This window comes from Papaver somniferum, chromosome 6 (genome assembly GCF_003573695.1).
Source record: "Papaver somniferum cultivar HN1 chromosome 6, ASM357369v1, whole genome shotgun sequence".
NCBI classification, from domain to species: domain Eukaryota; kingdom Viridiplantae; phylum Streptophyta; class Magnoliopsida; order Ranunculales; family Papaveraceae; genus Papaver; species Papaver somniferum.
This window is the reverse complement of record NC_039363.1, coordinates 83,212,273-83,284,361: the sequence shown is the minus strand read 5'-3', so window position 1 is coordinate 83,284,361 and position 72,089 is coordinate 83,212,273. Positions and strand designations below refer to the sequence as shown.

At 41.3% G+C, this 72,089-nt stretch overlaps 3 protein-coding genes across 4 annotated transcripts; 1 reads left to right on the top strand and 2 right to left on the bottom strand.

Annotated features, from left to right (window-relative positions):
* The first annotated feature begins 25,039 nt into the window (after window positions 1-25,039).
* Window positions 25,040-29,057, top strand: LOC113288198 (LRR receptor-like serine/threonine-protein kinase). Its single transcript, XM_026537155.1, has 2 exons — window positions 25,040-28,103; window positions 28,376-29,057. The coding sequence occupies exons 1-2, from the start codon at window positions 25,262-25,264 to the stop codon at window positions 28,834-28,836; spliced, it is 3,303 nt and encodes a 1,100-aa protein (XP_026392940.1). The 5' UTR covers window positions 25,040-25,261; the 3' UTR covers window positions 28,837-29,057.
* Window positions 29,058-29,566: 509 nt separating this feature from the next.
* On the bottom strand, window positions 29,567-30,983 carry LOC113285813 (protein TOO MANY MOUTHS-like). The gene has a single exon (XM_026534567.1). The coding sequence runs from the start codon at window positions 30,967-30,969 to the stop codon at window positions 29,647-29,649; it is 1,323 nt and encodes a 440-aa protein (XP_026390352.1). The 5' UTR covers window positions 30,970-30,983; the 3' UTR covers window positions 29,567-29,646.
* A 748-nt stretch (window positions 30,984-31,731) lies between these two features.
* Window positions 31,732-35,266, bottom strand: LOC113288197. 2 transcript variants are annotated; one of them, XM_026537153.1, is made up of 9 exons: window positions 34,959-35,264; window positions 34,603-34,787; window positions 34,380-34,511; window positions 34,160-34,288; window positions 33,926-34,060; window positions 33,670-33,844; window positions 33,450-33,542; window positions 33,082-33,169; window positions 31,733-32,354 (listed from the first exon to the last, which is right to left on the bottom strand). In XM_026537153.1, the coding sequence occupies exons 1-9, from the start codon at window positions 35,048-35,050 to the stop codon at window positions 32,073-32,075; spliced, it is 1,311 nt and encodes a 436-aa protein (XP_026392938.1). In that variant the 5' UTR covers window positions 35,051-35,264; the 3' UTR covers window positions 31,733-32,072. The 2 variants fall into 2 exon arrangements, with proteins under 2 accessions (XP_026392939.1, XP_026392938.1); XM_026537154.1 differs by lacking the exon at window positions 33,926-34,060 and having other exon boundaries at window positions 31,732-32,354; window positions 34,959-35,266.
* Between the last annotated feature and the right edge of the window lie 36,823 nt (window positions 35,267-72,089).

Genomic DNA, 72,089 nt, shown 5'->3' with positions numbered 1-72,089 from the left:
TTCCTCTATTTCTTAGTTGTTATGTCTGAGTCTCCCCACCCTATCTCCAGTGGGTGGTGTCCCCGAGATGATATGGCTTCGAAACGAAAGGGCATGGCAGAAATCTCGTATTAAAGAACTTGTTCAGAAAATTAAAAGTGAAGCCACGAAATGGGATGCTCGGGCTGAGGTATGGCGCGCAAGGCATGTTCAGATGGTCGACATGCAAAATCTGTATAACCATGACCGTGCTTTATTTAATGGTACGCTGGGACACGTGATAGTCTGTGGGAATCCCGTGAGCGTACTTCTTTGTTGGAGTCTAGGATACAACTTCTGGAAGAGGAATTACAAAAGGCTCGATCCCTCCCTTTTCCAGGAGTTGAGGATAGTGCGCGATGTCTTATCAGAGAAAGGGACAATGCCCGTGCCGAAGCCAATGCTCTAAGCAAGGCCCTTGCCGCGTCCCGCGTTGAAGTAGCTCGTCAGGCTGAGTCTGAGAGGAATCTTGAAGTGTGTATGTACAGATTGAGCAAGGGGGTATCAGAGATAAACAAAGAAGTCGACCACCTTCGTCACATGGATTCGATGAAGCAGGTAGAATTAGATGCCAGTCAATTTACTCTCACCAACCTTCAACTAGATTATAAGAAATTATCGGTGGAATATGATCATCTTGATGAAGCGCGAGATGCGGTTGTTAATGAGTATGAAGAAGCTTCGGCTTGTGTCGAAGGTATAACCCTATTCCATCGAGTGTGATTGTGTCTTTTCTGTGCTAACTCCCTGGTGTTGTCTTTTTCAGAACTCGAGGGACAACTTCGCGTTGCAAATGAAAAACTTGAAAAGGCTCAATCTTCCTTAGCGCGGCAGGAAGAACAGACTAAGCATTTTAAGAGTTTGGCGGCATCCCGCGAAGAGGCCGTCGGTGCTGCTTCTAAAGAAGTGAGTCGTCTGTCTTCATTGTTATCCCAAGCCCAACAGCGGACGATAGTTATTAAGCACAAGGCTCGGTGTCAATTGGCTGAGGAGACGAACAAGATGCTAGAGAAGATAGAACTTGGCCTAAAGAACAAGCATGATCTTGTGAAGAATTATCCGCGTCGTCCAGTTCCTGCTGCCTTGCCTGGCTCCTTGGGACCCTCATCTGGTGGGAGCGTCCCTTCAAGTCTTCGGAACGATCCTGCTGATGGGGCGACATCATCTAGGTAGAGACCGCTGCATTTTGTAGAGACCGCAGCGTCAGTATCCTTCCACTTTTTGTAATCATGTAAAAAGAATATTTTTTGCTAGTATCATGTAAAAGGAATATTTTTTGATGCGTACTCTTCCTTGAATTGGCCTTCCACTTTTTGTAATCGTCCTTTATGAAATGGATCCTTTTCTTGATATACCTGCAATGTTGGTTTGTTTTTATTTTAAGCATTGTGATGAAAGACTCTAAAAATAAAAAAAGGATTTTAAGTGTTTGGATGCGATCCCGAAGGGAGGTACCTTCGTGATCGGCTTGAGACCTGTCTCCCCGCTGGCGAACCCTTGGCCAGAGGATTCCCAGACGGTGGGGGCCGAGGCAACGTTCTAGGATATGGGGTTAAAAAATTTACATACACCCATTCCGTCGACCCGTTGCCTTAAGATTGGTTGGGTATCTCTTTCTGCTGGGTGCCTTCCCCCTGGTCTTACACTTATGGACACTGACGGGGGAGCCCTGAGAGATTGTAGATTAACTACTTTCCCCAATAGTGTCGATAGGTTTAGTGGATACATCGAAAGCTTGTTTGATTGATAGGTTGAGGCCTGCAATTCCTCGTCCAGAGATAGAAACATGTAGAGTGGTCACACTCCCTTCTTCTTCTGGTACCCTTCACGCAGTTGCAAGGCTGCGTTGCCCCTATGGGAAGTATGGTTTGAGCCACTTAGCATTCCAAGGATGTCGGAGGACTTCGCCTTTCAGATAACGAAGGTAGTAGGAACCGCTTCCCGCAATATCATGTATTATAAAAGGTCCTCCCCACGTAGGTGCTAACTTTCCCCATCTCTTCTCTCGTTGATACTGTGGGATTGTTCTTAACACATACTGCCCTTCTACAAAATTCTGGAGCTTTACCTTTTTGTTGTACTCCCTTGCAAGTCTTCGTTGGTAATTTTGCATCTTCTGCAATGCTGCTTCCCTTCTTTCTTCTAGGTCGTCCAATCTCTCTAACATCATGTCTGTTGTGAGATTTTTCTCCCACGCTTCGGTCTTTGTGGTTGGCATGAGTATCTCTGTAGGGATGACTGCTTCAGCTCCATAAGTGAGAAGAAACGAGGATTCCCCAGTGGCGGATCTTCGCGTTGTCCTGTATGCCCATAACACATTGTGCAGCTGTTCACACCATCTCCCTTTATGCTCGTCTAATTGTTTTTTGAGTATAAGGGCGAGGGTCTTATTGGTAGCTTCCGCTTGCCCGTTGCTTTGAGGGTATATGGGGGTGGACTTGTTCTTTCTTATCTTGAAAGTATCGAAGAGCATGTCTATATTTTTCCCCTGTAATTGTTTACCATTATCAGATACAATTTCAGCGGGTATACCGAATCTGCAAATGATGTTCTGGAATATGAAAGTAAACACATCCACGTATCTGATCCTGGCCAAGGCCTTAGCCTCCACCCATTTACTGAAGTAGTTCGTGGCTACTATCAAAAATCGTCTTTTCCCTGATCCTTCGATGAAATGCCCGACGATGTCTACGCCCCATTTTGCAAATGGCCACGGGCTATCGATGGAGTTTAACATTGTTGCCGGCGCGTGGATCTTTTTGGCGAAGCGCTGACATTCTTCACACCGTCGGGACATCCTCGCGGCATCCTGTATCATCGTCGGCCAGTAATATCCTTGCGTTTTTGCTTTGTCAGCTAGTGATCTCATGCCGCTATGATTCCCCGCGTCACCATAATGGATATCATTTAGAATTTGATGCCCCTCTTTCCGGGACAAGCAACATAGTAATGGTCCGAGGAAGGATTTCTTGTACAGGACCCCATCCCGAAGATCATATCTTCCTACTTTGGAGAGTATCTTCCTAGCTTGTTTCTGATCCGCAGGTAAGCTTCCCTTTTCGAGAAAGGCATGGATCATCACTCTCCAGTCATCTTCGTTGCTGAAGTCTTCGTCTTGATTTGCTCTTGACATGATATCTTCTTCGTCAAAGTCGTTATGGATGTCTTCTCCTACCTGGTCTTCGATATTTTCTTCCACTGTATCTTGATTGGTAGCGAAGGAGAATTGAGATGCAATCGGAGGCTCGTATACCCTTGTTATTTTAATAGCTTCGACGTTTTTATCCCTCAGCATGGATGATATATATGCTAGGGAATCCGCGTGCCTGAGGTCCCTTCTGCATAAGTGCCGGAACTTGATGTTCGGGATTTGCGATGCAAATGTTTGGACCAAGGCCATGTAAGCTGAGAGGGTGTCGTCGTACACATTATACTCGAGCCCTATTTGCCGTATGACAAGCTGCGAATCACTTGTCAGCCTTACATCGGTTACCCCCATCTCTATTATTATACGGAGGGCATGTACGACAGCTTCGTATTCAACGATGTTGTTGGTATGCTCTTTGAATTCTAACCTAAGTGCCTGTATAATCCTTTCTCCGGTTGGGGTGATGATGACAATGCCTATTCCTACTCCTTCCTTATTTTTGGATCCGTCGACGAAGACTTCCCATTGTCTTTGACTCGCAGGTTCGAGGATATCCATTGGATCCTTGTTTTCTTCCTCGATTTCTGGTATTCCCTTAATCTCTTCGTCGTTGTCAAGGGGGAGGTCTGCTAAGAAATCCGCCAGAACTTGGGACTTCCGAGAATGTTGAATTGGTCCAGATGGGTGTTCCATTTGGCTATTCGGCCCACTTTTCCCGTGCTTTTGAGGACTGCTTCCAATGGTGCTTTGCATGGGACCCCGACGAGGTGAGTTAGGAAGTAGGTTCTCAGCTTTTGAGTAGCCCATACCAATGCGAGGATGAGCTGTTCGATCTTGGTATAGTTCCTTTCCGCAGAATTGAGGGTCTTGCTGACGTAATAGATAGGTTGTTCTATCTTTGTATTGGTTTTGACCAACACTGCGCTGACTGCGTCTTCTGTTGCTGCTATGTACAATGCCAAAACCTCATCAGGATCTGGCTTCTGCAGGATCGGTATTGAGGCTAGGTGTTCTTTGATTTTTTGGAATGCTTCCTCGCATTCAGCGGTCCATTCGAACCTGCTCCCTTTTTTGAGAATATTGAAGAAATGTTTGCATTTGTCCGAGGATCGGGCAATAAATCTGCCCAAAGCTGCTATGGATCCATTGAGTTTCTGTACTTCCTTTAAATTCTTCAGGGACGACATCTCTACTATGTCCTGAATCTTTGCTGGGTCTACCTCGATGCCCCTTTTTGTTACCAGATACCCGAGGAATTTCCCCGAGGTGACACCGAAAGTACATTTCTCCGGATTCAATTTCATGTGATGTTTTCTCATTGCTTCGAAGATATTTCTCAGATCCTGGTGGTGATCTTTGCGCAGCTTGCTTTTGACGAGCATGTCGTCAACGTATACTTCTAAGGTTCCTCCAATCCATGGCTTGAAGATAGTATCGACCATTCTTTGGTATGTTGCCCCTGCGTTTCGAAGTCCGAAGGGCATTCTAGTGTAGCAATAAAGGCCATGTGGGGTGTAGAACGTTGTGTGTGGTTGATCTTCTTCTGCCAGGGCCACTTGGTTGTAGCCAGAATGTCCATCCATGAATGACAGTTCTTCATATCCTTCTACTGCTTCTACCAGCTGATCATGCTCGGCAGGGGATAGCTGTCCTTTGGACATGCCTTGTTGAGATTAGTAAAGTCGATGCATATTCTAACCCCCTCCATTTTTCTTAGGAACAATGACCATGTTGGAGATCCAGGTAGGGTACTTGACTTCCTTGATAAATCCTGCGTCTAGTAGTTTCCGAAGTTCTGTTTCTACTGCCTCATGATACTCTGGAGCTACTTTTCGTATTTTCTGCCTGAACGGGGGCGTGCCCGGTTTGATGCGTAGCTCGTGTTGGATTACTTTTGGGTCAATCCCCGGCATATCTCCTAGCTTCCAGGCGAACACATCCGCGTATTCCTTAAGTAATTTGGTTAAAGAATCTTCCCTTCCTTCGTCCATTATGGTCCCTATTTTGATCATCTTCGGGCTTTCTTCCGTTCCTATGTTGATTTCTTTTACGGGCTCCACTGGTGTGAACACAGGCTTCGGATTTCCGAGGACTGGGACGTTCTTTAATTGCTATTTAGCGTGTTTCTGTTCTTCGCTGGTTGTTGAAGTACTTGTCTCTTTGCTTAGGACATTATCATCTTTCGTCAAGCCCTTCCCTGTAGTTTCCTTGAGGAACAGGTCTATGGCCTTCTCTTTCGTTGTTTCTTTATTTTTTTACTCTTCGGATTTTTCGCTGCTCTTCTTGCTCGTTGTTGATATGATCCTGAGTGGCCTGGCACTCTCTCGTAGTGACCCGATCTCCCTTGATTTCCATTACTCCCTCAGGTGTTGGGAATCTGAGATATTGGTGGTACGTTGCCGCAACTCCTTTGAGTTTATGTATCCATTTTCGTCCAATAATGGCGTTGTAGGGGGATGGGGTGTCTACCACACTGAATCGGGTTTCTAGTTTCATGGGCCCTGCGTTAACCTGCAACACGATGTCTCCCAAGGGCTTCGTGGGTGCTCCATTGAATCCGTAGATGGTGTAATAAGAGGTCATTAACTGTTCATCATGGAGCTTCATCCATTTGAATGCATCGTAAAATAGGACGTTTACGGAGCTTCCCCCGTCTATGAGGATCTTTTGAGGTTACATCCAGCTACTGGTAGTGTTAGGACCAAGGGATCGTTATGGTCTTCCATATCTTCTTAGATATCTTCGGCATCGAAGATGATAGGAGATTCCATCCACTCTTCGTGCTCTTCCACCTCTATCCCATCGAACTTATACAATTCGCAGCGGTCTTCGAATTGCTTCCGTAACCTCTTTCCTATCTGCGTTGTAAGTGAGGGACCTGTGGCTTCGGAACACGAGATGGTGTTGATTGTGCGGTTTCCTTCCGGAAGTTGGACTGGTTTGGTTCGTTTGGATCTATCCTCGGTAATATCCTTTCGTACGTAATGTTTGAGCTCTCCCGCATCAATTAATTTTTGGATCATTATTTTAAGGTTCTTGCACTTTTCGGTCTGGTGTCCGTTGAAACAATGATATTCACAGTAATCTTTAGACTTCTCGGATCTCGGGGGCTGCTTTCCCTTAGACCATGGCCACTCCAGGTTTTCCCTCCCTTTGATCTCTCGTAGGATACGAGCATAGCTAGCGTTGAGTTTCGTGTAAACTTGATTTTCGAATTTTTGGTCACCTGTTCTTCGTTCATCCCTTCGTTCCTTCCTATCTTCGTGAGGTCTCTCCACTGAGCAACTCCTTTTGGCCCCATTGGTTTGTTCTGCTGAATTGGTGCGGTGAGATCTCTGCGGATATGCCCTCGGGTTTTCCCGTTGAATTTCTTCAAGTCGAGCGTGCTTTTCAATAATTATTCGAAGATCTCCCTCTGTCTTAGGCACGCTTCCATGAATCTCAACAAATAGGGGACTCATTCGGTCTAATCCCCATTTGTAGCAATTGATGCTTACCACTGGGTCCACGCTCCCTATGGCGCAGATCTTGTGCCATCTGTTAGTGTATTCCCTCGTGGTTTCCTTGTAGCCAATCGCTAGTGAAAAGAGCTTATCCATTCCGGTGTTTACAGTCTTGTTGTACATGTATGTTCTTGAGAATTTCTCTGCGAGTTGGTCGTATGAGTGGATGGAGTCTGGTGGCAGATTATCAAACCATGATAATGCCGATCCCTTCAGGCTTGACGGGAAGTATCTGCAGAGTACGGCGTCGTTCTGACCCCATCTAGCTAAGACCCGGTTGTAATACCGAATATGTGCAGCAGGGTCGCTGGATCCATCATAGCATTTGAACGTTGTGACAGGGCATTTCAGTGGAATAGGGGTGTTGGCCAAGCGATGAGTTAAGGGCGTAGAGTTAGCTTCTCTTATGACCTCTTCTAACCTCCCCCCCTTGTCTATTTTTTAATTGCCTGATCTCGGCCATCATCTCATCTCGTAGCTCTTCCATCGCGCGGTGGTGCCCTAAGTTCTTCTGCTCGTTACCGTCTGATTCTCCGTCGTCATAATCCGGGTTGGATACGCTACTTCCCCTAGTCGCGTCTCCATTAGCCGCTATGACGACTCTACGGTCTCGGCTTGGCTCTGGTGCTTTGGAATTTGCTTCATCAAGTTGTTGGCTGGTCTTCGTGCTTAGAGCAATCCGCTCCTTTAAATCTTGATTTTCTCTGGCCAACAGGGCTACAACATCTGCGTAAACCTGCTGGCTCTTCTTCAATTCTTCAAGCTCAGCCATCATTCGATGTGATTGGTTGGACCCCTGATTGGGAGTCCCAGCTCGTGCCACTACGGTCATGGTGCCGCCTTCCTCTACGGTCTGCACTAAAGGTGGCAGAGGTTCAGCTTCGGTTGCTAGCATTTCCAAATCGGGGTGAGCGCCCCTCTGCGGTGCTAGAGCCGCCGGTATGGTTGATTTTGATCATTTGTTGGTGGCATTCCGAAAGTTAGAAGGTGCACGGGTTGGAATGTTCTGGATTCATCCACCCTTTCTCTTGGTTGATGAAGTTGATTCATAGCGCAAGTTTTGCTAGCCTCTGCAGCCTTCGGGACTACCGCAGCCGCACCGTACTTTGTCGCCGCTGCTCTGAGAGCCGCGGCAACAACTGAATTAGCGTTCATAGGTGAAGTGATTTCCGCAGTATCTTGCCTTTGACTGGTCATTTTAGCTTTGTCTCCTTTCTGCTTGCTTCGGGTGATGACCGGGGTTGTCCTGGGTGTTTCCTTTGACAAAGCTTTGGATTTTCCTGCTTCCTGCGTCTTTTCCATCACGGGTCCTTTTGTCGACAATGAGATCTCGCAGAAACTCTCCTTCCTTACTCACAATTCGTTCTTTCTGCACAAGGGAATTTCAAATAGCGAAAAACGGGAATATCCGCGTGAATCGGGTTAGTTTGCGAAATATCTTCTTCTAGGAGAGGATTAATACAGACGAGTTACAATACACGGGTTAAAGTTTTATTTAAAAGAGATCCTTTTTTTTTAAAATGCAAGTAGATCCTTAAAAAAAAAAACTACGAAAACCCCCCTGAGGGACAGGTTCTCACGAGATCTAAAGAAAAACGTAAATCCATGGATCAAAACAATAAATCTTATCGAAGATAATGGGTGCGTTTTTGAATATAATGAAGTTAACAAATGATCTATACGGTCCGAGCTAATAAATCAGAGAAATCATATGCCAGTTTAAGACGAAATCACAGGACAAGATAAATCTTTTACCGGGACGAAGTCCCTGTTTCTAGCGCCAAATTGTGAACACACAAATCACGAAGGCATCCGAATGCTCACAACCAATCATCGTAATCTAGAGTGATTTGTGATGATGATATCTTAGTGTTGATTCCTTGGCTCAAAACCTTCGGGTTTATCACAGCCTCATCTAACAACTCCATGCGGGGCGTTTGCGCACGGGATATAGGTAAAAACAAAGAAAGCAAAGCGTACAAGTAAAGATCCATGGGGTTAGACAGATATAAAGTGCTGAAATGTAAACAAGACCGAGGTTTACGTGGTTCAGCACTAAGGCCTACGTCCACGGGGTTTGTTGTTTCACTATGTTCTTCACGGTTACAAGAGTAGTCGAATGACTTTTGGGTTTACATGTATTTTCTCTTCTAAAGGATTAACTTACACTCGTAATCTCTCTCTCCTTCCCTTCCTGATTTTTCCGATCCCCCTTCCTCTTGGTGGAGAGGGGGTATTTATAGGGTTAGAGTGTGGGACCCATCTCTGAAGGCCGTTGGAACCTTATCTTCTAGTGTCTTGTGTCCATCACGCAGAGGTCTGCGTTTGCCACTTGATCACACGAGACATCCTCGCTCGTCCCACGGGTTGATCTACACGTATACTGCTCAGAGTGTTTAATGAGGGTGGTTGAGATGCCTGCTCGTGTCAGACAAGTGTCTTCTGCCCCTGTCACGTCCGTATCAGCTAACTTTCTCTCCACTGTTGATCTTAGCTTCTTTTGGGATGAGATAAAGTAACTCCTTGCGGTTTATTTGGTGTTCCGTAGTGCATCGTATTTTGATGTCTTGGCCTGCATGCTTTCCACGTATTTTTCTATATACACGTGTCTGATGGTGAGATATATGTATACACAATTATATTACGTTTTTGAATTCAAGAATCCGGCCCCTCAATTATTGCTAATCACTATATACTTCACAATGAAAATGTTCGATTAGGTGATAAATAATTGGTGGATTCGGATCGATCTTAATCGTCAGATATGTTCCAAAATTTCGAATTGGTGCTATTTGTGCTGTACTCTTCAAACTTAGGTGATCCAAAATTTAGGATTTCTAGCAGTTTAAGAAATAGATTGGTACTAGTGCAAATTTAATTAGATCGTGTATTTGCAGACAAATAGAGATATTAAATTAGAGAAAGGACGAAAGGAAAGAACGTGCAAACTTACCAAAGTCACGACTCCTGAGATGAGTGAGTGAGTGAGTGAGAGAGAAAGAGTGTTGTGTACACATATATCTCACTATCGGACACGTGGATACAGAAAGGTACGTGGAAAGCATGCAAGCCAAGACATCAAAACACGATGCGTCGCGAAGCACCAAATAAACCCCTAGGAGTTGCTTTATCTCATCCCCAGAAGAGGAGCTAAGATCAACGGTGGGGAGAAAGTCAGCTGACACGGACTGACAGGGGCAGAAGACACTTGTCTGACACGAGCAGACCCCTCAACCACCCGCATTAAACACTCTGAGCAGTGCACGTGTCGACCGACCTGTGGAACGAGCGAAGATGCCTCCGCGGGATCTAGGGGGAAACGCAGACCTCTGCGTGATGGACACAAGACACTAGAAGATAAGGTTCCAACGGTCTTCAGAGATGGGTCCCACATTCCTACCTTATAAATACCCAATCTCCACAAAGGGGGAAGGGGATCGGAAAAACATCAGAGGAGAGGGAGAGAGAGAGAGAGAGAATAGCAAAGGTAAGGAATCCCATAGTGGAGAGAAATATGTAAACCCCAAGTCATTCAAACTATTCGTGTAACCGTGAATAATATAGCAGAACAACAAACCCCGTGGACGTAGGCCTTAGTACTGAACCACGTAAACCTTGGTCTTATTTACATTTCAGCACTTTGCATTTATTTAGTTCCGCATGCATTTGCTTATATATGTTGTTTTCCTTTTATATTTGTACCCCATGCATAATCGCTACGCATGGGGAAGTTGGAGGAGGCCATGATAAACCCGTGGGTTTTGAGCCAATGAACCCACATCCGGGTATCATCATCGTAATCTCTTTAGACTTTAACAATTGATTGCGGGCATTCGGACCCCGCGTAGTTCGTGTGTCCACAATTTGGCGCTAGAAACAGGGACTTCGTCCCGGTAAAAGATTTATCTTGTCCTGTGATTTCATTCTAATTTGGCATACGATTGCTCCGATTTTATCAGCTCTGACTGTATAGATCATTCGTCAACAGTATTATATTCAAAAACCCACCTTTTTCCTTCGATAAGAGTTAGTGTTCCAAGCATGGGTTATTGTCCTAATCCGTCGGATTTACAGTTTTCATAGTTTTTTTTATATATACTAAAGATCGCCTTTAATAAACCCGCTTTTGAAAAATTGTATTTCGACAACTAACCCGCTTCACGCGGATATTCCCGTTTCTGTTTGAATAAATTTATACAGAGAGAACGTGTTGTGAGTAAAGAAGGCGAGTTTACGCTAGATTTCGTCAACAAAAAGGCACGTGATGGAGAAGACGCAGGAAGCAGGAAAATCCAAAGCTTTGTCAAAAGAAACACCCCGGACAACCCCGATCATCACCCGAAGCAAGCAGAAAGGAGATAAAACTAAAATGACCAATCGAAGGCAGGATACAACTGAAATCACTTCACCCATGAACGCTAATTCAGTTGCAATGGCGGCTCTCAGAGCAGCAACGATAAAATACGGGGAAGCCGCGGTAGTCCCGAAGGCCGCGGAGGCTAGCAATACCTTCGCCATGAGTCAACTTAACCAACCAAGGGAAAGGGTGGATGAATCCAGAACATTCCAACCCGCGCATCTGCTAACCTTTGGAATGCCGCTAACAAATAACCAGAACCAAACCATACCGACGGCTCGGGCACCGCAAAGGGGCGCTCACTCCAATTTGGAAACACCAGCAACAGAAGTTGAACCCCTGCCACCTTTGGTACAGACCATGGAGGAGGGTGGCGCCACGGCTGTAGCGGCACGTGCGGGGACTCCCAATCAGGGGTCCAACCAATCACACCAGCTAATGGCTGAGCTCGAGGAACTGAGAAGGAACCAACAGGTTTACGCAGAAGCTGTAGCACTTTTGGCCAGAGAAAATCAAGATTTAAAGGAGCGGATTGCTCTAAGCACAAAGACCAACCAACAACTTGATGAAGCAAGCTCCAAAGCACCAGAGCCAAACCAAGACTGCAGAGTCGTCCTAGCGACTAATGAAGACGCAACAAGGAGACATAGCGTATCCGACCCGGACTATGACGATGGAGAATCAAACGGAAATGATCTGAAGAACTTAGAACACCAACGCGCAATGGAGGAACTGCGAGATGAGATGATGGCAGAGATCAGGCAATTGAAAAATAAACAAGGAGGGGGAAGGTTAGAAGAGGTTATGAGAGAAGCTAACTCCACGCCCCTGACGCATCGCTTGGCCAACACCCCTATTCCCCTGAAATGCCCTGTCCCGACGTTCGAATGCTATGATGGGTCCAGCGACCCTGCTGCACATGTTCGGTACTACAACCGCGTCCTATCAAGATGGGGACAGAACGACGCCGTACTCTGTAGATACTTCCCGTCAAGTTTGAAGGGATCGGCGTTATCATGGTTTGATAATCTGCCACCAAACTCCATACACTCATACGACCAACTGGCAGAGAAATTCTTAAGAACATACATGTACAACAAGACTGTAAACACTGGGATGGATAAGCTTTTCTCACTAGCAATCGGCTACAAGGAAACCACGAGAGAATACACAAACAGATGGCATAGGATCTGCCAAGCCATAGGAAGCGTGGACCCAGTGGTGAGCATCAATTGCTATAAGTGGGGCTTGGACCGAATGAGTCCCCTATTTGTTGAAATTCACGGGAGCGTGCCCAAGACAGAAGGCGATCTCCGAATAATTATCGAGAAGCACGCTCGACTTGAAAAAATTCAACGGGAAAACCCGAGGGCATATCCGCAGAGGTCTCACCGCACCAATTCAGCAGAACAAACCAATGGGGCCAAAAGGGGTTCCTCAGATGAGAGACCTCACGAAGATAGAAAGGAACAGAGGGATGAACGAAGAACAGGCGACCGAAAATTCGAAGACCAAGTTTACACGAAACTCAACGCTAGCTATGCTCGTATCCTGCGGGAGATCAAAGGGAGGGAAAACTTAGAATGGCCATGGTCTAAGGGAAAGCAGCCCCCAAGATCCGAAAAGTCTAAAGATTACTGTGAGTATCACTGTTTCAACGGACACCAGACCGAAAAATGCAAGAACCTTAAAATAATGATTCAAAAATTAATTGATGCGGGTGAGCTCAAACATTACATACGGAAGGAGGTTACCGAGGACAGATCCAAACGAACCAAGCCAGTCCAACTTCCGGAAGAAAACCGAACAATCAACACCATCTCGTGTTCCGAAGCCACAGGACCCTCGCTCACAGCACAGATTGGAAAAAGGTTACGGAAGCAATTCGAAGATCGCTGCGAATTATATAAGGTCGATGGGATAACAGTGGACGAACATGAAAAATGGATGGAATTACCAGTCATCTTCGATGCCGAGGATATCGAAGAAGATATGGAAGACCATAACGATCCCTTGGTCCTGACATTACCAATAGCGGGATGTAACCTCAAAAAAATCCTCATAGACGGGGGAAGCTCTGTGAATGTCCTATTCTATGACGCATTCAAGCGGATGAAGCTCCATGATGAACAGTTGATGACCTCTTATCACACCATCTACGGATTCAATGGAGCGGCCACGAAGCCCTTGGGAGACATTGTGTTACAGGTTAACGCAGGGCCCATGAAGCTGGATACCCGATTCAGTGTGGTGGACACCCCTTCCCCCTACAATGCCATTATTGGACGACAATGGGTACACAAGCTCAAAGGAGTAGCGGCAACATACCACCAATACCTCAGATTTCCAACACCTGAGGGAATCATGGAGATCAAGGGAGATCGAATCGCTACACGAGAATGCCAGGCCACTCAGGATCATATCAACAATGAGCAAGAAGAACAGCGAAAAATCCGAAGAGTAAGAAATCAAGAAAGCACGAAAGAGAAAGCCGTAGACCTATTCCTTAAGGAAACTACAGGAAAAGGCTTGACGAAAGAGGATAATGTCCGAGGCTCGGAAACAAGTACCTCAACAATCAACAAAGAGCAGAAACACGCCAAATAGCAATTAAAGAGCGCCCCAGTCCTCGGAAACCCGAAGCCTATGTTCACACCAGTGGAACCCACAAAGGAAATCAACATAGGAACGAAAGAAGACCCGAAGATGGTCAAAATTGGGACCATCATGGGCGAAAAGAGAGAACATTCCTTAACCCAATTACTTAAGGAATATGCGGACGTGTTCGCCTGGAAGTTAGGAGATATGCCGGGGATTGACCCAAAAGTAATCCAACATGAACTACGCATCAAACAGGGCACACCCCCGTTCAGGCAGAAAATACGAAAAGTGGCTCCAGAATATCATGAGGCGGTAGAAACAGAACTTCGGAAGCTACTAGACGCAGGATTTATCAAGGAAGTCAAGTATCCTACCTGGATATCCAACATGGTCATTGTTCCTAAGAAAAATGGAGGGGTTAGAATATGCATCGACTTTACTAATCTCAACAAGGCGTGTCCAAAGGACAGCTATCCCCTGCCGAGCATAGATCAACTGGTTGAAGCAGTTGAAGGGTACGAGGAGCTGTCGTTTATGGACGGATACTCTGGGTACAACCAAGTAGCCCTGGCAGAAGAAGATCAGCAACACACAGCATTCTATACACCACATGGCCTTTATTGCTATACCAGAATGCCTTTCGGGCTCCGAAACGCAGGGGCAACATACCAAAGGATGGTCGATGATATCTTCAAACCATGGATTGGAGGAACCCTAGAAGTCTACGTGGACGACATGCTCGTCAAAAGCAAGCTGCGTAAAAATCACCACCAGGACCTGAGGAATATTTTCAATGCAATGAGACAACATCACATGAAAGTAAATCCGGAGAAATGTACTTTCGGTGTCACCTCAGGGAAGTTCCTCGGTTATCTGGTGACGAAAAGGGGCATCGAGGTAGACCCAGCTAAGATTCAAGCCATAGTAGAGATGCCGTCACCAAAGAATCTAAAGGAAGTACAGAAGCTCAATGGATCCATAGCAGCGTTGGGCAGATTTATTGCACGGTCTTCGGACAAGTGCAAACATTTCTTCAATATTCTTAAGAAAGGGAGCAGGTTCGAATGGACCGCCGATTGCGAGGAAGCATTCCAAAAGATCAAAGAACATCTAGCTTCGATCCCTATCCTGCAGAAACCTGACCCTGATGAAGTTTTAGCACTGTACATAGCAGCAACGGAGGACGCAGTCAGCGCGGTATTAGTCAAAACCAATACAAAGATAGAACAGCCTATCTATTACGTCAGCAAGACACTCAATCCCGCGGAAAGAAATTATACTAAGATTGAACAACTCATCCTCGCACTGGTATGGGCTACCCAAAAACTGAGAACCTACTTCCTAACTCACTTCGTCAGGGTACCATGCAGAGCACCATTGGAAGCAGTCCTCAAAAGCACAGGAAAAGTGGGCCGAATAGCCAAATGGAACACCCATCTGGACCAATTCAACATCATTCATGAAATTCAACATTCTCAGAAGTCCCAAGTTCTGGCAGATTTCTTAGCAGACCTCCCTCTAGACAACGACGAAGAGATCAAGGGAATACCAGAAGCCGAGGAAGCAATCAGGGATCCAATGGATATCCTCGAACCTGCGAGTCATAGACAATGGGAAGTCTTCGTCGACGGATCTAAAAATAAGGAAGGGGCAGGAATAGGTATTGTCATCATCACCCCAACTGGAGAAAGGATCATACATGCACTTAGATTGGAATTCAAAGAGCATACCAATAACATTGTTGAATACGAAGCTGTCATACATGCCCTACGTATAATAATAGAGATGGGGGTAACCGATGTAAGGCTGACAAGTGATTCGCAGCTGGTCATACGGCAAATCGCGCTCGAATATAATGTGTACGATGACACCCTTTCAGCTTACATGGCATTGGTCCAAACATTGGCTTCACAAATCCCGAACATTAAGTTCCGGCACTTATGCAGAAGGGACCTCAGGCATGCGGATGCCCTAGCATACATATCATCCATGTTGAGGGATAAAAATGCCGAAGGTATTAAAATAGCAAGGGTATACGATCCTTCGATTGCATCTCAATTCTCCTTCGCTACCAATCAAGATACGATGGAAGAATATATGGAAGACCAAGTAGGAGAAGACATCCATAACGACTTTGATGAAGAAGACATCTTGTCAAAAGCAAATCAAGACGAAGATTTCAGCAATGAAGATGACTGGAGGGTGACAATACATGCCTTCCTCGACAAAGGAAGCCTACCTGCGGATCGGAAGCAAGCTAGAAAGACGCTCTCCAAAGTGGGAAGATACGATCTTCGGGACGGGGTCCTATATAGGAAATCTTTCCTCGGACCATTACTACGCTGCTTATCCCGAAAAGAAGGGCATCGAATTCTAAAGGATATCCATTATGGTGACGCAGGGAATCATAGCGGTATGAGATCACTAGCTGACAAGGCAAAAACGCAAGGATATTACTGGCCGACCATGATACAAGATGCTGCGAGGATGTCCCGACGATGCGAAGAATGCCAGCGCTTCGCGAAAAAAATCCACGCGCCGGCAACATTGCTAAACTCTGTCGATAGCCCGTGGCCATTTGCAAAATGGGGAGTAGACATCGTCGGGCCTTTCATCGAAGGATCCAGGAAGAGACGATTTTTGATAGTAGCCACGGACTACTTCAGTAAATGGGTGGAGGCTAAGGCCTTGGCCAGGATCAGAGACGCGGATGTGTTCACTTTCATATTCCAGAACATCATTTGCAGATTTGGTATACCTGCTGAAATTGTGTCTGATAACGACAAGCAATTACAGGGAAAAAATATAGACATGCTCTTCGACACCTTTAAAATAAGAAAGAACAAGTCCACTCCCTTATACCCTCAAAGCAACGGACAAGCGGAAGCTACCAACAAGACCCTCGCCCTTATACTCAAAAAACAATTAGACGAGCATAAGGGAAGATGGTGCGAACAACTGCACAATGTCTTGTGGGCATACAGGACAACACGAAGGTCCGCTACCGGAGAATCCCCGTTTCTTCTTACTTATGGAGCTGAAGCAGTCATACCTACAGAAATCCTCATGCCAACCACGAAGACTGAAGCCTGGGAGAAAAACCTAACAACAGATATGATGTTAGAAAGGTTGGACGACTTGGAGGGAAGGAGGGAAGTAGCATTGCAAAAGATGGAAAATTATCAACGAAGACTAGCAAGGGAGTACAACAAAAAGGTAAAGCTACGAAATTTTGTAGAGGGACAGTATGTGTTGAGAACAATCCCACGATATCAGCAAGAAAAGAAATGGGGAAAGTTAGCACCTACATGGGGAGGACCGTTTATGATCCACGACATTGCGGGTAATGGTTCTTACTACCTCCGTAATCTAAAAGGTGAGGTTCTCCGGCATCCTTGGAATGCTAAATGGCTCAAACCATACTTCCCATAGAAGCAACGCAGATTTGAATCTGCTGGGAATATACCAGAAGAAGAAAGGAGCCTCCCCGCCCAACATGTTTCTATCTCTGGAAGAGGAATTGCAAACCTCAACTTATCAATTAAACAAGCTTTCAAATTATCAAGTCTGAGGAATCTACCTACAATATTGGGGAAAGTAGTTAATCTACAATCTCTCAGGGCTCCCCCATCAGTGTCCATAAGTGTAGGACCAGGGGGAAGGCACCCAGCAGAAAGAGATACCCAACCAATCTTAAGGCAACGGGTCGACGGAATGGGTGCGTACATATTTTACGCCCCATATCCTAGAACGTTGCCCAGGCCCCCACCGTCTGGGAATCCTCTGGCCCAGGATTTGCCAGCGGGGTGACAGGTCTCAAGACGATCACGGAGGTACCTTCCTTTCGTATCGCACTCAAAAACACTTAACTTTTGTTTTGATTTTTCACAAACTTAAAATACAAAAACATTGTAGGTCTATCAAGAAGAGAATTCATTTCATAAAGGGTGATTACAAGAAGTGAACGGCCAAAGCCAAGGATACACAATCAAAAAACATTCCTTTTACATCGTTACAAAAAGCACAATTATGCCGCGGACCCTACAGAACGCTGCCAGCTCTACCTAGGTGACGGTGCCGTCATCCGGATTCTTCCGCAGACTTGATGGGACGCTCCCACCAGAAGAGGGGCCCGAGGAGCTGGGCAATGCAGCAGGAACGGGACGACGAGGGTAGTTCTTCACGAGACCATGTTCATTCCTTAGGCCAAGCTCAATCCTCTCCAGCATCCTGTTCGTCTCCTCAGCCAATTGACAACGAGCCTTATGTTTAATAACTGTTGTCCGCTGTTGGGCTTGGGATAATAACGAGGATAGCCGGTTCACTTCTCTGGAAGCAGCACCAACGGCCTCCTCGCGGGTGGCTGTTAAATTCTTGAAGTGATTGGTTTGTTCCTTTTGCTGTGCTAAGGAAGATTGAGCCTTTTCAAGTTCTTCATTTGTGACGCGAAGCCGTTCCTCGAGCCCTGAAAAAGACAACACCACGGAGTTAGAGTAGAAAACAAACAAGATCACACTCGATGAATTGGGATTATACCTTCGACACAAGCCGAAGCCTCTTCATATTCATTAACAACCGCATCTCGCGCTTCATCAAGATGATCATATTCCGCGGATAATTTCTTATAGTCTAGTTGAAGGTTGGTGAGAGTAAATTGACAGGCATCTAACTCTACCTGCTTCATCGAGTCCATATGACGAAGGTGGTCGACCTCTTTATTTATCTCTGAGACCCCTTTGCTGAGTCTATACATGCACACTTCAAGATTCCTCTCAGACTCAGCAAGACGGGCTACATCGGCACGAGACGCGGAAAGAGCATTGCTGAGAGCATAGACTTCAGCACGAGCATCATCTCGTTCCCTGGCAATACCAAGCATATTATCTTGGACCCCCGAAAGAGGAATGGACCGCGCCGTCTGTAATTCTTCTTCCAATAGCTGAATCCTAGATTCCAACAAGGAAGTACGCTCGCGGGATTCCCGCAGATTATCACTGGTCCACAGCAGTGTGCCATCAAATAAAGCACGATCATGGTTGTACAGATTTTGCATGTCGACCATCTGAACATGCCGCGCGCGCCATACTTCAGCCCGAGCATCCCATTTCCTAGCCTCACTCTTAATCTTCTCAACCAAATCTCTAATACGAGATTTTTGCCGAGCTCTTTCGTTTCGAAGCCATACCAGCTCGGGGATGCCACCCACTGGACATAGGGTGGGGAGACTCAGACAGAACAACTAAGAGAAAAGAATGACGATAAACGGCGAAGGAAAAGAACCAAACCTGTGAAAGTGGAAACTTGGCTACGAGTTTGCTCTAACTCAGCGCGCACTGCAATAAGTTCTGAACGAAGATCAGCCTCTGCTTCACCCAGTCTTTCTTTTTCCTTAAGGCTTTTCTTCAGCTCTTCTATTTCCACCTCCGCCGCAGATAATTCCTTTTCCCGATGACGAAGCTTAGCCTCGAGCTTCAGAGATTTTGCTTTAAAGAACTTATATAGCACGTGATTGCAATGCTCGCTCCTCATCATCTACACATCAAAATGACAAAACATTATTCAACCAAAGCGTCCTATTCTCACGAACAAGAATGTACGAAAATTTACCTCCAGCACGCGCTGTTGCGGGAAGCCATATTGATACCCGTCGGCAACAGCCATCATATCGGCAACAGAAGTAGGAGGCTCCGGCACGAGGGTAGCTTCGGGAACGGTCAACCTTGTTCCCCAGGCTTCAGACACCTGCGCCTTCGAAGACATCTCCATCATACGACGGGTATACGCGGTTGATTCCTGTTCCCCAACAACCACAGGAGCAGGATGAGAGACAAACAGAAGATTCTTCTCCTTGAACCAACTCATGATGGCATCCTCACCCTCAGACATTGGCGACTGGGGAAGACTATCGGCGGGCGCGTCCACAACAGATTTTCCTTTGACCGAATCGACCCCCTCAGCACGAACGTTGGCATGTTCTCCCGCGCCTACATGCACAGCAGGCTCCTCCGCACCAACACCTTCTACAGCAGCATCACCATTACCATCACCACCAAGAACATCCCAATTGTCATTAGGGGAAAGTAAAGAGAAGTCCTCGGGAAAATCGAGGGCTTCGTCAAAGAACTCTCCCGTGGAATACATCCGATCGAAAGAAAATTCTTGAGAAGTAGGGAGGGTATCCATAACATCACCCGCAGGGACGGAAACATCCTCGATGACAACATCATCCGCCACTACACCCTTGTTCCTTCCTCCATTACCGGTGGGACCAGCAAAGACCTCTTCTTCGGCATTGATAGGGGAGGTACCAGTACGTTCCTCCCCATCTGTAATCTCGTCCTCGGCAAACTCTTCGTTCACAGGACTAGTAACTTCTTCTTGGACCTCAACCTCACCCACCACCATAGTAGAAGACTGCTTCGGCCTAATCTTTGTCTTCTTCAATACCTGAAACCGACACCACAAAGGAATTATTCTTCCCGTCCGATGGAAGTTATAAAAACGAAACACAACTAAAATCTGCGTACCTGAGCAGCTGAGACATTCTTCGAGGGGAGTATAGCACCGGAACCATCCTCCTCGTCTCCCTCTACGACATCCAGGGCATAAGGAAAATTCATGCCCGCAAAGTTCAGACGCCAGGGGCAGAAATCTCCATAGCGAGCGGGAGGAGATTCGCGCGGCTTACTATTCTCGGTTGGCCGCCATCCGCGGGAACCGGGAATCCAACCATAAGCCCACGGACCTACTATCTCAATGACAGTGGCGTGCCACTCGTAGTCATGATCACGCTTGATCCTTTCTCGCGCGGGGAAGAGTTTCCGACGATTGGACGCCTCCGTGCCAGGAACATACTTCAGCTTGGCATCGCTGACCTCATTTAACAGACGAATCTCGCCTCGAGGAGCAGGAAGATTCCGAAGGCTGACACTCCACGGCTTGCGATTCCTGCTATTGACGTAATCACCGAAGGAGTTATTAAAATTCTCAGGAGTGTACCATTCCTTCTCCAAGGGATTGGGGACGTAGCAAGTCATCGACGTTTCCCCCTTACTCCGCAGATAGCATTCCTTCAGAGCGCGGAGATAATTCCCCGATAATTGGGATACGGAACGGCTATGAGTATTTGTGGAAGAACCCTCACGACTAGCAAGCACGTCGTAATAGAAGGAATCACCCGATCTGTACAACGGCAGCATCAGACCATCCTCGAAGGCCCCAACCGTCGTTAACAAGTGAAATTCATCGAATTCGTACTTAGAGATCAGCTCATACGTAATATCATCCTCGGGGGCATAAAAACGAACCCCGAAGGCTTGGAGCTCATGTTTCTCCTTGAATATTTCAAGATCGATATGCTTGAAGGTTACTTTTCTCCTGCTCACAGAAACACTGCGTATCAAGGGAGCAGCCTCTTCCTCCTCGGCGGGACCGGATGAACTAACAAACGCTTCAGACGCTTTTCTCTTCACGGGGGGATTCTTTGAAGATCCAGCCGCAGGAGCTACGCCCTTTGTATTCTTCCCTTTCAAAGTTGGAGAAGACCGTGGATGATGCTCGGGCACTAACGAACGTAAAGGAGGAACGTCAAAAGCAACAGCGCGGGGAGGAGCCTGCGTACTCCGAGTCTCTTCACGAGGACGCACCATTGACTGATTAAATATTCTCCGTGAGCCAGACGGAATTATTGGAGGAATCTCTTCCCGAGAAGACGAGGCTCTCGCTCCGGAAGACACTCGACTCCGACGAACATCATCCTGAGACTCTCGACGCTGAGGAGATCTCGACAACCTAGAATCAGGAGTCTCATAGGTAGGCCGTGGACGGTCAGACATGGCTGCGGAAAGAATAAAATCAAGAACAGGTTACACACAATAACCAAAAATCAAAAAACACATTCATAGAAATACAACCACGACAACAAAGAAACCCTAAAATTAGGATACAATCTCAATACTCCACCCTCGAAGTAATGGCTGCCTTAATTTAAGATGAAGAACAGGGGCAAACTAGTATGCAAGCATCAGAAAGAGTTCTTCATCACAAACAAGGAACAACAAATAGCAGAAAATTCACAATTCAACACGGCATAAAACAGTGAAATCAAGAAAAGAAAAACTCACCGGCAAAAAACAGCAAGTAGAAGAAACGAACAGGGGAAGATCCCAGGTGCAATAAAGACTGACAGAAGATAAGATCACAGGTGCAATGAAGACTGACAAAGAATTTAAGGTCACAGGTTTAATGAAGGCAGGTAGGAAACTTAAAGGAAGAATGAACTGAGAGAGTGTTTAGGAAGAATGAAATTAAATTTCCTCTCCATCCTTAAAATACCCGAAAGAAAAGAGGAAATTAAGGGAGAAATAGGAAAACGTGCCCGTTACATAAGCAGTTAATGCACGAATAAAAGACGTGCCCAAGTATCTAGGAGAAGTTATTAGGAGTGAGAAGGATATGCGACGATAGTTTTTCTTCAAGGCACCCCTTAGTCAGTTAAGCCTGAAGAAAAGGGGCAAATTGTGTACACATATATCTCACTATCGGACACGTGGATACAGAAAGGTACGTGGAAAGCATGCAAGCCAAGACATCAAAACACGATGCGTCGCGAAGCACCAAATAAACCCCTAGGAGTTGCTTTATCTCATCCCCAGAAGAGGAGCTAAGATCAACGGTGGGGAGAAAGTCAGCTGACACGGACTGACAGGGGCAGAAGACACTTGTCTGACACGAGCAGACCCCTCAACCACCCGCATTAAACACTCTGAGCAGTGCACGTGTCGACCGACCTGTGGAACGAGCGAAGATGCCTCCGCGGGATCTAGGGGGAAACGCAGACCTCTGCGTGATGGACACAAGACACTAGAAGATAAGGTTCCAACGGTCTTCAGAGATGGGTCCCACATTCCTACCTTATAAATACCCAATCTCCACAAAGGGGGAAGGGGATCGGAAAAACATCAGAGGAGAGGGAGAGAGAGAGAGAGAGAGAATAGCAAAGGTAAGGAATCCCATAGTGGAGAGAAATATGTAAACCCCAAGTCATTCAAACTATTCGTGTAACCGTGAATAATATAGCAGAACAACAAACCCCGTGGACGTAGGCCTTACTGCTGAACCACGTAAACCTTGGTCTTATTTACATTTCAGCACTTTGCATTTATTTAGTTCCGCATGCATTTGCTTATATATGTTGTTTTCCTTTTATATTTGTACCCCATGCATAATCGCTACGCATGGGGAAGTTGGAGGAGGCCATGATAAACCCGTGGGTTTTGAGCCAATGAACCCACATCCGGGTATCATCATCGTAATCTCTTTAGACTTTAACAATTGATTGCGGGCATTCGGACCCCGCGTAGTTCGTGTGTCCACAAGTGTACTAGATAAATCTAAACTTAGATCATGATCCACACCACACCATGATCATGTGACCGACTGCATAGACATTAATTTTAATATATGTACTTTCTTTTCTCACTATCTTGCTACTACACTCACAGACTCACTACCATTCACTCTCCAGCAGTATATCTAAGAAATTTACGCCAGATGATTAAAATTTTCTGAAATGCAAGGAGTTCGAAAACCTCGATGGGGTTGTTTCCAGGGGCCACTGGAAAACCGCCCCCCACAATGAAAACAGTGGCACCACCATGGTTGCATAATGAGAGACTCGATGGGTTTAGAGAAGCTTTTAGCCATTTGTTTAGGTTTCATAACACACTTTGTAAAGGATCACGAACTGTTTTGTCTCTCCTTTTAATTGGTAGTTGATTGTCTTTTAGCTGCTAAAATACCTTGTTTTTGGTCCCATATTTCTTCCCTTTTCACTACCAATATCATCTTTTCCTCTCTTATCCTTCTCAATCAATCATGCCTTCAAAATTATGCAACAAAAAAAAAAAGGTTTTGTTAGGTGGGGATCTGTGAATTTCATTTCATCCTTTGTTTTTTGTTTTGTTTTTGGGAATTTAGTAAAAAATATATTTTGACCTCTGAAATTCTTTACCATTTAGACATTCCCTTGTAAAACGAATTTGCTGTTGCAGGCCTCTAACATGTTACACACATGGCCACAAGTTTGTTCTTCTCCGCGTTCGGCGCACCGGTAATGAAATCTCTAAACAAATAACAGAATGTAATTAAGGAGTGTGACTTCTTTTCTTGGATGTTTTTTTTTTTCCTATCTATGATCAAAATTCGAACATGTGACGTTAAGTAGTCTTAATCGTGAGCCGATCTACAATGCAATATTCTAAACATAAAAAAACTTAAGAATGCCTTAAACTGATGAAGTTGTCCCTCCCACACCAAAACTATCTACATCTTGATCATATAGTTTTTTCCCATTGACAGCAATGGAAAGCAGACAAGATGACCAGATTCGATTAATTAACCTTAATCTTTTGAATTCCATGTGCATACTGCACTTAACAGGTTCCACACACTCACTACTTGTAAAAATTTAATTATAAACTAATCCAGTTTTAGATCTCCATCTAATTCACTTACTAACTTTCATCCTTTTTTTTTCTTAACACCCATGAAAAGATTCCTGACTTCCAGCTTAACTTACACTTAAGAAAATCATTGTTTAGAACTTACTACCACCTAAAACCCAATTACCTTTTCCACTAACAACTTTTCAAAATTTAAACCAACACCCATTACTATTTTCTGAAAAAATACTGAAATTTCACTTTAACTTGAATAAATCATTCAGCCTTTGGCAGCAATTACAGCATGTTTATGTCCCTTTAGTTTCACAGTTAACGTGCGACTTAGCTGCAAAAAAAGATTACCCCAGTGACAGTGAATTACTCCCAACACTCTAAGTTTTCATGTTATTGAAATTCCAATAGTAAAAGATGAGGTAGCTTTGTGTACAACTAAAAATTTGATTCATGGATGAGAGACATAGAAAGGATAGTACCTAGTCCCCACAGGGAAGTGCTAGTTGTGTCCAGAAGGATCCTGAATTTAAGGCTATTCCTTATTATTCCATTGAAGAGTCGTAATCATAAACCAATGAGTTGAGTTGAGGAAGTTATTTTACTTTACCTTAATCTGAATATGTGTACTCTGTGTGCATGTGGTGGTGGAGGCAACACTAGTTTCATATTTGACGCTGACTAAAAAAAGCAAATTAATTTTGTTTTTCTTTTCTAATTCTATGAAGAAACATCCAAGGAGTTGTAAAACTAACGCAAATGTCTGTTTCAAAAGATGAAGTGAAACATAAATGTACAAAAGGAAAACGAAATAATTGATTGAGAGGCTACCCCATTTTCATTCAACTTTCTGTGCACATGATAAATTTTTTTACAGAAGATTAAAACCATGGAGAGGAGATATGTTCATTTCATTCTATCCATTAATTGACAGATGAGAAAAACCAAACAAAAATTTTGTTGGTAATAATAAAATAAAATATAATGAAAAAGAACCCCCCCATATGCAGCATTACCATCTCTAGAATTAAACAATGGCAATTACAAAAATAATAGTAAAAGAAGGTTGTATTGGATCCAGATCTTCTGCTTTTCTTCTATAAACAAAACATGGGGTTCTCCCCTCAACAATCCCAAAACAAACCATCTCTTCTTCTCTCTCTATTCAGCAGCAGCAGCAATGCCTGCAAACCCAAACAACCCTTTTCTTCCTCCCCCTCCTAATATTGTCATCTACTTCACTCTAATTCTATTCATTAACTCTTTGTTTTTCCTAAGCTGTTTATCTATTGATGAGCAAGGTCAAGCTCTTTTGACATGGAAAAACAGTCTAAACAGTTCAACCGATGCATTGAAAACATGGAATCCAGTTGACTCAAATCCATGCAAATGGTTTGGGATCACTTGCAATTCGAAAAACCAAGTTACTCAAATAACCTTGAAGTCATTGGATATACAAGGCCAGCTTCCTTCAAATTTCCAATCTTTGAAGTCCTTGAAGACTCTTGTACTGTCATCTACTAATCTCACCGGTCCGGTTCCGAAAGAATTCGGAGACTATCAGGAATTAAGTTTTATAGATCTCAGTACAAATGCTATCTCTGGTGAAATTCCAAATGAGATTTGCAAGTTACAGAAGTTAGAGAGTCTTGCACTCAATTCAAATTCACTCGAAGGTGCAATTCCTACAGATATTGGAAATCTTTCCAGTCTTGTTTATTTGACTGTCTTCGATAATCAACTCAGCGGTGAAATACCAAAGAGTATCGGAAAGTTAAGCAAACTAGAAATCTTTCGAGCTGGTGGGAATCAAAATTTGAAAGGTGAACTTCCTTGGGAGATTGGTAACTGCAGCAGTTTAATCATTTTGGGACTTGCAGAAACTAGTATCTCTGGAAGTCTTCCTTCTTCTATTGGTTCCTTGACAAGGGTACAAACTATCGCCATTTATACTTCTCTTTTATCAGGTCCTATCCCAGATGAGATTGGGAACTGCATTGAGTTGCAGAACTTGTACTTATATCAGAATTCAATCACGGGTTCCATTCCAAAGCGTCTGGGAGAGCTAAAGAAACTTGAAAGTCTGCTATTATGGCAGAACAGCTTGGTTGGTACTATTCCATATGAGCTCGGAAGCTGTACAGAACTAACAGTTATTGATCTTTCCGAGAATCTGTTCACAGGAAGTATACCAAGAAGCTTCGGAAACCTCGTAAAGCTTCAAGAACTTCAGCTAAGTATCAACCAGTTGTCAGGTACTATACCAACTGAAATTACAAACTGTACAGCTCTAACCCATCTTGAAGTCGACAACAATGATATATCCGGTGAGATTCCAGTTGGTATTGGAAATCTCAAGAGCTTGACTTTGTTTTTTGCTTGGCAAAATAGACTATCAGGGAGTATCCCGGAAAGTCTTGCTCAATGTTCAAATATTCAGGCTCTTGATTTCTCGTACAATAACTTGTTTGGTTCAATACCGAAGCAGATCTTTGGGTTGACTAATTTAACTAAGTTGCTTCTTCTGGGGAATGATTTATCGGGTTTTATACCTCCTGAAGTTGGTAGCTGCACAAATTTGTACCGATTCCGATTGAACAAGAACAGGCTTGCAGGGACAATTCCAAGTGAGATTGGGAATTTGAAGACTTTAAATTTCCTCGACTTGAGTGAGAATAAGTTCGTTGGGGAGCTTCCACCGTCAATCTCCGGATGTGACAATCTTCAGTTTCTTGATCTTCATTCGAATGGCTTAACTGGTTCTCTTCCAGAATCACTGCCGAAAAGTTTACAGCTCATTGACATTTCAGATAACAGGCTTGCTGGACCATTGACTTCTAGTGTTGGATCATTAGTCGAGTTGACTAAACTTAATCTGTCGAGGAATCGAATCTCAGGTAAAATTCCATCAGAGCTAGTTTCTTGCAGTAAATTACAGTTACTAGATCTTGGTGACAATGCGTTCTCCGGCGATATACCAATGGAGTTGGGTCAGATTCCAGCGCTCGAGATTTCTCTCAATCTCAGCTGTAACCAACTTTCTGGTTCAATTCCGACACAATTTTCCAGCCTTGAAAAGCTGGGCATTCTTGATATCTCTCACAATCATCTGAATGGCAATGTACACATGCTAGCTAGTCTACAAAATCTAGTCGCCTTAAACATCTCATTCAATGATTTCTCCGGCCAATTGCCGAACACTCCATTCTTCAAGAAGCTTCCGCTGAGTGATCTCACCGGCAACCGTGCACTTTACATCTCCGGAAATGGTCCAGCAGTTAATATGGGTCCTACTCGACGTTCCAAGACAGCATTGAAGTTTGCCATGGCTATACTCATCAGTGTCAGTATAGTTTTAGTACTACTTGCAGTCTACATGTTGGTTCGTGCACGAGTTGGGCACAATGCCATGGCAGCCGATGATGGCAATTGGGAGATGACTCTTTATCAGAAGCTTGACTTCTCTATTGATGACATCGTTCGAAATCTAACATCATCGAACGTGATAGGAACAGGAAGCTCGGGTGTAGTTTACAGAGTGCCAATCCCAAATGGAGAGACATTGGCAGTGAAGAAGATGTGGTCATCAGAGGAGACAGGGGCGTTTATGTCTGAAATACGAACACTAGGATCTATTCGTCATCGAAATATTGTTCGATTACTCGGGTGGTGTTCAAATAAGAACATGAAATTGTTGTTGTATGATTACCTTCCAAATGGGAGTTTAAGTGCACTTCTTCATGGAGGTGGGAAAGGTGGCGTGGATTGGGAAGGGAGGTATGATGCTGTTTTAGGTGTTGCCCATGCCTTAGCTTACTTGCACCATGACTGCTTACCTGCAATCATGCACGGAGATGTCAAGGCCATGAACGTGTTGATGGGTCCCAAATTCGACCCTTATTTGGCCGATTTTGGGTTAGCCAGACCTGTGACCTCTAGTTCTAATTCTGACGCTGAAGAGCCTTCATCCAAATTCAGTTCAAAACCTCAGCTCGCTGGATCATACGGATATATGGCTCCAGGTAAATCCTCAACCATTACAGCATTCCATTTGCAAAGTAAAATTACATATCATGTTAATTAGTCGATTTTCCTGCAAATTTTCCATCTTAAATTGGTCAATTTTATGGCCAAAAGTGGCATACAAGTACTTGAATTTTCAACAGTAAAATTCAATCAAATGATCATTGCTGCAGTCTATGTTGACTTCAAAGTTAGACACACTGAAAAAGTAGTCTTTTGTTTTGTTTCTGCTTGACTACTATATTTATGAGAACTGGTGTTAATTTTCCAGAGCACGCGTCGATGCAACGGATAACAGAGAAGAGTGATGTATACAGTTATGGGGTAGTACTGCTAGAGGTTCTCACTGGAAGACATCCACTAGACCCAACCTTGCCAGGTGGTGCAAACATGGTTCAATGGGTCCATGACCATATGCAGAGCAAAAAAGACCCTGTAGACATTCTGGACGCCAAACTCCAAGGAAGACCTGATTCTCAAATACACGAAATGCTTCAAATATTAGCTGTTTCATTCTTGTGTGTCAGTACAAAAGCTGCTGACCGTCCAATGATGAAGGACGTTGTGGCTATGCTTAAAGAGATTAAACATGTAGACGCCGTGAGATCAGATAACGATGACTTATCAAAGCCTAGTTCGACAACAGCTCTACCGTCAGCAACACCGACTAGGAATATGCTCTTGCAAGGATCATCAAACTGTTCCTTTGCATTCTCTGATGATTCAAACTAAAAACGAAACGGAAATGTAGAAGTAGCATATTATGTAATCTAGCTGTGTAATAGTGTTAGTATTATAAAAAAAAAAAGAGGGAACCATTAGAAATATAGTGCTTGTGAAGATTAAGCAAGTCAGAGATGAAGTTGTAATTTTTCCTCTTGAAATGGTTTCTGTAAATTGTAATAGAAGTTAATAGTTACTAATTTTTATTAAGGTATCTGATTAATTCTTGACATTCTTCTTCCAATCTTCCCAAACAGTTCATTCAGTGTTCTTGATGATAGAAAACCCATCCTTCCAACCACACCCACAGTTGGCTACATTTAAGAGGTAAAAGGAAAAACACAGTAATAATTTATGTTGCAACTCATAAATTGGCTCTCAATACAGTTATCCTTGGGGGATGTTTGAGAAGTGATGAAATGATTGAGGGAGAGTGTTGGGGACCTGGGGTACTGTTATGTTACTAAACTTTTCTGCAAGAATTAAGATTCCAGATTTCATTTTAGCTCTTTCTAATCCAGGCACTCACTCACTTACTGACGAAAGTCACGTGGTCCATGAATCACATGTCATGTGCTATTACAGGTACAACTTCTTGGTATTTAACTATATGTATATAAACAAATATGCTGCTGAAAAGACTTGAATCAATAGTTGATGGTGACTATGATGAAATGCTCCCTCACTGTGTAAGACTTGAAGAAAATCGGTAGAATCAGAAATATTAGACGTAGAGGAGGAACCTGTATCTTTAGAACTGAACTTGAAAAATGTATAGTCATCATACAAGAAAGATGTTGGCTAGTTATCATGGACTATTTACGATGACTCGCAATAACCAATGCCCGCAACAAAGGAACCTGTATCTTCTTCTGGTACAAAACTTGCATCATAACATAGACCTGAATTGTTATAAAGCCTTAGCTTTGCACCCATTTTCCAGACGGTTTCTTTCCTGAATGGAATCCGACCAACCAATTGGTTATCATTTAGTCTCAACTCACTGAGAACCTTTAGGCCTTGAAAGCTTCTTGGAATAGAACCGTTAAGATGGTTTCTATCCAAATGAATGACACGAAGTTTAGGTAATTCACCAAGCCACTTTGGTATTGATCCTTGCAATGCCATATCAGAAAGGACCAAAGTTGTCAACTGTTGCAACCCAGTGAAGCCTACACTTGGAATTGTAGTTGACTCTAACCGGTTCCCTTTTAATATCAGAGCTTGGAGTGAATTCAGTTTTCCTAGAGCTACTGGAAGTGGACCAGACAACTGATTGTAACTAAGATCCATAAGAAGTAAACTCGTACGGGCACTGATCGAACTGGGTATTGATCCCGAGAGACGGTTTCTGCTTAAATCTAGTTTTATAAGGGAAGGACAATTTCCTATGCTCATAGGAATAAAATCTGCAAGGAGATTCTGGCTCAAATCTAGTATATTCAGAATTGGGTAACTTAGAGTCGGTATTGAACCTGATAAGCGATTGCGGCTCAAATCCAATGATTTCAGGTTCTGTAGCTGCCCAAGTGAAGCCGGTATAGAGCCATTGAGATTGTTGTTATGAAGATCGAGGATTTTTAAATGGGTAAGATTACCTAACTCGGTTGGAATGTGACCCACGTGACCATTTTCTCTAAGGACCAGTGTCTGGAGTGAGGATCCCAAATGACCAAGGAAGGAAGGAATTGGTTGAGGGTTATAACTGAAACAGCGGTAAAAGAAGAGTGTTTTTATGTGAGGAAGTTTTGTAAGAGAAGGAGATATGAAAGAGTGTTTCTCATCACATGTAGGAAAAGCTGTATCATCAGATAGTGCACCGAAAGAGAGTGACACAACATGATAAACTTGATTTTTATCAGGCATGCACTCAATCCCATGCCATCGGCCACGACAAACATCGGGAATGTCAGTTGCCCAGCCATTTCCAGTTGCCCTCATTATGTCATAAACAGCTTGTTGCTCGTGGGGATCGGTATGAACACCGTTCTTGTTCATAGAGAAACCTGTTTGTGGTGCATCAATTAATGCCGACGGGACACCTGAATCCGACAGTATTACAGTGAATGGTGATACCAGAGGAACGAATATTAGGACCACTAATGTTGGAAATGAGAGTGAGAACGAAGGAATGAACTTCATAGTTGGGCTATGCGACCAAGTTTAAAGATACGTTGGAGTTGGTCGAATGGGAATAGAAGGGCATATATAAAGCTGTAGAGGGTAAGAGTTAACATAGAGCAGTAAAGGGTCACGAGGAAGGTTAGGATTTGAATTTAAGACACTTAACATTTATGTGTTTCACGAGATATTTCCTCAGTGCACGTTGGCAACCAATTCTTCTTGTAGCTAGGTAGTTTGGTTAGAACGGAGTACATTTTAAGCGTAATATTATTGCGGGTAAGACTCTGAACTGCATATTAACTGTTCTTCATCGGTAGTGATATTCATTAAAGGCTTGGGAATTTTTTCTTCCCAAGAGGGCATTTATTGAGTTTGAGCAGCTGGAATTGACAGAGAATGGAGAAACATGGATAATTAAAAACAATCATGTATTCCTTACTAGATGGGATCCACTGCATTTCATTCTTAACATGTATGTAGGGCCTGTCAACTAATGTCATTACAACTAGTGTAACCTAAGCAGAAACGTGGACAGGGTACATGCCAATGCTGCTTTGAATGAAATTTGGTTTATTACTAATCTGGATCTTAACGTTATATGAGCCACATTATGTAATAGTTTAGTTGCTGTGTACATTAGTTGGCATTTCGGAGGGATGTCAAAAAAAATGAGGGCCAATAAAACAGGACTCCGGACATGGAGATTTTAGTGTGGTCCTCAAAAGCACTGTTTAAGAAAAGAAATGAAAACGAATGGCATATGCATCAATGAAGTTAAAGTAAGATATATTGGTATTAGCTGACAAACTGTCGGATTCATTCTGATGTTAGATGAGAATCTGGTATGCAGTGATTTTCATATACATACAAAGTAACAGTGATATGTTCCATTAAGGTATCATGGATCACAACTATGTAGAACTTTTCCATTCATATCCTGGGTCTGGGTTAGCTTGCAATTAAAGTAAGAACTATAATACAGGGTAAAGACTGATTAGACTTACTCAATTGCTAACATGGAATCACTAGGTCGCATCTCTTGTCAATCAATAAAACTCTTTCAAACATTCGCATGGCCACTTACCGAAAGGGTTGTCCTTACATTCAAGCAACTGCATGCCCTAGTGCGTGTTTTGAGACTCCAGCTTGCCTAAGATGAATTTGATAACACCCCAGCCGAAACCACGGTATTGTAACCACCTGGTCATTCTTGCCTTCCGCTTGTCAAGCGGAACATCCTGACTACGCATCCACTGTTTTGAAGATTGGACAAAAAGATGATTCACTGATGACTTAGACATTCCAAGGCTAGACACCATCTCTTCACCAGAATCGTCATCCTCAAAAACATGTTTCATTGCCTTCGCTGCAACTGCATCACTCACCCCTTTTTCATGCAGTGTCTGTTCCAACAAAAATTCAGAATTACTTTGTTTCGAGAATTTCTCAGAATAATTTAAGACAAAAAACAAACTATAGAATTTCCATGTAAAATCATCGGCATAATTAGTGTAGATTGTAACTTTGTCCATTCTTCAGGGACACTGTAGTAATTTCAAAGTATTCATCAAAATGATAACACCTAAGCAACAGGCATCCATTTAGTTACGTAGCTTCCATTTAATCCTCATGAAGAAGGAGATAGAGCTATTTTGTATTTACGCTCGGCACCTTCCAAAATTCAGGCTTGCATTATCATTCTAATTTTACATATTAACTGATTTGTGATGAAAAAATTGACGTAATAAACAGCCAAAGCAATCCTTCATTACAGTGATAGTAAGAATTTAGCTTAAATGTTCTAAACCTTTCAAAATCCAAACTAACCAGGCTTTGTCCTCATGATTTTCCATATAGTTTTTCATGACAAAAAAAAAAGTTACTTATATCATGAAACACACCCAGCCCAATATTTTTTCCTCAAAAGTTTACTTATATCGACTAAAATTCACCTTTTGTGTAATTTTTGGGAGAAAACCCCCTTCCAATAGCATTCCTCTATCCTAGAATTTGTATTTAAAGATTCCTTCATGCATTACATGGGTACTTCCTAGTCTTAAGCACAATTCTATGAAAATCTATAACAATTTGCTCAGATTTAAATAGATCTAAGAGAAGTTTCTCTCTTACTTGTTTGATCCGTCTAGGTCCCCAAGTTGAAGAAGACCATTTAGACCGAGCAAATGCTTCAGCATATAAATCATCATTAACAAACCCCCTGCCAAAAAATGCTGAAACTTGGTTAGGCATGTGTCTAAGTTTAGCTATTACGAGATGGTCAAATGTTTGACATGTATACAAAGGAGAGGAAACATGTATGAATATTTAGACGAGGAAACCCACTTCTCTTTAACCTCTTGCCAAGATTTCAAGGTAGTCAGTACTCAGTAGTCTTACATTATCTATGGATGTGTAACTGCTTGTTCATTGGTAATGGTTGCCATAATAGTATAATACATACATTAGTAGCACTTCTATTTGATACATCTAACACCCACCTGATGTAAAAATCAGTTAACACACTTTGAATTACATAGGGAGAAAACCCCTTCGCAAGTAGTTTCTTTCGTAACTCGTGTGCAGTGCATGCTCTGCAGAGAAAAAGCAAGTTACTCGAAATATTAATATATAACAGTAGCACAAACCACGAAATACATTAAGTGATAGGAAGGATATTTCACGAGAAAATTAACAAAAAAAAATTAGTGCATTTCTCACCTTCTGGCAAGTGCTTTAATTGCAACTTTTGCGGCATCTTGTATGTCTCTACTATGTTTTTTCGCATCTCCTTGACCATTTCCATTTTCATCTAAAATTTCAGGATCATCAATGTGTTCTTCCTCTTCCAGGTCCAAGAATTCCTCAGCTTCTTCAAATATACTGCTTGGTTTGACTTCACAAAACAGGAACTAACATTATTACAGATATACTTAGAAACGTTCAATGTAATTTGTTGGTTACAATTGAAATATACCAGCATTAGCCTTGGAATCATAGGAAATCCCCTTTGGTGATTTCTCATCTAAATTCTGTTTGCTTTCAAAGACTTTGTTATTAAATTTCATTTTCTCTGAGAATTCTTCGACATTTCCAGGATCACTCGGTTTGACTATACAATTAGACCACAACAAAAAATTAACATTATCACATAAATGTTTTTACAAATCGACATGAGTCCGTTGTTTTGATTGAAATATACCAGCATTACCTTTGGAATGATCCGAACCCCCATTTAGTGGTATCTCATCAGAAGTGGGATTTCTCTCCAAAACCTTATTATCGAATTTTCTTTTCTCCAAATTTTCCTCGATATCTCCGGATTTCATGTTCGCTTTTACTGTACAATTAGACCACAACAAGAAACAGCAATGAACATCATCACAATAATGTTATAAATAAACATAAGCTGGTCAGTTATCGAAATATACCAGTTTGAGCCTTGGAATCAGAGGATACCCCATTTTGTGATGTCTCTTCAAAATTCAATAATCTCCTAAAACCCTTGCTATCAAAATTCTTGTTCTCCATGTTTTCCTCTACGTTTCCATTATTCAGTTTGACTGTACAATTAGACCATAACAAACATTATTACATAAATAATTCAAAATGATTTTCATACGCCTGTTGGATAATGGATAGATAGAAATATACCAGTTCTAGGCTTAAAATTATAAGGAACCCCATCTTGAGATATCTCCTCCAGTTTTCTTCTCAATAATTTTTGCTCATGCAGAGCTTTTCTTTCTTCAAATTTGGGGTTTATCTTCGGAATATATCTTTCCGGACCAGATGATGAGTAGTCTGCAGAACGCTGGATTAAACTGCCTTTCCTAACCCTAAAATTTCAGACAAAAAAACAAACAAACAGAGAATTAAATAAAAAAATTGCAGAATAAGCAAAAATTTGATAGCTAAACCCTTTGCAAATATCATTTAGGGTTTGAAATTAGTGATCAGAATAAAAATAGAACTAGCAGAAAAGCATTTCAGGGGAAGAGAATTAGTACCAGTTTGTCTGAAGAAATCTAGGGAGAAACTGGTTTGAGATTCTTAAGCCGATATTCCCACCAAAGTTGACATTTTTAGGGAAGGATTGCATTTTCAAACCCTAAATCGAGCGGGAAAGCTTAGAGTTTGTTCTGAAACTAGGGTTGTATCTTGACTTTCATGCTTGACTGTGGATTTGTTTCCGCTTTCCAACCGAAAAAAGAAAGAGAGGTAACATAAATAGCCTCCACACGCATATACGCCGCCCCTGAAGGCTCAAGGCCTGAAGCACAGGCAGCGTCGCACACGCATAAACTCTACCAGACCAGCATCTGTGCGCATAAAGCTGTAAACACTCTACCCGAACAGCATTTATTTTACAAAAATGCATCCCAAACCTAGTTAGCAATTCGGGATTCGGTAAACGTACGGAACGGCAAACGTACGAGTATTATACGGTTTTGTAAAATCCAGATTCGGTCCAAAATTCGGTCAACGGGACGTGATTCGTCAGTAATTCGGAACGGCATACGTACGTGTATAATTCGATTTATAAATGTGAGTTCGGCTCTGAAAATTCGGTATCTATATATAACAAATAATTTGTATTTATAAGGTCATAGACCAATTTTTATGCATATGTGTGAGTTATTTAAAGAAAAAATAAACTTAATATGATGAAATTAATAATATATACAACATTAGTTATCCAAGAGGACGTCGTATGGTGGTTTAGATGCTTGGTTAGTGAGTTTGAGATCTCTCTCACCTTCACCTTCAAATCTTTTCAGTCGTTTTTGTTTCGTAAAAATTACAACACGTCTAATATTCGGTCGTGTATGCTCGGAAGGCAGTAAAGCCCAAAAAATGGAGTCTTTGAAAAGTAAAAGCTAAAGAATTTATGGCGAATTAAGCGGACGTATCATTCGGAATACGTAAAATTCGTGAACGGTTCGCGAATAATCCGGAAATGCCACATAATACGCGACTTGGGTTCGGAGTTGCAAACGTACGCGAATAAGACGGTAAAGTTTGTGATATGGAAAAATTCGCGAATGATTCGCGAATCATTCGCGAACTTACTAACTAGGATCCCAAACGGCAAATAAAAGGAACTCCCGGCTAATCCCGAGAAAGCAGGTCCCACGAATACATGAGATGCTCGGTTTTTGCAATGTTCAGGCCTGTCACATATCAGGTGACATGGCAAACGAGTTGCGCCACTATGAAAAAACTACTGAGCGATAGAGTTTCTAGCGAACGAAATAGATGATATCGCCAGCTATAAAGTCTTTATTGCCAGCACTACCATGAATATCGCTCGATATAAAGTCTAGCGTCAACGACTGGTTTTTTGTCGCCTATAAATAGGTACTTTTCAAACTAATATTCACACAAAAAATTTCTCTATTTCTCAATCTAATTTATTTTTTCAAATTTTCTCAAATGTTACAATTTCAAACCCAACTTGGTTCTGCAACGCAACTGGATTTTTCTGGAGTAGTGCTTGAAGGTGTTGTTAAGAAGATATGTGATGGTTATAAAAAAATAGGTAAAAAGAAAAGAAGTCTTCAAGTTTGGGATATTAACCAAGTCAAAACCGCAACTAAGAAAAGGCAAAGAAAAGTTGAAGGCAAAACAAACTTGAAGACAAAGAAGAAGATAAACAAAGGAAACTCCATTTATGAGCGCATTGATAGGAAGTTTTGTGAAATGAAGAAGATAAACAAGATGAAGAACATTGTCCCAAATTTTCATTTTTAAAGTCTATATTTCAAATTTTATTGTCGAGTTTTATGTCTTGTAAAATGATTAATTCGAAGTTTAATGAAAAAATTTAACTCGTATTGTTGAAAATTAAGCTTATATTCAATTCTTAATTCAGTCTTACATTTTAATTAAAACTAATAAATTGAGACGAATATTAAAACTTAATACTTAGACTTAAGTTGACAAGAAATTAAAACATAAATATTGGATTATATTTGGGCAACGCTCTTAAAATCTTAAAACAACTTCCAAATTGGAAGTCTTTTTCGTGGATGCGACGATATTCCGCACGACAACTTTGTTCAAGTTCCATCATGGTTTCACCATCCCTCATGTTTGGACCCTCTTGTTGAAGTAAAACAAGATAAATATTGATTTCCTTATTCATTACAGTGAAGTGATGAGACAACCTTGGAGTATCACGATTGTTGGAATTCATTGTTTGTTCTTGAAATTTTCCAAATATCCTTTCCCAAAATGTTTGGGGATGGAATGCATCATCGAATAAAGTCTCAGTAAAATAAACATAATTCGTGCAAATACATTCATCTTCCTCAGTAGTAAATTTTGTAGTCGCCTCCTAATTCGATCGCATATTGGCACGATTAACAACTCTTTGATTTTCACAGTATGTTGGTTTTCTATGAACTCAGCCATGTTCATATTATCGGCCATGCTCTTTGAAGAATTGGAAAAGTGATGAAAAGAACTGGAGAGTGAGAAATGAAAAAGAGAGGGTCTAACAACAACACCCAATATTTCGCTTAGCAATCTGTACGGACTAACTCTGAAATACTTTCTAGAGAATCAACTAGACAGTCAGACTCAATCTAGGTAAAAGTATCTCAATGAGTTAATATCTCTCTCTTGTTTTGATTTACTCGAGCTAATAGAAATCAACGAGTCTTTAATCAAACACAAGGAATAACTTGGATGGTACCAAAGACCAATACCAAGGATCAATCAATGATAATCAACAACCAAAGGTTGGATTACTCTAATTGATGATCTAACACACAACTTGTATTATTTCAATTATAAAGATAAAACAATATAATGCGGAAACTGAAATAACACAGACACCAGAAATTTTGTTAACGAGGAAACCGCAAATGCAGAATAACCTCGGGACCTAGTCCATATTGAACACACACTGTATTAAGCCGCTACAGGCACTAGACTACTCCAATCTAACTTCGGACTGGACTGTAGTTGAACCCCGGGACCTAGTCCATATTGAACACACACTGTATTAAGCCGCTACAGGCACTAGACTACTCCAATCTAACTTCGGACTGGACTGTAGGATTATTCCAAGAGGTAGACCTTTCTTTGAAATGAATTCTCTATTCCTAATTGGGGTGGTACGAAAAATATTGATAAAGGGCAGCCAAGACATAAAAATATCCCCGCGGATCCATTTATGATACATGAAATGGGAAAAATATCCGGATCACACCCCTTAGCTTCGGTCAATTTACTTCGGCGAAAAGGGGGCAAAATTCTCCGAATCCTTGCCTTGCTATTTGAGTTAGGTTCATGTCTGACGGGAATAATATTCTACGACCAGCAATTCGTTTATTTTCAAGTCCCCCACTGATCGAAGGTACAGTTGTACTCTCTACGCCTCTGATCCCAGCAGGATACTGCACACTTGATTCCCTTAGCTGATCTCATCTACAACTAAGAGTTGATACGACCCAAAATCGCAGGCTTTGACAATAAACATATATGTCTCACACAAACAAGTATATCAAAGGATCAATCTGTCTCCCACAGAAAAACCTTAAAGTTTTTGTTCCGTCTTTTGATAATAAACAAGGTGAACAGGAACCAATTGATAATCCGGTCTTATATTCCCGAAGAACAGCCTAGATAAATCAATCACCTCACAACAATCTTAATCGTATGGTAGCGAAACAAGATGTTGCTGAATCACTAACAATGAGACGAAGATGTTTGTGACTACTTTTTATATCTTGCCTATCGGAGATATTAATCTCAAGCCAATCAATATGATTGTACTCGTACGATAGAAAATGCAAGATCAGATCACACAAGTACGATAAAATTAGTATCGGTCTGGCTTCACAATCCCAATGAAGTCTTTAAGTCGTTAACCTGGTTTTAGAAGAAGAAAACCAAAGGTTAAAGGAGAATCGACTCTAGCACGCAAACTAGTATCACACGTGAAGTTTGGGGATTTTTTTTGCACAATACTAGAAGTCTCATTTATATAGTCTTTCAAATCAGGGTTTCGCCTTGGTCACAAAGCAAACCATATCCACCGTTAGATGAAAACCTGATTTAGATTCAAGCTAATATTTCTCAACCGTTAGATCAAAAACTTAGCTTGTTATACACAAATGAAATGCACGCTTCTAGGTTTATTAACCATACCCAAACGTGTACATTTGTTGGTTCAACAATAGTTAACCAAAAGGTTAGCCATATGAGCATTTCATACCAACCATATTCTTTTTCACCATAACTAGTTTAAATGACTTAAAATGAACTAGTTAGAGAGTTGTTCAATTGCAAGGAAATCTTATGTACTACATAAGACACAATTGAAGCAAAGATGATTTGATTCACTTGAATCGGTTCATGACATTTTATAGCCACGGTTTGCAAAATGCGTTCCTTAGTCTTTATAAGTTTAAGTTCAGAAATTATCTTAAGATATATAACCTTCTTAAGTTCGCACACTAGGTTCGCGGACTTAAGCAACCAGGAAGAGTTTACAAACTCCAGCAGAAAATCTCTGCAAAGACTTTCCGCCGGTTTGCGGACTGGGTTCGCGGACTGGTACTCACGCAACAAGTTTGTCAACTCCAACAGAATTTCTCGGGATGAGAAGTTCGGCAGTTCGCGGACTTGGAAACAAGCCATTCTTCCGGTTTTACTTGATCAACAAAGTTCACAAACTTTGGTTCAAGGGATTGGACTTATGCACATATGTGTTTCCACAACAATACTTATGTCCATCATTGGTTATGTAATCGAAACTCTCATTCCAATCATTGAAACATTCTTAGAGGACGTTATATAGTTGTTACACCATTTCTCGTCAAAGAAGTTTTCAAAGTGATTGAAACATATCATGACTTTCGTCACTAGGTGAAGATAAACATGGTCGAAGCGAAACGCTTACCGACACATATTTCGAGATATAGATAGGCGAGGTATACTCAGCTCGAAATACCAAATGTGTATAGTCTAAGTCTATATATAGCATACGACTTTTTGTCTCAAGAAGTAGGAGATAGAGTAGATAGACTTTTGAGTGACAGATAAGTTTAAGTCTTCACATACCTTTTTGTCGAGAAGTTTCACCGGTTCCTTGAGTAGTTCTTCTTCTTATATGATGAATCGCCATGAAGTCCTTGAGCTCAACTACACTTCTATCCTAGTCCGAGACTTAGCTATAGTAGACTAAAAATCAAGATATATAGTTTTGATCACTAACATTGAAAAACATACTTGAGATAGCAACGCATGCGAGTTCGACCGAGGAATGCTCTAACAATCTCCCCTTTGTCAATTTTAGTGACAAAACTATCAATACATATGGAATACAAAAAAGATAAAGAAACTTTAGTAGCTCCTATTCCCATGTCTAATATTCAACATTCCTCGAAATCTTCGTCACTTCCAAGTACTCCAATGATCACAAAGGTTGTAAGTTTAGCATCACCGTTGTTGAAGATCCGTAGCTATAACAATGAGAAAGCATCGGTCTCGATCATTGTTATACAGTGTCATAGTCCAATTGTATCACAAATTTAACAATAATACTATGGTGATATGTATCACTCCCCCTAGTCAATACTCCATCTCACATGGAAACCACTCCCCTTTACATAATGATCTGAAAACCATATGTATTTGTAGTGTGAACTACATATTAATTCTTCCCCTTTTTGTCAATAAAATCGGCAAAGGTACAAGAACGGGATCATAATGAAATTTCCGTAAGAGACATTTCATGACTAAATGAAAATACATACCATCTAATTTAGATGCAATCATATAGCCGAAGCTAATAGCATTCATCAAGGAGTTTAAAGATACAAGATAACCTCTTTAAAATTCCATAGCTGCACACTCCTCAAGATATGACCATTAAGCACAAGTTCAAAAGAACTCTCTCCCATTAGATGTCATTCCCAAGGGAACAACAAGAGCGACCTTAATTTCAAAAGAAAAGAAGGATTTTGATTAGACACCAAAAACCATGAGAATGATTTTCTATATCCAAAAACTCAATCAAATTAATCACAAGTAAACCCATGATTAATTTAATCCGAATATGCAATCAAATTAAACACAAAAGTGATCAACTTAATTGATTATGCTCGACATAAGAGAACTTACAGAGCATACGACTAACATAACCATTAGAAAATGAATAGGATAGTCGTTCATATACTCAACATAAGAGGAATCTTATGGAGTATGAAAATACTCAACTAGATTAATTACAAGAGAACCCATAATTAATCTAATTGGAATACACAACCAAACTAATTACAAAAGTAATCAATTTATTGTCATTTGTTTAGCTCGACATAAAAATACTTATGGAAAAATAACTAAATAACCAAACAAGATGATTAATTTAGTTCAAGAATGCTCAACATAAAGTATCTTACGGAACAACCAACAAAGCTAATAAAAAATTAATCAACTTGGTTGTATCGTGCTCAACATAAGACACATTATGGAGCCTCACAGTATTACATAACATATGGATCAGTGAAGATCAATAATGTGGAATACACAAGGATTCATTCTATCTTCCATCACTATTTGCATAACGATATTTGATAGACATAATCCTTGAACACAAAAGATTTTAACCTATCTTCCATCAAAGAATTGACAATATAAGCTTAACTTTTGTATATGTCAAAAGTCTATTCATTCCTTAAATCAATACATGAGTACCGATCATGAACGACTTTACTTTTGACAAAATATGGGACAACATAGTTCACGGACGTAAACACCAATATCCCATAATAAATTGCAATATAACAAATCATAAAGATTAACTACTGCAAACCATCATCCTCCAAATATTTTTAGAATTTAAACCAATAAACCTAAAAAAAAAAGAACAAGAAGATGAAAAATAATAGCTATGTGTAGTCATAATCATTGCTATTCAAGCACTAGTTATTCTTCCAACTAAACCAAAAAGAAGACATACTAGGAAACAAATAAAACTCAGTTTTCCTTGATGATTTCATACCTCTGGAATGGTCTATCGAAATAGGAGTCACTGATATCCTTGATTTTGTTGACCGTAGAGACACCATGTTCATGAGTCAGAACGTTAGTTTTTCGATCAACAATGCGAACAAAGTGTCGAGCCTTAGCACAGTCAAGAATAACTTTCTTCTGATTCCTGATCAAGATATTCTGAGAACTAAGGATTTTTGCATGTCCATCAATAAGCTGGTTGATCTGCAGTTGAAGGTTAGCAAGTTCGTTCTTTACTTTATTCTGAACGAGAATTAAATCCTTGACAGATTCTCCAACCCAAGAGTTATAATCTTTCCTTTCAAGCATGTTCTTTAGAATAAACTCTTGAGCAAGATCACTTCCTTTGAGATCATCCTCTACAGTAGGGTTAACTTCTTCTTTGGGAACAGTTTCCATTGAGTTCCTTTCTTGAAGATTAATGAACACATATATGAAATATATATGTTCAAGTGTACACCTTAGATGGAAACCTTGGAGTCCCTTGAGGAGATATGGACGTTCGTGGACTAAGCCATACGCCAAGGAATGGACCCAACCAGGAAAACTGCATATTGTGTCGCTTTCAAAAAAATTCAGCCCAATAAGAAAGGTCATAGTGAAGAATGAAGGAAATACTAAAAACTCACATCAAGAGATATCAAACATTCAAACTAATGGAACTCAGCTAATTACTTGAGCATCTCTCAAACATCATCCTTGTATCTCTCAAGTTAGATACAAGAATAGAACTTTCTGCTACTAGGTACCAGAGGGAGACATAGTCTCACCATAGGTTTTGAGAGAGTAGTTGTGATTTCCACCAGGATATCTGATCTCAACATTTCTTGTCTTCCCATGGTAGTTTCCATTTTTAGGGAAATTTCTCATAGCTCTTCCTGAAAGCTCAAGAGAAGAAGCTTTTTGATTATTGAGTCTAGGACCTCTAGAGATTGGTTCAAGAGGATTTTTCGAGATGGGTTTCCAAACTCTAGACTTAGATTCACCAGAGTTGTTCTTATAAGCACATGTCATGCTTCCATCGGCAGCATAAGACTTTATACCACTAGAATGCACATAAGTCCTGTAATGATTCCTAGGAAGGAGATCATTTTTATAAGACGTCTGGTGTTTTGTGAGCATGAGATTCACTGCAGTAGTCGATTGACTATTTACCCCATTGAAAGTGAAAAGAAGCAAATTACGAAGTTTAGAAATTTGTTTATTCCTGGAAAAACAACGGATAGCATAGTGATTCCCTTTTCCACAGAAAGTAAAGGTTCGTGGAGAAGACGCAACAGACGGCATCTGTTTTAACTTTACAACCATGTGAGAAGATTGTAAGTTATATAAACTTTTCTTGATACCATCTTCTTTTGGAGGATATTTCTTCATGTACTGTATGTCAAGAGGAACAGTTCGAACAGAAGAATTTTTCGTTAATACAGAGTTTTCCTTTTCCAAGGTTATACACTGTTCATGGGATAGTGAAAGTGATGCATCTATCTTCTCTTTTTCAACACGAAGTCCGTCAAGATCAGACGAATGCGTCTTGATCAAAAGTTTTTCTCTAATTGATCCTTCTTTGATAACCTTTTCAAGATCACAAATATTTTCACGCTGTAGATTATTCTCTTGAAGAAGTTTCTCAATATCCTTAGAGAATGACTCAATAATGTTACAGAGTACACGTTCTCGATCAATAGACTTTTCAAATTCATCGATGAGTCGATCATGATTCTAAAGATCAACAAACTCACTAGAATTTCTTTAGAATTTTTTGCGATTCTGATGAGCTCCATTTAAGCTTTCGTCATTGTGTCCAATGTCTCATTGGAGGAAGAGTGATAAACACAAGATGAGACAATCTTCCTACCTTGAGATTCAGAAGAATCAACTAAGAGAGAATCCTTTGAGGTATTCTCGAGATAACTGACATAGTTGAATGCTTTAGGAGGCATCATGATATGCGTAAGAGATTCTGTCCTCAGACTCATATTGCTACAAACACAGACTTGTAAGGTCTTGAACGTGTTTGCTTGCTTTGATACCAATTGAAAAATCGGGTTTCTAACAACACCACCCAATATTTCGCTTAGCAATTTGTATGGACTAACTCCGAAATACATTCTAGAGAATCAACTAGACAGCCAGACTCAATCTAGGTAAAAGTATCTCAAGCAGTTAATATCTCTCTCTTTTTTTGATTTACTCGAGCTAATAGAAATCAGCGAGTCTTTAATCAAACACAAGGAATAACTTGGATGGTACCAAAGACCAATATCCAAGGATCAATCAATGACAATCAACAACCAAAGGTTGGATTACATTAATTGATGATCTAACGCATAACCTGTATTATTTCAATTATAAAGATAAAACAATATAATGCGGAAACTGAAATAACATAGACACCAGAAATTTTGTTAACGAGGAAACCGCAAATGCATAAAAACCCCAGGACCTAGTCCAGATTGAAAACACACTGTATTAAGCCGCTATAGACACTAGCCTACTCCAAGCTAACTTCGGACTGGACTGTAGTTGAACCCCAATCAGTCTGCCACTGATCCAAGGTACAGTTGTACTCCCCACGCCTCTGATCCCAGCAGGATACTGCACACTTGATTCCCTTAGCTGATCTCACCCACAACTAAGAGTTGCTACGACCCAAAATCGCAGGCTTTGACAATAAACAAATCTGTCTCACATAGACAAGTCTATCAAAGGATCAATCTGTCTCCCACAAAAAAAAAACTAAAGTTTTTGTTCCGTCTTTTGATAATAATCAAGGTGAACAGGAACCAATTGATAATCCGGTCTTATATTCCCGAAGAACAGTCTAGATAAATCAATCACCTCATAACAATCTTAATCATATGGTAGAGAAACAACATGTTGCAGAATCACAAACAATGAGACGAAGATGTTTGTGACTACTTTTTATATCTTGCCTATCGGAGATATTAATCTCAAGCCAATCAATCTGATTGTACTCTTAAGATAGAAGATACAAGATCAGATCACACAGCTACGACAAAAGTAGTATCGGTCTGGCTTCACAATCCCAATGAAGTCTTTAAGTCGTTAACCTGGTTTTAGAAGAAGAAAACCAAAGGTTAAAGGAGAATCGACTCTAGCACGCAAACTAGTATCACAGGTGAAGTGTGGGGATTTGTTTTGCATAATACTAGATGTCTCCTTTATATAGTCTTTCAAATCAGGGTTTCGCCTTGGTCACAAAGCAAACAATATCCACCGTTAGATGAAAACCTGATTTAGATTCAAGCTAATATTTCTCAACCGTTAGATCAAAAACTTAGCTTCTTATACACAAATGAAATGCACGCTTCTAACTTTGTTTAGCGTAACCAAACGTGTACATTTGTTAGTTCAACAATAGTTAACAAAAAGGTTAGCCATATGAGCATTTCATACCAACATATTCTTCTTCACCATAACTCATTCAAATGACTTCAAATGAACTAGTTAGAGAGTTGTTCAATTTCAAGGAAATCTTATGTACTACACAAGACACAATTGAAGCAAAGATAATTTGATTCACTTGAATCGGTTCATGAAATTTTATAGCCACGGTTTGCAAACTTCATTCCTTAGTCTTTATAAGTTTAAGTTCAGAAATCATCTTCAGATATATAACCTTCTTAAGTTCGCACACTAGGTTCGCGGACTTAAGCAACCGGGCAGAGTTTACAAACTCCAGCAGAAAATCTCGGCAAAGACTTTCCGCCGGTTCGCGGACTGGTACTCACGCAGCAAGTTTGTCAACTCCAGCAAAATTTCTCGGGATGAGAAGTTCGGCAGTTCGCGGACTTGGCAACAAGCCATTCTTCTGGTTTCTCTTGATCAACAAAGTTCGCAAACTTTGGTTCAAGGGATAGGACTTATGCACATATGTGTTTACAACAATGCTTATGTCCATCATTGGTTATGTAATCGAAACTCTCATTCCAATCATTGAAACATTCTTAGAGGACGTTATGTAGTTGCTACACCATTTCTCGTCAAAGCAATTTTCAAAGTGATTGAAACATATCATGACTTTCGTCACTAGGTAAAGATAAACATGGTCGAAGCGAAACGCTTACCAACACATATTTCGAGATATAGATAGGCGAGGTATACTCGACTCGAAATACCAAATGTGTATAATCTAAGTCTATATATAGCATACGACTTTTTGTCTCAAGAAGTAGGAGATAGAGTAGATAGACTTTTGAATGACAGATAAGTTGAAGTCTTCACGTACCTTTTTATCGAGAAGTTACACCGGTTCCTTGAGTAGTTCTTCTTCTTGTATGATGAATCACCATGAAGTCCTTGAGATCAACTACACTTGATATCCTAGTCCGAGACTTAGCTATAGTATCCTAGAAATCAAGACTTATATTTTTGATCATTAACATTGACAAACATGCTTGAGATAGCAACGCATGCGAGTTCGATCAAGCAATGCTCTAACAAGAAATTCTAGAAAGATTTAGAAATTCTGCTGTGAGTTGAAATGAGTTTCAAATTTGGTATTATAGAGGGGGAAATTTTAACCGGTGGATGAGGAACAAATGAGCGATGATCATCTCATCGGGCAACAGAGTGGCTATCGTTGTCGATGGAACGACAAACGAGCGATGTTCTGACCATAGAGCGATGGAGACTCTATGTCTCGTTAAAGACTTTGCCGTGTATACCTAAGTAATATTTCTGGCACATAGGCAGATATGTTTGGCGCTTTGGCACACCCTTAGTGGGTGCTAAAGTGGAAAAATCAGTTGCTTGACACGTGCATAGGAACAGGCCTTAGATTGATGTTTGTGTAAAAGTTTTTTTTTTCTTTCTTAGAATCAAATAGTACTATTAAACACAATTACCGAGGTGGGTCCAAGGACATGGTTCAGTGGTATGACATCAACTCCTTCAAGGAGGAAGTCAGCAGTTCAACCATAAGGTTTTTTTTTTAATTCAATCCCCACCGTAAAGATTTGTATTTAAATTAGTTGTATATAGGGTTTTGCGGGGTTGGATTTGGCAGTGGGGCCAGTCCAACTGGATGGATTTGGGTAGGGGATTGGGTCCGGCCCCACCGTAAAGGTTTGTATTTAAATTAGTTGTATAGAGGGGTTTGACGGGGTTGGATCTTGCAGTGGGGCCAGTCCAAATGGATGGATTTTGGTAGAGGTATGGGTCCGGATTTAGCATAGCCAAAAAAAAAAACACAACTACTAAGGTATTAAGGTATTACACCCTGATATCTCGTACTTTTCATGTCCTCTACTACAAACATCATAATATGGGAAGATATATGGATTCACAAAAAAGGATAATATCACTGCTAAGCTGCACATCTGCCCAAATAATCTTATACCTGTCAACCAACTCATCAACACCATAGGGGAATGGGATATGGATCTCGTTGCTCTTTGGTTCTCTGAAGATGATCAAGCTGTCATTCAGAACACAACCATCAATTATCATGAGGAAGATATAATAGTCTGGACTCTTAATGATATTGGAAGGTTCTCTGTCAAATCCTTATATGACAAAAAAATTAATGACAAGTATAAAGAAGACACTCATAACCCAACTTGGAAGGACATATGGAAAGTCCCCATCTATTCAAATGTTGATTTGGAAGTGTGCTCATGGAATCCTGCCAACTGCTAGTATCCCCTGTTACATTGACTCCACCTGCAAACTTTGTAAAAGTGTCAAGGAGGACATAAACTCATACTCCCTATGTGAAAAGACGAGGGTACCCAAATACACCACAATCTTTTATTTTTCAACCTATAAGTCCTTTACCAAGTTTGATCGTCTATGGACAGAGTCGAGACAATACAACAACTTTGGTACACACTTCGTGTGAATGTCTATGGATACAAGATCGAGATAGTACAACAAAAAGATCACTTGTGTGATTGACTATAGATTCAAGATCGACACAATACGGCAACGAAGTGTTCACTTGATAATAGGTACGGTATTAAACCGAAACTCTATAGAATCAATATCAAGTGATACGGATTAACGTACAAGTGCAATTTACTTAAATTATAATAAAATAATTGTAACGCGGAATAATACAGTAAATTGCACAACAAGATTTTGTTAACGAGGAAACCGCAAATGCAGAAAAACCCTGGGACCTAGTCCAGTTTTGAATACTCTCAGAATTAAGTCGTTATACAAAATCTAATACCAACTTCGTATAGTTGAGACCAAGTAGACTACCCTTAGCGAATTAATTTTCTCGGTATCCATGCGCCTTCGACTTCGAGAGTCGCGTACTTGAATAGCAAGTCCTTTGGATCGTATTCCAAACATATGTGACTTATTGACAAAGGCTCTTTCGTTTAAACTAATAATTAAACTTCTTTGTCTGGTTAGATCAATCTAAACTTTATTATCGAAATAATCAAACTCTAGATTTGCAATCAATCAATATAGATCTCAAAGACAAACTATACAGTGATGTCGACGTCACGCAACTAGCCAATAAAGTCTATCAAACATAAACACGATTCTAGTTGGATCCCAGACGATCAAGGTTTATGCACTAAATCCACAATATACGAAAACTAATAAGAATTCTTCTTCGTCTTAAGATATTTTATTGCCTTCAATACCTGCACAAAACAACTTGAATTATCTTGCAATCAATCATGCACAGAATGAAGTTTGTTAACAATGGATTATCACAAGATGTCTTTAGATCCGAAGATAGTTCTAAATATCCCGTCGATACTTTGATCTTTAATGTGTTTGCCTGCTCTGATACCAATTCAAGAGGCGTGGGTCTAACAACCACACCCAACAATTCGTTTGGCAATCTGAGAGGACTTACTCCAATATACTTTCTAGAGAATCAACTAGACAGTCAGACTCAATCTAGAGAAAAGTATATACGAGAGCTTATATCTCTAACTCTTAATTCAATCTGCAATCAACATATAGAAATTTGCGATCCCAATTGAATATAAGAGAACTAACTTGAACGGTGCCAAACACCAATGTTCAAGGATCAATCAATTTCAATCAACAACCAAAGGTTGGATTTTCCAATTAATCAATTCAACGCACAACATGTGATATTTCAATTATATAACCAAATATAATGCGGAAAAGAAATAACACAGGCACCAAAATTTTGTAAACGAGGAAAACCGCAAATGCAGAAAAACCTCGGGACTTAGTCCAATTTGAACACCAGACTGTATTAAGCCTCTACAGACACTAGCCTACTACCAATGAACTTCATACTGGACTGCAGTTGAACACTGATCAACCTCACACTTATTCAAGGTACAGTTGCGTTCCTTACATCTCTGATCCCAGCAGGATACTACACACTTGATTCTCTTATATGATCTCACCCACAACCAAGACTTGCTACGACCCAAAGTCGAAGACTTGATAAACAAATATGTCTCAAACAGAAAAGTCTATTGGAATAGATAAATTTGTATCCCACAAAAATACCTATGAGTTTTTGTTCCGTATTTTTGATAAATCAAGGTGAACAGGAACCACTCGATAAACCAAACTTATATTCCCGAAGAATAGCCTAGTATTATCAATCACCTCACAATAATCTAAATCGTATGATGGCGAAACTAGATATTGTGGAATCACAAACGATGAGACGAAGGCGTTTGTGATTACTTTTTATCTTGCATATCGGAGATTAAATCTCGAGCAAATCTTAGAGGAGATAGTAATGAAACGATATAATCGGGCAAGATCAGAACACACAACTACAAAGAAAATAGTTAGGTCTGGCTTCGCAATCCCAATGAAGTCTTTGAAGTCGTTAACCTACAGGGTCTCGATAGAAACCTAAGGTTAAAGGAGAATCGACTCTAGTTGATGCAACTAGTAACACACAGGAGTTGTGGGTATTAGGTTTCCCACTTGCTAGAGTTCTCCTTTATATAGTTTTCAAATCACGGTTTGCAATCCAAGTTACCTTGGTAACAGAGCATTCAATATTCACTGTTAGATGAAAAACATGATTCAACCAAGCTAATATCTTTCAACCGTTAGATCGAACTTAGCTTGTTGCACACAAATGAAATGTACCCTCATTTAGGTTTATGTAACCGTACCCAAACGTGTACATTATGTTGGCTCAACCATAGTTAAACGAAGTTAGCCATATGATTACTCTCATATCAACCTTATTCATCTTAACCATAACTAGTTCAAATGACTCAAAGGAAACTAGTTAAAGAGCCATTCAATTGCTATATTCTCATAGAAGTATACAAGAACACAATTGAAGCAAAACCGGTTTGATTCACTCGAATCAATTCATGAACATTATAGCCACGGTTTGCAAAGATTGCATTCCTTATTTTATAAATGTTTAAGTTCATGGACAACCGATTTTACAAAGTAACCAACTCAAGTATGCAAACGGCTACGCATACTTAAGTAGCCGGACGGAGTTTGATTACGCTAGTACGCGTACGGGTGCGTATACCAATTCACACTTCGAAACTCCAACATAAACTCACGGACGTGAGACTTCCACCAGTATGCGTACGGGTACGCATACTTTCCCAGACATCCAACAACTGCCAGTATGCATGCGGGTACGCATACTTCAGGTTCTCGGTTTTGGACTTATATACAAATGTGAAAACACACTATCTTTATATCCAAACATGGTTACTTGATTCTAAACTCTTTATTTCAATCATTGAAACTTTCTTAAAGGATGAAGGTAGACGTTTTCACACACTATTAGCATCAAAGCAATTTTCAAGATATTGAAATAATTATAACGAAACATTCCAAGTCTACACCAAATGATTGTATCACACAAACGATGTAAGATGTTACTCGACAATTTTCACATGATCATATTCTGACATTCGTCAAAAATATAAGATGAACTTGGTCGAAGCGAAAGCTTGCCATCACATATTTCGAGAAATATATAAGCGAGATAAACTCAGCTCGAAATCTCAAATATGTATAATATAAAACTATATCGTAATACGACTTATGTCTCAATATAGGAGATAGAGTAGAAATAGGCTTTCCAAGTGATAGATGAGTTTCAGTCTCCATATACCTTTTGTTGATGAAGTTCCACAAGCCCCCTTAGTAGTTCTTCGTCTTCAAATGATGAACGCCGTGAAGTCTGATGCTCAACTACACAATCTATGTCCTAGTTAGAGACATCTATAAATAGGCTAGAAATCAAGACTTATATTTTTGATCACTAACATTGACAAAAATGCTTGAGATAGCAACGCATGCGAGTTCGACCGAGCAGTGCTCTAACAATCTCCCCCTTTGTCAATTTTAGTGACAAAACTATCAATACATATCGATTACAAAATAAATTAAACTTTGTAGCTTCTCATCCAAATGCTTGATCTTCTTGGCATCTTCAACACGACTCGAAATCTTCGTCACTTCCAAGTACTCCATGATTCTAAACGTGTTCAACTCAGCATCATAGTTGTTGAAGATCCGTAGCGATAACAATGAGAAAACAAGTGCTCTCCATCATTGCTATACATTGTCATAGTATTATTACACAACATCAAATTTCAATTGTATCACAACTTTGACAACAATACTATGGTGATATTCATCACTCCCCGTTAGTCAATACTTTATCTCAACATGAAAACTACTTCCCCTTACATAATGATTCGTAAACCATATGTATTTGTAGTATCACACTACACATTAATTCTCCCCCTTTTTGTCAATATAAATTGGTAAAGGTACGAAAACTAGTGGGATCCTCATGAAATTTCCACGGAGATACTTCATGACCAAAAGAGAATACCATACCAACTTATTTAGATGCCATCATAAAGCCGAAGCTAAATGCATTCATCAAGGAGTTAATGAAGATACAAGATAACCCCCACAATATTCCACAATCGCACTCCCCAGAAAGATTTGGAAATTAAGCACAAGTTCAAAATGAACTCCCCCCCATAAAATGTCATCCCCGAAGGAATGACAAAAGCGACCTTGCTTTTACAAGGAAAGAAGGATTTCTTTTGGATAAAATCAAATCACATGAAAACATGAATTTGTATCCAAAATATTCAATTGAATCAACCAAAAAAAATGATCAATTCAATTTTCCATGCTCGACATAAGAGAACTTATAGAGCAACACAGTACATGCACAAAAATGTGGATCGGAGATAGACCAATACTGCGGAATAAACAAGGATTCATTCTATTTTTCATCACTATTTGCACAATGACATATAATGGACTTAATCCTTGTAAACAAAAGTGCATCCTTTCTTTCATCAATATTTGCATAATGACATAAAAGGCGTAACTTTTGTATTCAAAAGTTCATTATATCTTTTATCAAGACATTCATATCGACGTAATAGAGATAACTTTTGAACAAGTATGGGACAGTCACTGGTCCATGGTCGTAAACAACATATCCCATAACAATTTGAAATATATAAAATCATAAAGATTAAAATTGCAAAAATCATCTTCCAAATAACTTATAATTTAAATAAATAAATCTAAAAATATTAAAGATGAAAACGTTGGAAATAGCTATGTGTACTCACAGTAATGGCTATTCCAAACCCTAGTAATCCTTCTAAAAACACAAGAAATAAATTTTCATAAGAAGTTTCCTAGACAAAACTTAAACATGATTAGCAACCAAGGAACAAACAAGGGCTATTTTATCAGATGCTTTCTTTAGCTCCCTTTTCATGAACGCTAGGTTCTTTGATGCAATCTCAAGATGTTCACAAACTACCTCAAAATATTGAAGAAGATTTCCAACCAATTGAATGGACATCTGGATTGAAATATCTTTTTCATGATCAATTGCTTTATAGCAGACAATGGAGACGGGTTCTTCGTGAAGTTCAAAAGCATTGACATCATCATACTTGTCTTCCGTTTTGCATCCTTCCATTGTGTACACCAATCCAAGAGAGACTTGACGTTATCGAACCAATATATATATCAAAGTCTTCCTTTGATATATATTTATAACTTTTCACACAAGAGAACCCTAGGGTTACTTGTAGACGCTTGATAAAGGTTCGGGTGCACAAAGTTCATGGTTATGACCTAGGGATCAACACCCGCGGAACTAAATGAGCACACATTTAGAAACAAGTTCTGAAGTCATGACAGGAATGTAGGTTCAAGGTTGAACATCAACTCTCAAATAGGAGAGCATCAGACGAACAATAAAGCTGTCCGGAGCGAAGCTCAGGGACGAAGATCAAAGCCAAAAGAAAACAAAGTACAACATGGACCATTTTTCAAGAAGGGTGTATCTTCTTGGGAGTTATGTGTATCTTCTCATTGGTCTTAAAGATGATACACTTACATAAATAATCAAGTTGTATGGTGATGAACATGAAGTTCATCAGAGGAATTGACACATTCTTTTTCACTCCCTTGACTTATATAAGAATTCTTATGCACATCTGCAAAAGAATTATCAAGGGAAAACATGAGTTACCTGAATCGGCAGCTTTTCTCGCCTTTTTGATCTTGCGCTTGAGACCGTTAATACTGGTCTTGAGTTCCGAAACACGGTTGTTGATGTGAATGTTGTCATGAACACCTAATTGGGGAGCAAGATCATTATTGAGGGAAAGAGTGAAGTTTGAAGAACTTTTCTTTCTTCGACACCTTTTTCTCCTTACAGGTCTTTCAGAGTTATCAGTCATCAATATAACATTGTTATTTTTACAATTGTAAGCAGAAGAGATGTTATGTTCATAATCATGAAATGGCCCATTGCAACACTTTTCTTGATTGTGAAATGACTTTCTAACTGAAAACTGAGGAATACATTTGATTACTCTTTAGATATCCAAATGAGAATGTTGTGAAGTTTTTCATTCCGTAAACGAAGAGGACATTTTCTTTCAGTGTGACCTTTCTTTCCGCAATAATAGCAGTTGACAAGAATGTTTTTATCCGTTCTCAACTGAGTCGTCCTTGTAGGTTGACGAACTTTATTTCCAGATACATCTTCAGTTGTAGATTGAAGAAGGTCACTTGCCTTAACAAAATTTATCTTACCAGTACTTGGAGCATCTATACCTTTATAGCCCGGACGACGTGTATAACGATGTTCTTTACATGTTCCAAGCATAGAAGACAGTTTTGTAGAACTAGAATTGATTTTTTTCAAATTCTCTTCCCTAAATAATGAGTCAAAAGATGATCATGTGAAAATTGCCTTGAAACATCTTACATGATTTGTGTGAGACAATCATTTGATGTAGACTCATAATGTTTCGTATTGATCATTCGATCACTTGAAAATTACTTATAAGCTAATAGGTTGTGTGAGACAGATATTGTCGTCTTCTAAGGATGTTTCAATGATTAAAATGGGAGTTTAGAACAATTAACTATGTCTGGATATAGCACAATATGCATACCAGTATGCAAACTGTTATGGTATGATTCAGATCCGAAAACCAAGTTTTCATACCAGTATGCGAACGGTTTTAACTGTTAAAGTCCGGGAACCAAGTATGCATACCAGTATGCGAACGGTTTTACCTGAGTTAGGTCCGGGACGACAGTGTGCATACCCGTTTGCGAACTGTCGGACAAGACCAAAGTTCATAACGTTAGTTTGCGTACCCGTTTGCAAACTAAGTTGGTTTATGTTCTAAAATCGGATAAGTATGATTTCATACTCATGAACAAATACATATATAAATTAAGGAGTGCAATCTTTGCAAACCGTGGGTTAATGTTCATGAATTAATTCTCTTGAATCAATCCGATTTTTTTTTTAATTGTGTCTTGTATACTCTTATGAGAATATAAACAATTGAACAACTCTATGGGTAACACAATTAAATTCATTTGATTATCATTTGATCTAGAAGTATTAGATGAATGTGGTTAATAGAAAAATGTTCATATGGCTAACTTCGGTTAACTATTTTTGATCCAACTCAATATACACGTTTATGTATGGTTACCTATATCTAAATGTAAGTATATTTCATTTGTGTGTAACAAGCTAAGAACATCTAACGGTGGAGAGATATTGCTTTGGTTTTAAGCAAACTTACCTTGAATCTTAAATCGGTATTTAATCTAACGGTGAATATTGATTTCTTTGTTTCAAAGCTATCAAACCCAGATTTGAAGCCTATATAAGGGAGAACTCTAGAAACTGGGAAACCTAATCCCCACACCTCATGTGTGATACTAGTTGCGTAATAGAGTCGATTCACCTTTAACCTAGGTTTTTCCTAAAACCATTATAGGTTAACGACTTAAAGACCTCATTGGTATTATGAAGCTAGACCCAACTATTTTCTTTGTAGTTGCGTGTTCTGATCTTACTTATTCTATCGTATTTAGTACTATCTTCTCTAAGATTGGCTTGAGATTTATCTCCGATAGGTTATATATGAAAAGTAATCACAAAGCTATTCGTCTCATTCTTTGTGATTCCATAATAACTTGTTCTACTACCATACAATTAAGTTATTGTGAGGTGATTGATATTTCTAGGTTGTTCTTCGGGAATATAAGATTATCAAGTGGTTCCTGTTCACCTTGATTTATTAAAAGACGGATCAAAAACTTCGTAAGTACTTCTGTGGGAGACAAATTTATATCTATCATAATAGACTTTTCTGTGGGAGACAGATTTGTTTATAAAGTCTTTGACTTTGGTTCGTAGCAACTCTTAGTTGTGGGTGAGATCAGCTAAGGGAATCAAGTGCGTAGAGTCATGATGGGACTCAGAGGCGTAATGAATGCGATTGTGCATTAATCGGTGTGAGACTTACTTAGGCTCAACTACATTCCAGTCCGAGATTAACTTGTAGTAGGCTAGTGTCTGTAGCATCTTAATACAGTGTGGTGTTCAAAACTGGACTAGGTCCCGTGGTTTTTCTGCATTTGCGGTTTCCTCGTTAACAAAACTTCTGGTGTCTGTGTTATTTGTTTCCGTATTATATTTTTTTATATAACTGAAATATCACATGTTGTGCGTAGTTCAGCCAATTGGTAAATCCTACCTTTGGTTGTTGATTGAAATTGATTGACACTTAAAAATTGGTTTTTGATATCGTTCAAGTTATTTCTCATATCAATCAGGCTCACATATTTCTATTTGTTCGATTGCAGATTGTGTTGAGAAAGTGAGATATAACTCTTGGATGTTTTTCCTTGATCTAGTCTGACTGTCTAGTTGATTCTCTTGGAATTATATTGGAGTTATTCCATACAGATTTTCGAACGAAATATTGGGTGTGGTTGTTAGATACACACTTTTTTGAATTGGTATCGGAGCAGGCAAACACATTTAAGACCTCATAAGTCTGTGTTTATAACAATATGACTCTATGGACAGAAGCATTATCTCTATAAACTTACCGCCAGTCTTCGATGGCTCGAATTACTTATGCTGGAAAATTGCTAGGCGTGCCTTTCTTCAATCACGTGATTTTCAATCATGGGTTTATGTTGTTAATGGCTATAATCCTCCAATGGTTACAGTAGACGGTGTAAGTGTTACAAAGGATATTGGTAGGTATGAGCATGACGAGATTCTCGCTGCAAAGCAAAATTCTGACGGCTTAAATGCTAACACACATGCCATTACCCCAGATCTTCAGCATCATGTGACTACGTGCACTTGTTCTAAAGATGCTTGGGATATCTTAGATACCGTATTTGAAGGGAATACCTCTGAAAAGGAACCTAGGCATCAAAACCTAAATTCTGATTGGGAAAACCTTCGTATGGATGATGAAGATTCATTTGATGAGTTTTATCATTAAAATTGATAAAGGGGGAGATTGTTAGAGCACTTCTCGGTCGAACTCGCAAGCGTTTGTATCTCAAGCTTGTTTGTCAAGTTTAGGTGATCAAAACTATAAGTCTTGATTTCTAGTCTACTTATAGCTATGTCTCGGACTAGGATAAAATGTGTAGTTGAGATTTAAACTTCACGACGTTCATCGATTGAAGACGAAGATCTACTGAGGAGAGCTTGTAAGAACTTCATCAACAAAAGGTATGTGAAGACTAAAACTTGTCTATCACTCGGAAGTCTATCCTATTATATCTCCTATTGAGACTAAGTAGTATAGCTATATAGACTTTACATTATACACATTTGATATTTTGAGCTGAGATTTACTCGCTTTTATCTTTATCGAAATATGTGTTGGAAGCGTTTTGCTTTAGCTACGTTCATCATTATATAGACGAGTTTAGTTGGAAACAATTTATTTGTTGGAAACTAAATAATTAGTCAAAAGATGATCATGTGAAAATTGCCTTGAAATATCTTACACGATTTATGTGAGATAGTCATTTGATGTAGACTCAGAATGTTTCGTATTGATCATTCGATCACTTGAGAATTACTTATAAGTTAATAGTTTGTGTGAGACAGCTATTGTCGTCTTCTAGGGATGTTTCAATGATTGAAATGAGAGTTTAGAATAATTAACAATTGTCTGGATATAGAACGGTATGCATACCAGTATGCAAACTGTTGTGGTATAATTCAGGTCCGGAAACCAAGTTTGCATACCAATATGCGAACAAATTTAACTGTTAAAATCCGGGAACCAAGTATGTATACCAGTATGCGAATGGTTTTACCTGAGAGGCCCGGGACGATAATTTGCATACCAGTTTGCGAACTGTCGGACAAGACCAAAGTCTGGAACTTAAGTTTGCATACCCGTTTGCAAACTAAGTTGGTTTATGTTCTAAAATCGGTTAATTATGATTTCATACTCATGAAAAAATACATATATAAATTAAGGAATGCAATCTTTGCAAACTGTGGCTTAATGTTCATGAAATGATTCTCTTAAATCAATCCGATTTTGTTTTCATTGTGTCTTGTATACTTCTATGAGAATATAAACAATTGAACAACTCTATGAGTAACACAATTAGATTCATTTGATTATCATTTGATATAGAAGTGTTAGATGAATGTGGTTAATAGAAAAGTGTTCATATGTCTAACTTCAGTTAACTATTGTTGAGCCAACTCAATATACACGTTTAGGTACGGTTACCCATATCTAAATGAAAGTATACATCATTTGTTTATAACAAGCTAAAAGCATATAACAGTGGAGAGATATTGCTTTGGCTTTAAGCAAACTTAGCTTGAATCTTAAATCAAGATTTCATCTAACGATGAATATTGATTGCTTTATTTCAAAGCTATCAAACCCATATTTGAAGCCTATATAAGGGAGAACTCTAACAACATGGAAACCTAATCTTCACACCTCATATGTGATACTAGTTGCGTGCTAGAGTCGATTCTCCTTTAACCTAGTTTAACGATTTAAAGACTTCATTGGGATTCTGAAGCCAGACCCAACTATTTTCTCTATAGTTGCGTGTTCTGATCTTACTTGTTCTATCATATTGAGTACTATCTTCTTTAAGATTGGCTCGAGATTTATCTACGATAGGTAAGGTATAAAAAGTAATCACTAAGCTCTTCGTCTCATTCTTTGTGATTCCACAATAACTTGTTCTACTACCATATAGTTAGGTTATTGTGAGGTGATTGATATTTCTTGGATGTTCTTAGGGAAAATAAGACCAGATTATAAATTGTTTCATGTTCACCTTGATTTATAAAAGACGGATCAAAAACTTCGTAGGTACTTCTGTGGGAGACAGATTTATATCTATCATAATAAACTTTTCTGTGGGAGACATATTTGTTTATAAAGTCTTCGACTTTGGGTCGTAGCAACTATTAGTTGTGGGTGAGATCATCTAAGGAAATCAAGTGCGTAGAGTCATGATAGGATTCAGAGGCGCAAGGAACGCTATTGTACCTTAATCGGTGTGAGACTTGGTTAGGGCTCAACTACATTCCAATCCGAGGTTAACTTGTAGTAGGTAGCAGCTTAATACAGTGTGGTATTCAAAACTAGACTAGGTCCCGTGGTTTTTCTGCATTTGCAGTTTCCTCGTTAACAAAACTTCTGGTGTCTGTGTTATTTCTTTTCCGCATTATATTTGTTTATATAACTGAAATATCATAGGTTCTGCGTAGTTCAGTCAATTGGTAAATCCTACCTTTGGTTGTTGATTGAAATTGATTGACACTTAAACATTGGTTTTTGATACCGTTCAAGTTATTTCTCATATCAATCAGGCTCACATATTTTTATCTGTTCGATTGCAGATCGTGTTGAGAAAGTGAGATGTAACTCTTGGATGTTTTTCCTTGATCTAGTCTGTTTTTCTAGTTGATTGTTTTATCAAGTCTTCGACTTTGGTTCGTAGTAGCTCTTAGTTGTGGGTGAGATCAGCTAAGGGAATCAAGTGCGTAGAGTCCTGCTGGGATTCAGAGGCGTAAGGAACGCGACTGTACCTTAATCAGTATGAGACTTGGTTAGGGATCAACTACATTCCAGTCCGAAGTTAACTTGTAGTAGGCTAGTGCTGTAGCGTCTTAATACAGTATGGTGTTCAAAACTGGACTTGTTCCCGGGGTTTTTCTGCATTTGCGGTTTCCTCGTTAACAAAGTAAGTGAAATGACTTTTCTTTTCTCGTAAAAGTAAGTTCGCTCTTGTTGTCCTCTCGGGAATGACATTTTATGGGGGAGAGTTCTTAATTGTACTTGTGCTTAATTGCCAAATCTTTGTGGGGAGTGCGGCTGTGGAATATTGTAGGAGTTTTCTTGTATCTTTATAAACTTCTTGATGAATACACTAAGTTTCGACTATGTGAAATCATCGAGACAAATCTGATATGTTCTCTTTTAGTCATGAAGTGTCTCTATGATAATTTCATTATGATCCCGTTGGTTTTCGTACCTTTGCCAATTTATATTGACAAAAAGGCGGAGAATTATTTTATAGTTCACACTACATACATATGGTTTATGGATCATTATGTAAGGGGGAGTGATTTTCATTGTGAGATGAAGTATTGACTAAGGGGAGTGCTACATATCACCGTAGTATTATTGTCAAAGTTGTGATACAATTCAACTTTGATGCTGTGTAATAATACTATGACATTGTATAACAATATGAAAACAATCTTGTTGAATATTGTTATAGCTACGGATCTTCAACAACAATGATGTTGAGTTAAACACGTTCAGAATCACTGGAGTACTTGGAGTGACGAAGAATTCAAGGAATGTTGAAGAACCAAGGAAATCAAGCATGTTGGATGAGAAGCTATAAAGTTTATTTATTTTGTAATCCATATGTGTTGATAGTTTTGTCGTGAAAATTGACAAAGGGGGAGATTGTTAGAGCACTGCTCGGTCGAACTCTCAAGCGTTGCTATCTCAAGCTTGTTTATCAAGTTTAGGTGATCAAAACTATAAGTCTCGATATCTCGTCTACTTATAGATATGTCTCGGACTAAGATAGAATGTGTAGTTGAGCTTTAGACTTCACAACGTTCATCGATTGAAGACGAATATCTACTGAGGAGAGCTTGGAGGAAATTCATCAACAAAAGGTATGTGGAGACTAAAACTTATTTATCACTCAGAAGTCTATTTTATTCTATCTCCTAATGAGACTAAGCCGTATAGCTATATAGACTTTACATTATACACATTTGATATTTCGAGCTGGGTTTAAGTCGCTTATATCTTTCTCGAAATATGTGTTGGAAGATTTTTACTTTAGCTACATTCATTATTATTCTTGACGAGTTTAGTTGGAAAAAAATTTATTTGTTGGAAACTAAATAATGAGTCAAAAGATGATCATGTGAAAATTTCCTTGAAACATCTTACATGATTTGTGTGAGATAGTCATTTGATGTAGACTCAGAATGTTTTTGTTGATGGTGGTTTTTAGCTTATGGTTAAAATCGTAAAACCTTAGTCAAACAGTGACGTCACACTTGAGTAATAATGTCGCCACTATCACATTTATTGAACCATTCAACATGTCTGCGTAAAATCACCGGGGTACCTTTTTTATGTATATGCCATGCTCCACGGCAGAGACCTCGGTACTGATTGGCATCATCTCTGCACATACCGGCCCGCTTCAAAGGCATGCCAACCATGTCAGTCGCACCACCGTGCCAATGGCATGCCATGCCAGCCACATCTCCGCGTCAAGGCATGCCAACCATTCCGGCCGCACCATGGTGCCAATGGCATACCATGCCAGCCACATCTCCGTGCCAAAGACATGCCGACCCTACCACATGCCGCTGGCTTCCAAACGAAGGGTTGCAACAATCAACGGCTTCCCTTCCATTTAAGATGCAGATCTCAGCCGTCCAAGTTCGCCACCTAACGCATGGAAACTTCCGGCCCAAGGCCAAACATCACGGTTTTGCCAAAACCCTAATTTTGGTTGCGCCTAAAATATTCCAAAGCCATGCCGGCCCTACCACATGCCGCTGGCTGCCAAACGAAGGGTTGCAACAATCAACGGCTACCCTCCCATCTGAGATGCATATCTGAGCCATCCAAGTTCGCAACCTAACGCATGACAACTTCTGGCCCAAGGCCAAACATCACGGTTTTTCCAAAACCCTAATTTTGGCCGCCCCTAAAATATGCCAAAGCCACGCCGTCCCTACCACATGCCGCTGGCTGCCAAACAAAGGGTTGCAACAATCTCCGACTACCCTTCCATCTGATATGCAGATCTCAGCCGTCCAAGTTCGCCACCCAACGCATGTAAACTTCCGTCCCAAGGCCAAACATCACGGTTTTGCCAAAACCCAAATTTGGCCACGCCGAAAATATGCCAAAGCCATGCCGGCCCTAACACATGCCGCTGGCTGCCAAACGAAGGGTTGCAACAGTCAACGGCTACCCTTCCATCTGAGATGCAGATCTCAGCCGTCCAAATTCGCCACCTAACGCATGGAAACTTCCGGCCCAAGGCCAAAAATCACGGTTTTGCCAAAACCCTAATTTTGGCCGCGCCTAAAAGATGCCAAAGCTATGCCGGTCCTACCACATGCCGCTAGCTGTCAAATGAAGGGCTGCAACAATCAACGGCTACCCTTTCATATGAGATGCAGATCTCAGCCGTCCAAGTTCACCACCTAACGCATGGCAACTTCCGGCCCAAGGAAAAACATCACGTTTTTTTCAAAACCCTAATTTTGGCCGCGCCTAAAATGTGCCAAAGCCATGCCGGCCCTATCACATGTCGTTGGCTGCCAAACGAAGGGTTGCAACAATCAACGGCTACCCTTCCATCTGAGATGCAGATCTCAGCCGTCCAAGTTCGCCACCTAACACATGGAAACTTCCGTCCCAAGGCCAAACATCACGGTTTTGCCAAAACCCTAATTTTGGCCGCGCCTAAAATATGCCAAAGCCATGCCGGCCCTACCACATGCCGCTGCCTGCCAAAAGAAGGGTTGCAACAATCAACGACCACCATTCCTCCTGAGATGCAAATATCAGCCGTACAAGCTTTCCACCTAACGCATGGCAACTTTTTTCCCAATGCCAAGCCCTAATTTTGCCGCACCTAAACTATGCAAAAACCCTAGTTTTGGCCGCGCCTAAACTACGCCAAAATCCTAGCTCGGCCACGCCTAAACCATGCTACTAGATGCAAACGAATGGTTGCAACAATCAATGGCCACCCTTCCTCCTGAGATACGAATCTCAGCCATACAAACTTGCCACCAAACGATTTGTGGCAATCTCTTGGCCACGGCGCCAATTCTTGGCCACGACGCCAAAACCCTAATTTGGCTGTGCCAAGAGCATGCAAGTGCTGCAACCATGCCGCTGGTTGCCAAATGAAGGTTTGCAACAATCTATGGCTACCCTTCCTCCTGAGATGCAGATCTCATCCGTACAAACCTGCCACCAAACGACTTGTGGCAATGTCTTCGCTGTGTTGTTAACTCTTGCTCACGGCACCAACCTGGCTACGATGCCTATTCTTTGGGCACGGTACCAACTTGGCTACAGACGCCAAATCCTTTGGCCACGCCATACATAGCAACATGCTACACGTTTTCCACGAAAACACTCGAGACATCAAAACATGTCACAAACTGGGGGATGCTCATCAGAGTATTGGTCTGGCGGTTTACAGCGTGCGGCGTACACTACGCCCATTACAAGAAAGTGTCATAAGGGTGAGGCGGTTAGTAAATACAAGAAGTAATGGTGAAACGTTTCCTTCATTATGGAAACATCAATTCCAGGCGTTACCCGTTACCATTTTCTTCCATTTACTCAACCGTTTCCACTTCTTACGAGACTAGGGTACGTTTCGTTGCGACTTGTATAAATAGGTCTCACCTATTTCCACCAAAGACAAGTTTTGGTCAGGAGAATACAACACTCAGAAATCACTTGTTTGCTTTCCCATCTGTTAGCTTTCCACTTTCTGATACAAGTCGTCAAACAACTACTCTTTCCAAATCAACTATTCTGGTCTCAACACTCTCTTCGCTTCCCTCCCTAGACCAACCCTTCTCCTTCACTTTGTGACCGAAGAAAGTCTGGAATGAACATTTCTTGGTTTAGGCCGGATTTGTACATATTGATCTCTCGAACCAAAGTACTCCCTTGCAGTACATTGTTTAGGGTTTAGACTCGTTTCTCACCCACACACTCGAAATTACCGAAATCAGCAGAAAATGTTTTCACCCTCAAACAATTGGCGATAACAGTGGGAGATTAATCTCTCGGTTACAATATCAATTTTCAATTCTCGATTTCATTCTTCAACCCAGATTCTAAGATAGTGAAAGCAAAAGATCCGCTCGTGGATCAATGGCTCAGTTACCAGTTATCACACGATAAGGGGTGACCGGGGACTTCTAAGATGGTGAAAGCAAACGATCCGCTCGGGTATCAATGTCTCAGTCACCAAACGGCTCAGTAGTTATCACACGACAAGGGGTGACTGGGGAATTCTAAGATGGTGAAAGCAAACGATCCGCTCGGGGATCAATGGCTCAGTCACCAAACGACTCAGTTACCAGTTATTAATAGACACATTTTTGTGTCCGATTTGTCTCAATTCTATATGTTGTTAGGGCTCATTTTTGTACTTATTATGGTGTTTTATTTATTTGTAGGTATTTTTGGCCAATAAACATTTTTGGAAAAAATTGGCTCGAAAAGTTGTCGGAAAGCACCCGGAGGACATTTGTATTCGGACTCTCACTTTGGATAAGGGGTAACCTAATTACTAAGGGGAATCCCATATCTAGGCAGTTTCTAATCGCACCCCTACTCTGGATAAGGGGCAACCATCTTCAACATTCAATGTTCAGGTTTTTGGCGGGAAAAAAGTGTAGTTAAAGAGCAGTTTTGGCAATCGTGATTTGAAGGAGTTTGAGGTCGATTAAACCTCTGATTTTCATAGGATAGACTCCTTATGGGTCTAGAAATCTGATATGGGTGTTTAAATCGATTAGAATAGGCTCAATCGATGGATTTTTCTCACAACAAGAAAATATGGAAAGTCACGTGTGTGACCCGTTTTAGGGAATTTTAGAGAGATTAAAGCGCTATAAACCTTTCCAAAGATTTGTATCTATCTAAGTAAGAGTTTAGAATAAAAAGGAAAGCTCAGAAACGCGTAGAAATCCTAAAACAAGAAATTGTCGCAACTTGGCCGTGAAGAGAAGGAAAGAGATTTTGGAAGATTTGGGAGAGATTTAATCGGTATTTTTGATATAAATAGATGTCTTGGGTCATATAGAAGAGGTGTCGAGAGTTTGGGAACCTAAGGAGAGACAGAGAAGAAGAAATCAGAGCTTTACCAAACTCTGTTTCTGCTGCTGCTGCTGCTGAAAAAGAAGAACACGAAGAACATTGACGCTCGGTAGACAGTCGCAGCAAAGTGTCATTGTTCAACAGCTGAAGAACATTAAGTTGTTCAGGGAAGTCTTATTCTAGGGTCTTAAAATCAGCGACAAAGCAACAATTTTTCTGTAACAGTTCCATTGTAACAACTGTTTTGCAACACCAATACACTGTTGCAAACAGTCTGTGTTATTACTTTTCACTCTTTTAATCATCTTTTGAGCAACAAACACATATTTTGAGATCATGATTAATATGAGGAGCTAAACCCCATTGCTGAGGCGATAGAGGAAGCTATTTTTCCAACAAAAAGTGGTATATTCTATTTTATCTTTTTATTTGCAATAATTATATGATTATTTTCCTTGAACTATTATTGAATATGATTTTTAATTGAGTGATTGTGATCTATTTTGATGGAGTATGCTTAGTTTTAAGACTTTTGATGCTTCATACTTGGTATTTACAATTATTACTTTTGAAAATCTACTTGTTGCAATGTTTTAGAATCAAATTAAACAAGAAAATTGCACAAATATAAGTATTGATTTAATCACTTTGAATTTGGAAAATAGTGGAATCTTAGCCTCAGTGTTTCTTTTAGTATTGATATCATCTTTGATTGAGTTTGCTATAATTTTTAGTGAGTTTTCTATTTTAATATTAGAATTTAAGTCTAATTAATATCCTTCACAAGTCTGAGAATCGAACCACTTTTACCACTATCTACAAATCACATCAGTTATCACACGACAAGGAGTAATTGGGGACTTCTCACAGTCAGGACGACGTCACCCATAAAACTATGACGGACATGCCTATGGCTAGGGTTTGCACCAACAACAGAAGAGCAAACAGAAAGAAGAAACACGGAGATACATACCTGGACTATGTCCGCCTTCTTTATTATTACCACTCTGCCGTTAGCACTAAGATATAGAAATGAAGACAATAATACGAGCGCTAACATCTTGCGTCCTTCCAGCGCCGTCAGCTTGCATCTTTTCCAGCGCTAACAGCTTGCGTCCTTCCAGCGCTGGCAGCTTGCATCTTTTCCAGCGCTAACAGATTAAGTCATTCCAGCGCCGGCAGCTTGCATCTTTTCCAGCGCTAACAGCTTGCGTCCTTCCAGCGCCGGAAGCTTGCATATTTTCTAGCGCTAATAGCTTGCGTCCTTCCAGCGCCGGCAGCTTGCATCTTTTCCAGCGCTAAAAGCTTGCGTTCTTCCAGGCCGGTAGCTTGCATCTTTTCCAGCGCAACTTCTCCGCCCATAGACGATTGCACCAACAGCTCCGCGTCCCAAGCCGAGCCAACGACGTTGACGGCTCACCAAGCCAAGATGGCGCACGCTGAGCCAATGCTAGAGGCTCCACTTCAAAACCAACATCGTAGGCTCCATGTCAAGCCGACGCCAATAGCTCGCGTCTTAGCTAGCAGTGCCATGGGCCATTCCTTAGCCGGTCGGGGCAGCGCCATCCCCCTTTCCATAGCCAGCCAGAGTATCGTCTCATGGAAAAAGTTGCAGTGCCACCGCTACCGACCAGTAGCCAAAGTTGCAGCGCTGACGCCAACACTCAATGGCCAAACCAAATTTATGCAAAGCCGCGAATGCAAGGTTCACAGATTCTTCATGTGTCCTAACAAAGCGATATTAATACGCCACCTGTCAACACCAGCGATGCAGAAAATATCCCTTCAGGCGTTACACCTCCGATCACCAGAGCCAGAGCCGCTTCCGCCACCCCCAACGTTTCTTCAAGTTTGACAGCTCTAACTGTCACCAGAGCCGCTGCTACTTCACCATCAGACGAGAGATTGGAGGAGCCAGAAGAAACCGACCTCCTTTTACCGCTGTTGATTTGATGGAAAGATTAAAGGATCTCGTAAGGCTCAGACAGACATGGTTACAACTCATAAAGAGATACCTATTTTCCTCAGGACACTAACAGAGCATCCACCACAAGAGTCACGTCAACCCCAGATGGAGATGGCAAGGAATACTGTTAACATCCGGTGCAAGCACTTCAGCAAGACATGCGTTCATAGACGAAGAGGCTCACGTTGCTCTTGAACGCCAAGTATAAGGGAATCAACAATCCAATTTCATCACACGTGAAGATCAGGAACGATTTTTCCAAAATCGAGGCAAATAAAATCAGCAACCCTCCTGAGTTCACAAAGACTCTCTTCCTGTCAGGAGCTGCATGATTTCCGGGGACTTCGCCCACAAAATCGTGATGTCTATGATGAAACACTTATATGGGATCCTATATTTCCCCAAGGCGCAGCGTCAAGACATATTTACAGCCCTCAACTGCACTGCATCAGGAAAGCAGTTGTTTCCAGCCAGAGAAGTCGTTCCCAAACCAAACCTCTCTTACAAAGCACGATTGATAGATGGAACTGGGGACTCTTAACCACTGTTCGCTTGAAGGGTGTCCAGTTTGACAGCACGCTGATTGACGCAGCCGTTCTGCTTCAACGTCCTCCAGCAGCGTCTCCGCTTCAACGTCCTCCAGCATCGTCTCCGCTTCAACGCCACTCCCTCTTGCCAAGGATCGTACCGTGGCCGCCACTCCTTCCTGCAAAGGGTCGTGCCACCATACTTCCTATGTCAAGGATCATGATCGCAGCCAGCCAATCTTCGTGTCATGGCCACCTTTTGATCTATTCCTCCAAAACTTGTGATCATGGACAGTTTGCTCGCTTACACATCCAGCCAATCCTTTTACTTCCATGGATGCCCATACAATTCCATCCAACCTACTTTGTTCCCACGACAATGTAGTCTCTTCTGATTACATCTGCTACCAAGAACTGTTGCTGCTCATTTTACGATACCAGCCAGAGCTCCACCGCAGCAGAAATCACTACAAAGATCTACACGGAATCCCTTCACTGTCAAAGCTCAGAATACACAGTCAACCAAAATGCCATAGCCACAACAAGGTCATCTACCCTTCAAGGGTGTATCACAAGAATATCATCACCTATCTGTCTAGAAGACGCCTTCAACACTTTACGAGGCCGTGGTGGATCCCAAGCCTGCTCAGAGAAAAACAGCTTCAGAAACTAAAGAAAAATGCGACTGGGGACTGCTCATCGCAGTCCATCCCGACGATCATTAAAGACTCATGAGATAACTCCATAGACGCGGCTGAAACATTTTCTTGAAGAAACAGAGGGAGCCACGATAAACAACATAACTCTCTCATATCTACCTCTTCGCTATCCAGAATATTTCGTCCATGTGATATCCTGAGCATCCCAGCGTCACATCCAGAAGGGTGCAATAAGCTTGTATCAAATCTCGTGGACATAGATTCAAGGCGATGCAATGAAAGTATGCTACACATGGGTACTACCAGCATGATACGCTTTCACCCCCCTCAACCTGGTTATTTCTGATTTCAACATCATCACTGCCAAAGTTTTACGAGCAGCAGGAGTTTCTCAACATGAAGTCGTACGTGTGCATCGAAGACTCCAAAAGCACGCCACAAAAATACATTCACATATTCGGCCATGCCATCAGGTGTAACAGAAATATAACTGGGGACTGCTCACCGCATCCCATTCCATATGATAGTCCAAGATTCAGAAGCTGGTTCGAAGGATGTCTCTTGGAACAAAGTCTTTGAAGACTTGATAGCAGCACATCGGCAACAAAATGTCTCCCAACTCATCTATTTCATCTTGTGGCTTCGGAAGATTTCTACCATACAATCATCCACATCATATCATCATCCTGATCAGAAGGTCCATACACTGAACATCCTAAAGTCAAGGATGGACCGACAACGCAACCACAATCTCCAAGGTTAGCCCTGACATGATCGTTGCCGAGCATATATTTCATCCATCCATCCCAAGAATGCAATGGAGTTTGGTAAATTTTGGAATCCACTGGAGAGACACTTCAGACGAAAGCATGGATCCAGACGAGCAACAGAAAACAGAAGAGGGTCGATACCTCTTTTCGTGCGGACGGAGTTTCTAGAGTTTGAACAGAATAATTTTTCCTTCTTTCTCCATGAACGGGAATAGATGACTGAGCACGACTATGTCACCTCGGGCCCGCAACATCCCTCCTGAATTCTTTCTGAGTTTTACTATCAGGCTGTTTTCACCTTCTAAACTAGCTCAAAACCTAAATATTCCCTCGTGGGGAGATAGGAAATTCTTTTTTGATCGAAATGGAGGGGCGGACCGTCAAAATCCGAGTTTGTACGAGAATTCTACAACGATTCTAGTAAGAGGCGCTAATTAGGGTTTCGACATGACAAACCCTAATTTAGACAAAGTTGACATCATTCCACGGAACTGAAGCCAGTCGTCACCCTTCAACGGATTTGAAGCCAGTCTCCACCATTCCACGGAACTGAAGTCGGTCGTCACCCTTCCATGAAACTGAATCCAATTGCCATCGTTCCACGGGCCCGCAACATCACTCATGAATTCTCCCTGAGTTTTACTGTCGGACTGTTTTCACCTCCTAAACAGGCTCAAAACCTAAATATTCTCGAGTGGGGAGGTAGGAAATTCTTTTCCGATCGCAATGGAGGGGCGGACCGTCAAAATCCGAGTTCGTACGAGAATTCTACAACGATTTTAGTAAGAGGCGCTAATTAGGGTTTCGGCATGCCAAACCCTAATCTAGACAAACTTGCCAGGCGCCGTCACCACCGTTTGGTAGCCGAAGTTCCAGCGCCATCACCACCATTTGGTAGGCGAATTTCCGAAAACAGTTTCCACTATTCCGCGGACCGAAGACAGTTTCCAGGGCAGCGGTTCCATTCCAAGCCGCACCATGTCAGCGGCTCAATTCCAAGCCGCACAATGCCAGCGACTCCAAGCCAAGCTGACGCCAACTGCCTGCGTCCCAGCCAGCGGCCATCTCTGCCACTCCGTGACCTAGCCAGAAGCACTGTTCACCTTTGTATGGATAACCAGAGCACCGTCTCATGGACCAAATTGCAATGCCGCCTCTGTCGACCATTAGCCAAAGACGCAGCACTGATGCCAACATACCACGGCCGAGCCGAATTTACGCAAAGCCGCCAACGAAGAGTTGTGGAATCTCTTTACCTTCCAAAAAAGGTTAGCCGGATCTTCCTGACCATCTCTTCATGACTTGTTGTTTCGATTTTGTCCTCGCCTGTCACCATCTCTTGCTTACCTCGCAACAAGGCCCCTGTTCCGAGCTAAGCAGGGGACTTAATGTTGATGGTGGTTTTTAGCTTAGGGTTAAAATCGTAAAACATTAGTCAAACAGTGACGTCACACTTGAGTAATAATGTCGCCACTAGTACATTTATTGAACCATTAAACATGTTTGCGTAAAATTTATGGGGTACCTTTTTTATGTATATGCAAGGCTCCACGGCAGAGCCCTCGATACTGACTGGCATCATCTCTGCACATGCCAGCCGCGCCAAAGGCATGCCAACCATGCCAGCCGCACCACCGTGCCAATGGAATTCCATGCCAGCCACATCTCCGCGCCAAAGGCATGCCAACCATGCCAGCCGCACCACTGTGCCAATGGCATGCCATGCTAGCCACATCTCCGCGCCAAAGGTATGCCAACCATGTCAGCCGCACCACCATGCCAGCCACATCTCCGTGCCAAAGATATGCCAACCATGCCAGCCGCACCACCGTGCCAATGGCATGCCATGCCAGCCACATCTCTGCGTCAAAGGCATACCAGCCGCACCACCGTGACAATGGCAGGCCATGCCATCCACATCTCCGCGCCAAGGCATTCCAACCATGCCAGCCGTGCCAATGGCATGCCATGCCAGCCACATCTCCGCGCCAAGGCATGCCAACCATGCCAGCCGCACCACCGTGCCAATAGAATACCATGCCAGCCACATCTCCACGCCAAGGCATGCCAACCATGCCAGCCGCACCCCAGTGCCAATGGCATGCCATGCCAGCCACATCTCCACGCCAAGGCATGCCAACCATGCCATCCAAACCACGATTCCAATGGCATACCATGCCATCCACATCTCCGCGCCAAGGCATGTCAACCATGCCAGCCGCACCACAGTGCCAATGGCATGCCATGCCAACCACATCTCCGTGCCAAGGCATGCCGACCATGCCAGCCGCACCACGATGCCAATGGCATACCATGCCAGCCACATCTCCGCGCCAAAGCCATGTCTGCCCTACCACATGCCGCTGGCTGCCAAACGAAGGGTTGCAACAATCAATGGCTACCCTTCCATCTGAGTTACAGATCCCAGCCGTCCAAGTTCGCCACCTAACGCATGGCAACTTCTGGCCCAAGGCCAAACATCACGGTTTTGCCAAAACTCTAATTTTGGTGCGCCTAAAATATGCCAAAGCCATGCCGGCCCTACCACATGTCGCTGGCTGCCAAACGAAGGGTTGGAATAATAAACGACTACCATTCCATCTGAGATGCAGATCTCAGCCGTCCAAGTTCGCCACCTAACGCATGGCAACTTCCGGCCCAAGGCCAAACATCACGGTTTTGCCAAAACTCTAATTTTGGCCGCGCCTAAAATATGCCAAAGCCATGCCGACCCTACCACATGCCGCTGGCTGCCAAATGAAAGGTTGCAACAATCAATGGCTACCCTTCCATCTGATATGCAGATCTCATCCGTCCAAGTTCGCCACCTAACGCATGGCAACTTCCGGCCCAAGGCCAAACATCACGGTTTTTCCAAAACCCTAATTTTGGCCAAGCCTAAAATATGCCAAAGCCATGCCGTCCCAACCACATTCCGCTGGCTTCCAAATGAAGGGTTGCAACAATCAATAGCTACCCTTCCATCTGAGTTGCAGATCTCAGCCGTCCAAGTTCGCCACCTAACGCATGGCAACTTCTGGCCCAAGGCCAAACATCACGGTTTTGCCAAAACTCTAATTTTGGCCGCGCCTAAAATATGCCAAAGCCATGCCGGCCCTACCACATGTCGCTGGCTTCCAAACGAAGGGTTGCAATAATCAACGACTACCATTCCATCTGAGATGCAGATCTCAGCCGTCCAAGTTTGCCACCTAATGCATGGCAACTTCCGGCCCAAGGACAAACATCACGGTTTTGCCAAAACCCTAATTTTGGCCGCGCCTAAAATATGCCAAAGCCATGCCGGCCCTACCACATGCCGTTGGCTGCCAAACGAAGGGTTGCAACAATCAACGGCTACCCTTCCATCTTATATGCAGATCTCAGCCGTCCAAGTTCGCCACCTAATGCATGGCAACTTCCGGCCCAAGGCCAAACATCACAGTTTTTCCAAAACCCTAATTTTAGCCACGCCTAAAATGTGCCAAAGCCATGCC

What these genes read in the sequence shown, in the direction of transcription:
- LOC113288198 (XM_026537155.1), top strand. Translation starts at nt 25,262, where the DNA reads ATGCCTGCAAACCCAAACAACCCTTTTCTTCCTCCCCCTCCTAATATT. An exon ending in ATACGGATATATGGCTCCAG is followed by an intron (nt 28,104 to 28,375) that starts GTAAATCCTCAA and finishes TTAATTTTCCAG; the next exon opens with AGCACGCGTCGATGCAACGG.
- LOC113285813 (XM_026534567.1), bottom strand. Translation starts at nt 30,969, where the DNA reads ATGAAGTTCATTCCTTCGTTCTCACTCTCATTTCCAACATTAGTGGTC.
- LOC113288197 (XM_026537153.1), bottom strand. Translation starts at nt 35,050, where the DNA reads ATGCAATCCTTCCCTAAAAATGTCAACTTTGGTGGGAATATCGGCTTA. An exon ending in TGATTCCAAGGCTCAAACTG is followed by an intron (nt 34,289 to 34,379) that starts GTATATTTCGAT and finishes CTAATTGTACAG; the next exon opens with TAAAAGCGAACATGAAATCC. An exon ending in TTAACTGATTTTTACATCAG is followed by an intron (nt 33,170 to 33,449) that starts GTGGGTGTTAGA and finishes ATTTTTTGGCAG; the next exon opens with GGGGTTTGTTAATGATGATT.